A 68,080-nucleotide genomic window follows, 5' to 3' on the forward strand; every position below is an offset into this window, starting at 1 on the left:
TGACTCGGTGAGTTTCAGTGAATGCGACAGGACATTAGTGGAGACCAGAAAAATACTTAAAAGTGCGAGCAAGCGTCTACTAAATTTGCGGTGCTAGCTGGCCATCGTATTTTTCCGGGAACCTTGTCATTGAGAGCAAATGATTGTAAACTTGTTCCATTGCAACAAAACCTTGATTTGAAATTGTATGATGACTTGACATATATATTTTGGGGGGGGAGGGGGGGATTGTGGCAACAAGAAACAAGGCGGAAAAATACATGGAATGACATTAGGCTACAGTAAAGCAGAGTTGGCAGAACGCCGGTAACGAGAGTACATGCTTTATGCTTCTCTGTTGTGAATACAAATGACTGTGAGCAGATTAGCTGTTAGTACGAAGCTCCATTTGCGAATGCCACAGTTTCCATTCCGCTAATCAGGAAGTAGCCTTACTCAAGGGTCTACGAGTACAGTAAATTTAGGAGATTAAAACATAATGTTCTCAAACTGCACATGTAGTACGAGAGAGGTGGTAGTTCTGGTGCTCGGCTTTAATTTCGACCATTTGGTGCACGTTAACGTTCACCTAAATTTAAGAACGGGAGTGTTTTGTCACTCAACCTCAATCAATACACAACCTCTGCGACCGGAATTTGAACCGCCATGGAGGCGATGCCGCGGGCGCTGAGGCAAGAAATGAATAGGCGTAGCACAAGCACCATCTGTTTATAGTGCGTGAACTAGCCGGCGAACAGCGTATATACATGTACAGCGTATGAGGGAGCTTTAGCTAGGGCTCAACTCCGATGCCATACATTCAAACACATGTAAAAACGCAGAAACGCTTTTTTGACATAACCACTCAGCCGATTTTATTGTAATTTGTTGGAATTGAGAGAGAAAGTTAAATTATAGTGACTCTTGGAATCGGAATTTCGACTTAAGGCCCGAGTTTTTTAAAGAGAATATTCAAAATGTGGTAAGTTTGAAAAAAAAAACGGAAGCACGAATTTACAAATTTGTAGCTCTGGATCAAGAACAGATATCGTTGTTCTACAAGTTGAATGGGTTAAAGCATCCAAAGCACGCAAATATTATACATTAATGTTTATCCTACGTGAATTGTTAGAGTGTTTACAAGGGTTCCGCAAAAGTTCTAGTCACATATTAGTGGTCTATTTAAGAGCCATGTATACTACATGAATTTTCTCCGACTTAGATGTACTATTAGATGCAATTTACATTGATGTCCCTTTTCATTGCCGAGGTGCAGAGTTGTAAACTTGATAAATTCGTTTTATGAAAATCTTCTACTCTAAGCAATTTTTATTGAAACGTTGACGGCCTAAATCAGATATTCCCCACCACCAGTCTCTAGGCTTTAACTTTTTCTTTTAAATGCAGCATACCTCATCTAATGTGGTGCTGTGGTAGCCGACAAAATAATTTTTGCTTTCCGATATATTTAGATAGAAGCTCTAAAGCTTCTGGTTCTGCTTGAATTGATACAATGTTTACACGGTATTTGCAAAAGTCCTACTGACAAATTAGTTGTATATTTCACAGCAGTGTATGTTATATCCATTTCGTGCGCTGTAGATTTATTACACACACTACCCGTCTCAACTACACACACCCATTCCTCCTCCCCCTTCTCACACAGACGCTCGCCTGCACATGTCGCGTGTTTTATAATACTGCTGGCACTGTGTTTAACTTTTGTATGGAAGCAATTTAGTTGGGTTATGGGGTCCATTCATTGAGCTAATCATAGCGGAATATTGTTTTTTTTCTTGTGTGTTTTTGCAGGAGATGCTAGTCACCACAAACCATGTTCACGATGATGATGATGATGAAGATCTCGAGGATTGCGATCTCAGTTGTTTCTTGGATTCGACTTTATTCACTTTCGATGACCTCGGTAAGAGGGCATCGCTGCCAGCTCTACTGCCTTCGTCACTGGATGCGCCACCTGCCATGTCTACGCCGTTGTCGTACGAGTCCCTTTTGCCACCTGCGAACGAACCATTTCAGCTCACGCCGGCAAAATCCTCGGCAAGTACTTTTTGTAACCATGCACTTGTTTCTGTGAAATATATCTAAATAGTTAGTAAGTGGCTACTAAGAGAGTAACCAAGTGTGGTAATGACAATGTTTTCATACTAAACTACGTGCCCTACAAAGCAGGGCTATATTTAAAAAAAACGTATCATGCGCTGTAGGAATCCATACAAACAATGTGTTCGCTGTCTGAAAAAACAAATCTTCTTGTTTAACGACCACTTCCAATGATAGACTATAGCACAAGACCAAGCTGGACACATTTTTTATAGAAAAGACGTAACTCTCCATAATGTTGCAGCGCAGGAACATGTGGATACCTCGCACGACGGCGATAGAAGGAGGATCATGAAGTTATAATGACAATCAGACGACGATACTGCAGTGACGGATATAGAGCGAGAACGGCATGACGATGACACGTTGACGACGGCGTGACGAAAATAGGATGATTACGACTGTATGATGACGTGACGACGACGGCATGACGATGATCGAACAAGCACAAAAGTGTTACCACGCCATAACCGCGAAATGGTTATTTCCACATGAGAATGCTGAAATGACTACTATAGATTGACAATGGAATGACGAGGATGAATAGACGACGACAGTAGCATGTCAGCGGCAAAACGTTACTGGGTTGATGATTCTGAATGATGACGATAGTAAGAAGATGACTGCGCGACGACAATGAGATGACGGCGATGTAGTAAAGAGAAAAACCTGACCACAATCGGATTAGGAATCTGAAATGACGACGGAGGAAAAGCCCACGACAGCATCACGACAACGAAGTGATTACGACTATTTATATCACGACGATGGCTGGACGACAACGGCGGGACAGTGATGGGACGAACACGACGACACTATGACTGCCAAATTATGATGACGACGCAATGACCACGGCATAACCCCACTGCACTGACTACTATTGAATGACGACGATAGACAGGCGACGGCTTTATGACGAGATTGGGATAACGCCGCTGAAATTATTCCGACATGTATGAAGAGAATGTTGGAACGACAATAGAATGAAATGATTGTATGATGGCGATGGCGGGACGACGAGAGCCTGTCGACAATCGGATCAGGAAGGTACATTGACGATAGACAGACCACGACGGCATTACGACGACTCATGACCACGAAAGTATGACGAGGATGGTATGACGACAATACGGTACGATGATGGCGGCGGTACTATAACTGTGTGACGACGGCTAAATGGCGTCGCAGTTACGACAAGATAATTTATTTATTTAGTAACAATATCTGCAGCGCCGTTAAAGCGCTGCAGGTATTGAATGCAGATGTCTGAATGGTGACGACTGCATAACAACGAAGGAATGATCCCGAAGGAATTAGGGCAAAGAAACCACGACGTGGTAATGACCTCGACGACGTGGGTTAGCTGGAGCTCACGTTCGCGTTTACGTACATTGCCTACCGCCCCAGTGCCCGCTTGGTTCGCAATGTATCCGGTGCCGGTTTGCGATATGCCGGTTAACGGCCAATCGCGCAAGACAGAATATTCGTATACACATCTATAAATAATATATATCAGCGTAAATGCGGATCGATCTAGCCACAGGCATTAGCCACGACAAACCCGCAATTGTAAAGAAAGAACGCTTCTCTTTTAAACGATGCTGAGCAGCGTCACCAAACGGTGAGCTAATTCTGGCGTGGAAGCCACCCGCGCCACAGTGGCCATCGATGAGAAGACGAAGAAAAGCCAGTGCAGTTCCTTCGCGAGCGATGCGGCTCGAGCGTGTTTGAATTCACAGGACGTCAGCTGCCGACGCTTGCGGTCACACGACGACATCGGCCGTCCAGGGGCGCTGCTCTACTGGGCACGCAGGGTTTAAAGCGACTGCTCCGAGAGAAGCTGTCACAGGACCGTTCCTACCAGGGAAGACATGACGCAAACACCGTTGACCTGTGACGCAAAAACGGAGACGGAGGTATGGCCGCTTACTAGGCTTAAAATGCACACAGCAGCTTTCAGTTGAACTATTCTATGCTCACTTGTGTCCACTTCCGCATGGACTAGATGACTAATGTCTATATCCGGAGAATAACTTTGAGATCGTATGTACACTGTGTTGGTAAAGTTACCGACCGCAATGAAATAAAAACGTGTGAAGTGACGTGAAGTGCCGAGAAACTGGCAACTCGAGAAACTTTGTGTGAATTCGTGGGCTTCTTTCACGCTCGGAAAAACACCTTTATGTAGCACGTATTGGATAACGCGAAGCTGTATCGGGAGTTTCTCATGTTGCTTTACAATTTTCTCATTGACACTTTTCATGTAATTATAATTATTGAAAAGTTCGTTAATTAATTGGGAGTAAATACCTAATTATGTGAAATGCCGAAAATCACCTTAGTATCTCCAAGGGATGGCAAACATTACCTTGGATCTGTCCAGCTGCTTAGCATTTGCATACATTTAATATTTGGATCAAGTTAGTTGAAACACCTTGAGATAAAATGCCGTTCTTTCGCGCTGTATACGCGCGTTACACAGGTTGAATCGAGCGCCATGTTTTGTCACGTTCAGTGTGAACGATTTATTAATGAATTTTTAAGGCGTTATCGTTCTGAGGATAATTCACGCAGCTTCCGTGGGCTTTCGCGCTGTATACGCGCGTTACACAGGTTGAATCGAGCGCCATGTTTTGTCACGTTCAGTGTGAACGATTTATTCATGACTTTTTAAGGCGTTATCGTTCTGAGGATAATTCACGCAGCTTCCGTGGGCCATGTATGAATGTATGTATGTATGTATGTATGTATGTATGTATGTATGTATGTATGTATGTATGTATGTATGTATGTATGTATGTATGTATGTATGTATGTATGTATGTATGTACGCACGCACGCACGTAGGTAGGTAGGTAGGTAGGTAGGTAGGTATGTATGTATGTATGTATGTATGTATGTATGTATGTATGTATGTATGTATGTATGTATGTATGTATGTATGTATGTATGTGTGTGTGTGTGTGTGTGTGTGTGTGTGTGTGTGTGTGTGTGTGTGTGTGTGTGTGTGTATGTATGTATGTATGTATGTGTGTGTGTGTGTGTGTGTGTGTGTGTGTGTGTGTGTGTGTAACCGTTTTGACACCTACGTTGGTCACAGGGTAGTCCGTGGTGGAATGGTTAGCACATTGGGATGCTGTGCTGAGGTAACAGTATTCGAAACCAGCCCTCGGACCAAGTTGGTTCTCAGGGTATGTGACCGCGTGTTCATACGTACATACATGCAGCCCTTCAACGAATGTCTTTCACGCCGACATAGGCATTGTAGGTGCAGCGCTGGGTAGGAACCACTATTGGAAGAAACTCTTTGACGCCAACTTGGAGCACATTGGCACCGTATATACCCGTGTAAGGGAAGCACTTTATTTTTCTCTAGAATTTTGGCTGAGCATAGCCTTTACACGAGTAGGGCCGATGACGGCCCGCTACAGGTTCGCACTGCTTTCGCTAATGTTGCCGAGGGTAAGACAGACGCAAATTACATAACGTTGCATTAAAGGACCTTCAGATGCCGTCCCATAGTCCTGACCCACGTTGACCCAAACAGGGCTCCGTTCTCTATAGGATAAATGCCACTGATCTAAGTGAGAACACTGCCGACACAACCGAGGCGGCGCACCACACAGAGAAATAATGCTGCGGCTGCGCCGGCCTGAGCGGTGTCGACGGAAAAGCAACTAGCGTCATCCAGCTGCAACGAGACTGACTTCACTTTCCGGCGGGACGTTCTTTTTTCCAAATTTTCTCCCACCAAAATGGGAATGCGGCCCTTACACGAATATATACGGTATGTGCCTCTCGGTCCATGCTGTACTTCAATAAACCTCTTTGATGCCAAATTGGATCAGTGGATTTGTCCCAGTAAGTGCGGGCCGTTCTTCAAAGAAGGTATTTAATGCCGACTTGGGTAACTAGATACGGCCACTGGGAATGTGCCGTTGCATATTGACGAAAAGAATTACTCAAATTTCTCTGCTGCTCAGCGGAACCTATCTGACAAGGATTCCTCAACGGCATCAACCCGACCCACAAAAAGACTGCGCCGCAGGTGCACTGCGTATTTGCCGCTTTCCGTGAACGTCTTTTACGCCGAAGTCTTACCGAGCTGCACCGTGAAAGAATTGCATATATGCCACTCTTCGGTGAATCTCTGGTCAACTTGGGCCAATGTACATATGGGGAAGAACGGGCGGAAAGCGAGGGAACGATTCTCAGCGTTTGCAGGCACCGGCGCGCCACGATTTTCGTTTAGGAGGCCCTGCGGAGGCTTCTTGGCGGCGGCGCTAGATGGCGCCGATGGCTCTTAGGGAAATGTGAACGAGGAACCCCGCCACAACACACGCCTCATAACTCGTTTCAACGGCGACAATACGTTGTGTGATTAACACATTACCGTCGACAGTTAGCGTGAGATGTGTTCCGCCACTTTTTCGATGGATGTTCTTTTACGACCACAGGTAGACGAAGTGACAACGAAAGCCCCTGACCGCGCTCTCGCCGATGTGTTGCCGAAGAGTCCGAAAGCTGAACGGTCGCGCTGCAAGTCCAAGGTGAGCAGCCACTGTGAAAGCGAAGTACATAGCAGGGAGGAGATTTAGCTTATTGCTATATGTACTATTAGCGCAATTTCGAGCACGAACAGTTCTGAACTAGTGCAGTGCGTTGTTCCGTTTTCAAGATAATCTGAATTTGTAAGTGACCTTATTAAGACTCCAAAACGCACTCTTGGGGCTACTCCACGCTTAGAGACCGGACACGGGGCGGTTGCATGGCGAGCTGCCATATAATTGTGCGTAACAAGCATTTCGATAAGTTATTTCCCGTTCTCATTTCGAATTATGTTGATGTTACAACGCATACGGAATATTGCAGAGGTAGAAAAAAAATTAAATTATGGGGTTTTACGTGCCGAAACCACTTTCTGATTATGAGGCACGCCGTAGTGGGGGACTCCGGAAATTTGGACCACCTGGGGTTCTTTAACGTGCACCTACATCTAAGTACACGGGTGTTCACCGAAATGCGGCCGCCGTGGCCGGGATTCGATCCCGCGACCTCGTGCTCAGCAGCCTAACACCATAGCCACTGAGCAACCACGGCGGGTGCAGAGGTAGAAGTAAGCAGCAGCGCCGATTGCGCCCTTTCGGGACGTTGAGCTACGTTGAGTTGAAATATAGCGTGCGAAAGCGTTATTGCGATGACGGGCTATTTTCTGCTGAGGTGGCCATGTAGACGTATACAAGTTGGCCTTTGTGCTACAGTCGGGGGGGTGACAAGTGTCCCCTTTTCATAGAGGCAGCTGCAACAAACAGTCGGAGATGCATTTCTTAATACATACGCAGAGCCCCTAAAGTTGCATATTGTAATATATATCGAATGTATTCATGTCCACTTTTGTTGACAGAGCACAACTTTGTATTCACGACTTGTTCTTGTAAGTCATGAGAAATGGTTGCAAGGAAAGTAAGACTACGGACATTAGGCTTCGGTTGAATTTTGCATTTTTCATACTATAGGCGTTCATTTCACTGGGACGGGCTGCGTATTTCCATGGGAAAGAATTTCGCTAGAAGCACTACCATCTTTGCCTTTGTGTTCAATGTTACGAGTCCGCGCGGAAAGGCTCAAGGTTTCTTTCTCATTCGTGTTTCTTGTAGCCTATAATTACCTAGGTCATGTGATCCTTGTCTCTGATTCGTTTCTTCGTACCTAAAAAAAATAAATAAGGCAACGTAACCTGCTGCACCGCGATTGCGTACCTAATTACTAAGTAAATTTGAGGCATTGCTAAAAAGTGCACATTGCCATCATCCTAGTACCGTTACATCTTCCGGCACCGTGGAATGAAATTATGTATAACTTGGGGACTGCTGTCGAAACCTCATCATTATTTGTCAGCTCAGTGCTTAATAAGCATCTATACCTAGACCTCCTGCTTTATATTCAGATATATGACAGTCGTAGAAACACTCTCATTATAGACAGCTGCTGAATAAATTTGACTGAAACTTGTTGCAATTAAGGAAGGCACACAAGCTCAACTTGTTGTAGAACTAGAATTTATTTGAGGGCTTATTTTTTTGCAAGAAATCCCGACACTCGGTAAGCTGAAACAAGAAACTCAAGCAAAAGCTTTCCAATTCCGTGTATCAACATTAAAAACAGATATCGCAGTTCAGTAAACTGGAACTGTCACAGCCTCTAAAGCAGAAATGTCACATAATTATTTGCGAACCTGAGTGAAACTGATGAATCCTTACGATGGCTTTGCGTTAGACGTACTGATAAATTGTAGGTATATACCAGAACAGCGTATAGTACATCAATTTGCAGTTTGAAATTGCTGTTTACACAGTCCTGATGTCCTTTATTTTACTGAGATACAGAGATGTGGGCCTTATTTTTTTATTATGTTTTAATGTGTCAATTGTAAATGAGTTTTGTAAAATCAAGGCCAAAATCGAGAAGCTACTCCATATAGCCGGTAAATTATAGCTTTTACATTAAAATGCAGCCAATCTAATTGAAATACTTGCAGTGAATGTCAACAAAAGCGATTTCTCTGTTTTGATGCGTTTATATAGGAGCTCCGGAGCTACAGCTTCTAAGGATTCAACTTCGACTGCGTGTATTCTGAAAACCGTTGATGCGACTTGCTCTCTTTTTAAATGCATAAATATTTCTATGCTTACCAAACCAGAAAATTGTGCACCCCTCCCGCGAGATGACCGTTCAAGATAGCGCCCGCAGCAGTGAGCGAATTCACCTTCGTGCTGCCTCTCGTTTCAACGCGAGCTACTCGGTGAGAACAGGGAGCACACGAAGCGGTCGCCACTCGCCGCGTTGAGCCCCAATCGCAGATCTCCTTCGAGATACGGCCCTCACGGGCACGCCAGACGCAGTCGCTGCCCGAGTGCGGTTGATCACGGGTCATAATGGTTCGACACTCACGGATAAGGCACTAAAGAGCAATAACGGCTCGTAATAATAAGTTCGCTTAAGTAGTTCGCTTAAGTCATCGATTCACCTTGCGTCGCCGTCGGCAGCAGTTCGTGTCGGGGCAGTGCTGTCGTTTGTACTGATCCGATCAAGTTTCGTGACATTGATAATGACGCCGGTCTGCGGGAAGATGAGCAAGTGGCACAATGCTTACGCATACTCACACAGCTCTCAGACGTGTTGCTGGGTAATTTATCTTTCCTTTCTTTTCACTTTTTTTGCTCAGAACAAGCGGTCGACGTCCTCGGCCTCCTCGCCGTCGCGCACCAAGAAGCCAGGCTTGAGTAGTCTCTCCAGCTCGTCGAGAGGAAAGCTCACCACAGTGTCGGTGAGTGCGTTGCGCCGTCACGTGTTTAACATGCCACACCGGAGGCGTCCGTCCTGTTCGCTAACGTTCATTCCCGCGTCCAATTGGCCCTGGTAAAAGGGACACGAAATATAGATACCAAATCTATTTTATGCTGATAAACTATTTCTCCAAAAGTGGGTCAACGATTATTTTGCGGGAAAAGGTTACTTGTTCGAAACGTAAGTAAGGGCCAAACTTACAACTTTTGAATTTCGTGCTTACGCATGCCAGTACGCCCGTGTGACGCCAGAGATGGTGTGAGATTTCTTGAAGCTTGCTAATTTCACTCTCTCGTTGTTGCCCAAGGTCGAGGAATTGAATTCAGGGCACGGCGGCCGCATTCAGACGGAGGCGAAGGGCGAAGAAACCCTTGTGCTTAGATTTATATGGACGCTGAGGGACTCGAGGTGGTCCAAACGGCCTGCCTCATAATCAGATCGCGGTTTTGGCATGCAAAACTCCATAACTTAATATTCTTTTTGTTTTCCCTTTGCATTCCTATGAAATCAGTATTTCCTGATCAAAAATTTTAGGCCGTCGCCGACGCCGTGAAGATCTATGACGTCATGGCGAGCTGTTGCGGAAACTTGAATGCTGCGTCGGCACCCGTATTAAGCTTTTGCCTCTTTTCCAAATTTCCTAGCTTTCTCTCGCAATAAGAATGCCTCTTTTGGTATTGTCGAAACGTAAGTTACTCATTCAGCTCAACTTTATTGGTGTGAGTGTCAATTCATATGTAAGTGGATAATTATTTTTGCGAGTTGTAGCCGACCTTACCAAAGCGTAAGCTGGGATGGTTGGCGCTCCATTTTTAGTTCTTTTATCGCGCAGTCAAAATTTGAGACGTAAAGTTTGCTTTCAAGATGAGATGCAACAAGGCTTGTGGTATTTAATGGGCCCCAAGAATGTATTCTGGTGCCGACATGAGGGAGTTAGACCACATACAAATACAATGCACCACCCTAGAGCCCTTTTTCTCCTCCAGCTACTGCGTACTATTTACGCGAGGTGGAAATACTTCTTACGAACGTTCCCCCTATCCTCTTCTCTCCCCTCTCCTTCCCAACCCCCGCTTCCGCAATGCGCGGCTTCAAAGTAATTAGTTTCGACGTCGACGCGCAGGTCGTGAGGATTACGAATGCACGGATAAAAACACCAGTGCGCACAGTTCTTTTACTATATTTACAAACACCGTTCGCAGTCAAATAATCTGTTTAGATCCCCAGCCTTCTCCCTACGTCTACACTGCACACCTCTACCATGCTGCAAGGACCCAGGACAGAGTAGTATCCTGGAGTTGAAATAAGAGTCAGGTACTAAGGACCGTGGCGAAATTCGACCCGCAGACGCAGCTACGATTGCTGTGAACCAACAAATTTTCCCGCTTAAAGCAGCTGTTCGTTCTAAAATGTAATTTCGCTTACCTTGCTTCACTTCTCCGGACGGTGTCGAATAGGAGGTAATGTAATACCATTTTTTGGTTTGAATTTTTCTGAGCACTATATAGGAGTACGCCCTCGGACGACACCACTAAAACATTTCCCTTTGGCATTCTATGAAGCAAGTCGCAGTGTCTCGTACTTTCTAATTGCATAAAAGTCAAGATTTATTATTACACTTGAAAAGTACTATGAACTGACAAAATAACTCTCAGTGAGAATGCTGATATTGAGTGCCCAGAAAATATTGAACCAAATATGAGTTTGCCCAGAATAACACCAATGTGTTATTTGTTCCATAGAGCTGTCTGCAGCATGCGTTTCATCGCACGGCTTGTAGTTGTACGGTTGTACTTGCATATGTTTTAATTTAGCAGGGAGACGGTGGTCGTATAAGCTAGTAGGAAGGAGAGGCTAGCGTATATACCGGCAAACAGTCAAGGTGAGCTTTACCCTGAAGCTGTGCGTATTTTCAGGGACAAAGTGCCGAAGACGATGGACCTGGATCACTGCTTCCAAGTGCCAACCTATGCGTAAGGACGGGAAGTTACTCACTTTAAGAGGGAACTGTGATAACTGCGTCGTGTGGTGGCCTGGGCAGTCTTTCCCACTAGCTGCCGACTTGCTTTGCCCTCGGGGACATGCTACGGCTTGTGCAAGATTTAGTCAGCTTTATTACGCAGCTAATTGTTACCGCAGTCTGCTTTTCTTAGTTCAAGCGGCTCTGTGATGGACCTAACAGTATTTTCCATGTGAATAACCAGATTTATCATCTGTTCGCGCAAAAGCGAAAAAAAAGACAATAAAAAACAAGGCTGTTGGTTAACATGAACAATCGAGAATTATTGAAAACAAAGGTGCTCACGAATCAAAGAATGTACTCAACCTACCTAATTAGTATATCAGACTAAACATTCTCAATCAAAATTTCAAATATATTTTCGCACACATGTTTCGACCACCGAGCTAGAACCGATGAGCGTTGCGTTGTTGCAACAATAACCACCTGACTGATATCCACAGTCGCTCCAATCAGCTGTGTGTTTTTAGAAGCAAAACCCGCACACAAGAAAAAAGATCCGGTACAATGCGGTATAAAAAAATAAAAAATCGTTGATTCCCTCTTTCACAAGAATCGGTAGAACATGTAAGCGAAACGCGGCTTCACAAAACCTGTTTATTGCATGCGCCGAGCGTTGCGCAAATGCGCCGTAAACCACGGGCGCTCGTGAACCGTAGGACCTAAACCAAACGGGCTGTTAGTAAGTAGTTCAGTGTACTCGCGGTCCGCTGCAGCGAAACACGCACCATTCGTGCGTCGGCTACCATGCTTCTGGTTTGCTTGGCGGGTGGCGTCCCGTTGTCGAGCAGCGTCCTGCTCCCGAGTCGCTTGGGCGAAGGTTCGAGCATTTCGGTCCGGCTCCGTAGCGTCTTGGCGAGCCGGTCGAGTTGCGACGCGCTCAGCTTCAGGAACGCGAGTGGCAGAGTTCGCAGCATGCGCAGCAAACGGGCGAAGGCGTTCTGCTTCACGTTGGCGTGCCTTTCGCCGGACCAAAGCGAGATTCCACCACCGACGTCCTTGCCCTTCTGCGCCGCTTAGCGCAGCAGTTTTCTTGGGGCCATAGCAAGCGAAGCAGTAGGCGGCGTGTAAGCACTGCTGGTACATATTGAAGCTGCACTCCGTAGGCGACGAGGCGTCGCAGGTTAAGCCGACACGAAAGAAAAGCCATGTACGGAAACTGCATCGTCACCTGAGCCGAAGGCCGACACCACTTACACCAGGCCCTCCGCTGCGCTGAGACTACCGAAGTGCTCACTTTGGGCGCTCGTTAGTGCTATGACGCAGTACTTCGCTTCAGCACTTTGAGATGACGGCGCCATCGCTGTCAAGATAGAGCATATTTGACACGTTCGCGCCGACGTCGCATCCGTTACACGAACTTCATGGTAGATCCTCGTATAAGACTCTCGTGTTAAAAAAAAACGCAGCTCTTTTGTCCTTTGGTGGTTACACCTGCCTGGGTAGCAGCCTCGTCGCGCTCCTGTAATGATAGCAGCGCTTTCTGTGGAAGCAATAGGAGGGCACTGGTGATTTTCTTTTCAGCGCCCCTTTTTGCAGGTTGGCGTCACCAGCGACAACACACGCGTGCTATGCCCAATATAACCTGTCTAGGATAAGTCAGTCACTAAGAAATATACCTCTCCGTGTAAAAACTTGGAGCAGCGTGCCTGAGGATTTGACACTATTGAAACATATTTATTTTTTTTAAACGTTGCCACCTTGTCGTTCCAGTGTTCCGCTAACGTCATTCTTCGTAGGCAGAGACAGTGCGATTAAGTGCATAATTTTTATTTATCATTTTCACTCTCACAGTATCCACATAGCTGCCGCAAGTGCTACAACGACTGCATGAACAAACTTATGACGCTATGTGACAGCCCGGAGGTCATGACCTTCAGCAATGCCCTACGGCAGCCGTGAGTAATATTTTTAGGGCGATTTTTTTGCTTATTATCCCATGTTTAGCGTCCTTAGTACCTGACGGCTGCTGAGTTGGTCGGTATCAGCGCATATATATATATATATATATATATATATATATATATATATATATATATATATGTGTGTGTGTGTGTGTGTGTGTGTGTGTGTGCGTGCGTGCGTGCGTGTGTTTGTGTTTGTGCGTGCGTGCGTGCGTGCGTGCGCGCGCGCGCGCGCGGGTTTGTGTGTCAGAGGGCGGGCTTATGTCATCTCTGTAGACTCACCGACAAAGTAGTGCCGGAATGCGGGTTTGTTCTGCAGAGATACACAAAGTAATTCGTACATGTAATCAGTATATCCAACGTCGGCTCACAGGCACCTCTAAAGCATACTGACATGTTAATGAAATAGCGCGCATTCTATTATACCGATTCCTCGATGCTTTTTTTTTCAATTCAGGTATTTGGTATGTGTCACTAGGTGTGGGCCGATTCTTGATAAATCCTTCACTACTCGTTTGTGCCACTGGGCCACTGAAAATACCATATCCAGCATTTCTGGACACGTACCAACTAGCGCCCCAAGTGGCCGTGGCACGAGGCTAGCGCGTTTTCAATGGAATGAGTGGGTTCATTGCAAATAATTAGAAGTACAACTCCATAATTGAAAAAGGCAGGTGGCAGACATGTTCTAGAAGAGAAGCCACACGAGTCAACTGACGTGATTGGGCTGTGGAAAGCTAGAATTTTGTTCCCAGAGCGGTTGAAGATACAGCAGTGGAAGACTGTGGAAACGACGAAAATTCGGATTTGATTTCGAATGGTCGCTGTAGAAATGGTCACTGTAATGAAACTAAGGCTGCTATCGAAATAGCCGCTACAGCGTATGCAGGCCGCAGACTCACCTTTTAACTGATGTCGATGTCCACACACTACACATGGCGCCACACTGTTCCCAGGAACGATGTTTCGAAACACATTCATGCCCATTCACGTTATATCTTGATAAACACAAACGTCTGATCGCGGAATCGTATGAAGCCTTGTCCGAGTGGTTTAATGGCGCGCACCTATCATCCCTGACAGTGCTGACAGTGGTTCGACACTGTGCTTCGTGATTTTTTTAAGCCACGTAGGACTTCATTGCACAGCCTCCCAGCAGATGGCAGACACACAAAACTCAAGATATGTATTCGGTTTTGGTTTTTCAATACTGCTTTTAAATATTATGCTTTCTATTTTTCCTTCCTAAAACGTAGCAATGTGTTGTTCATTGGCTAAGTCATCCTTTTTAGAATCAGATTTTATTCTTTGGACGACATAACTACAAACATTATTGTGCCTTGATGCTTAAATTTTGTTCCATATCTATGACGACCAACTGCAGCAAAATTGCGGGCAGCAAAAGTGGCTTTGTTTCAGAGAGCATAGGCGAGAATAACCTCCGTGTAAAATATTACGCTTGAAACACATAGGGATGCATTAGGATAACCTAGAAAAATAGACGTTATTGACACCTAAACTGACCAAAAAGGCCACTCACTCCCTAAAATGACTCTAAATTTAATATATTAAGAATTAGCTAGCTTGAAACATTGAGAATCGCTGCAGGGGCGTCTGCGTCAGTAGGCGTTTGGTGTGTTGTGACACCACACAAAGGTTGGCCCCTACCGCGTATAACCATGTGCGGCTTAGCCGTGTATGAGGAAAAGGGGATCCTGGGGTTGAGCCAATATGAGCGATTGGACCTTTGTAGCCCCTCGGCAGAGGCAACACCTTCGGCTTCACGTAGACGGAATTTCCGGACTGACCCATCCGGGGGAAATCGGTAGCTCTATTTTCCAGTCTTCCTCTGAAATCCTTCGTCTTTCTCTCTTACTGTTCATCTTTCCTGTCTCGTCTTCACTCCGTCTTACTTTCATCTGGATTGGTTCGATGTATAGAAGTCAAGCACGCGTAGGAATGCCCCAGGCTAACAACAAGGACGTAGGTGCAGGGCGCAGCTATGTCAACTGACAAGGGCAAACGGGTTCTGGTGACGAGCAGGCAATCCAGGTCTGGCGGCCGCATAGTATGTTTGGCCGTGCTATGACGCGCGTAAATGGGTACGAGCGAGTTGGCTTGCATGATCAATCAAGGCGCATCACCACGAGCATCTAAAGTGTTCTCAGCAGTCGAATTTAAAGCCGAAACTATATTCAGATGAAATACAGTATGCTCCTGTCGACAAAGTGAATTGAAGACTAACTTAATGACAGCACTCCTATGGTACATAAAGTGTCTTAGAAGACAGTCAGGTTAGATTGACGACTTCCTCAAGATCTGGTAGATTTAATTTGTGGTGATGCAACGATGAAAACAAAAGTTTATGCTCAACAAAATGAATCAGCGTGGTCCTACTTGCGTGACATACCATGGTGGCTTGGCGCCAGGACATCATGGAGTGGAGCGATAATGGCTTGCATAGGGTACTTGAAAATAAAAATTCGCGCATAGGAGACATCGGGGGACCGTTTCTACAGTACAAAATGACATCCTGAAAAAATAAGCTTGCGAATAGAGGCATCAGGAGATTTAATATTACGGCTTTTCTTGATCTTGTTCAGGGTGACGTAAGCGTTCTATTCAGCGTGTATTTCGGAGAAAATGAGTTCAAGCTAGGTTTATTTGCATCACAATGGCACGTGTGCTCAGGCAAAAATTGGAAGTATTTCATTTTAGGGTACCCGATCGAGTCGTCTGTGTATATAACGTACGACAACATTAGCAAGAATACAACATTATTAAACGAATAGAATTCGGAAACAAGTTCACTTATTAGTAGAGTATGGTAAAAAGTAAGTATAGCTGTATAGTTTAGCATGGTATAGCTGTGGAGGACGCAAACAATGATTATACTGAAGAAAGATGTATTGTAGGCCTGAACTAAACTAAATAGGCTATTCGCGTCTTGGCAGCAGGATAATGCGACTCCAGAACGCAGAAACTCTATTGTACCTGTCGGCCAGTTGGCTCTTGCAGTGTTGAAATCCACTCAAAGGACGCGATAACACCACTGCGACACGTGGCTGTAGGCCAACAAATAGACATTTTTTAAAGCTAAGATTTATTATTTCCTTCTTCCTGCGACTTTTCCACTGCTGCTATCTTCCACGCCGCGTCGAGGGTTGGTTCGAAGGAAAGGCTACGCAAGAAACTCGCTTGGACCTGTCCATTGCGCCGCATGTGCACAATGCCCTCTCGAGGTGCCCTTTGTGTCTGCACATTATCCTTTTGACAGCTGTAATTATCCGCGGCCCCCGAAAAAGTATTGCACAAGCTGCAGCACTTACCCTTCTATTAACGTGCAAGTCCTGAGGAGGGTCTATAGGATGCTAGAGAGGGGTCAGGGAGAAGGGGCAGACAATGGGTAGAACCGGCGCAGTCGCGAAGTCAGTGAATAAGAGCCTTGCCACTATTTGCTCGCAATTTTCGTACAAGCGGGAAACGCGGTATAGGGAGAAGGCGACGTGAAACGATAAAGAAACGGTTCTACTACAGACACGACCACGTTTGCGGGCAAATGGAAGGTGTGGTACTGTACGTTTCTGTACCACTGAATGCCGTGACAGGCCCACCCCCCAATTTTGGGAGTGGGCCAGGTCAGTTTTGGACGGGGATCAACTGAATTTTCGAACTGGGCAAAGTCGATTTTTTGGGTATGGGCCACCGAAATTTTGCTGGTGGGCCAAGCCAAGGATAGGATAGGGATAACTTTAATAAAGTGGCGGCAAACGACGGTTTAACGCGTTGTGACGCTGGTCAAGCGTCGACCCGAGGTTATACCCTACTCTGCACTAGCCCAGTTGGGCCCGTTTATAGTGGGACATGAGGCTTGTGCTTTTCGAGCGCACCCCGGGCCTGCTGGACGGCCCATAGTTGTGAGTCCTAGTCTGCAGACTGCAGTGCACCTTGAAGTTCGGGCGGGTAAGTCCTGGAGGTAGCTGCCGTCGGGAACCTGTCACAGTCCCACATGATGTGCCATTGGTCCGCCGGACCCGCTGCCCAAACACCGCACAGCCCACTCGGATAGAGCTCTGGGTGAAGCACGTGCAGCATTGCGGTGGAGAGGAGTGACGCGGTCTGTATTTGCCTTAGGATTACGGCCTCCTCCCGACTGATTGCCGGGTGGGGAGGCGGCATTGTCCGTCGAGCTAAGCGGTAACACTTGGTTACTTCGGCATAACTAGTCAATCTGTCCTTGGTTTCGAACCACCACACGGAACGGTCACTCTCGGGGGCGTGAAAGTAAGCTGTCGCGCCGCCGAATGGGCTGTCTCGTTGTGGTTCGGTGAGGATGCACAATCGCCGACGTGCGCCGGGAACCACTTGATACGGACGGTGCTGCCGCGGTCTTGAAGTTGGAACACGCGTAAACGACGCTCAGCGCCTGGTGCCGACGGACTAACTCATCAGGTCCTCAGGAACGTCGACGCAGCGCAGCTCCCTTCCCTACTCGAGGCCTTCAATGCCGTCTGGCGCAGTGGCATTATTCCTGCTGACTGGAAAGAGGCGATCGTCGTCCCTATTCTCAAGCGCGGCAAAGCTGCCACGAGCGTCAGCTCCTATCGCCCAGTGTCGCTTACTTCGGTAGCCGGCAAAACTCTGGAGGCCATGGCTTTGCGCCGCCTTGAGTGGATTGCCTCCGCCCTCGACGCTTTCGCCCCTGAACAGAGCGGTTTCCGGCGACTGCGCTCAGCAGCTGACTCGCTCGCGGACGTCGTAGCTACGCTCGAGCACGCAGCAAGTCGCCAAGAAGCCGGATATCTCGTGCTGCTCGATGTGCAACGCGCATTTGATGGTCTCCCTCACACCACCATCATTCAAGCCCTCCGTGAGCTACGTGTCACCGGCCGCCTCTTTGACTACATCGCGGCCTTCCTCAGTGACCGCACGCTCAGAGTGCGAGTTGGTGACACGCTCAGTGCCCCTCGCAGCGTGACCTCCGGGGTTCCCCAGGGCAGCGTGATCAGCCCATTTCTTTTTAACTTGGCTCTGGCAAGACTACCTGACTACATCCCCAAGATGACTGCCCACGAAGTCCACGTGGCGATCTACGCCGATGACATTGCACTGTTCGCGTGCGGGCCTACGTCCCTCGGCTTCCAAGTGCGAGAATCCCTGCAGTCGGCGATCAATGCCGTCGATGAATATCTCGCCAGCATAGGGCTCCAGCTCTCGGCGTCGAAAACTGAGGCGTTGTTGGTACACCCCCGTGCCCGTGCGCGCTTCGAAATGCCTTGTCTCACGCTGCGCGGAAGCCCCCTCCCGTGGCAGAGAAAAGTGCGCTATCTCGGACTTGACATCGACTGCCGGGTCAACTTTAACGCCGCCGTCTCCCAGCTCTGCAAGACTTCTAAGAAGGTGGCTGGCGCCGCACGCTCCCTGCTCGCCCGTGGTCGTGGCTGTACACCGCAACTTGCGCTTCGAGTTTACAACTCTGTCGCAACAACGCGAGCACTCTATGCGCTTCCCCTCACGAACGCCAGAGCCACCAACTGGAACGCCATCGACATGGAGCACCGCACCGTAATTCGCCAACTTTACGGGCTTCCTCGCAACTCGCAAGTAGGAGCAACTCTCGCCGAAGCGGGAGACTGGCCGCCCTCACTTCGCGCACGGAAGCAAGCGATGAACCACATCGAGCGCCTTCAACGTTCGCCACAGGGACAACGCCTCGTTTGTCGCCTCCACACCCTCGAGGGCTCGGGCATGGGCCAGCGTGCCACCGAGTTCAGCGCACTCGTCGCGTCGACGCCGCAACTCCTACCACTGCCGGTATCGCCGCACGCCTCCGCGCTACTCGATGTAAACACCACGGTGCCAGGCGTCAAGTCCAAGCGTCAAACAGCTGTTTGTGCTATGCAGCAGGAAACGGCCGCACTGCTACACGAGCGCCTAGGGGGCCGGCTGCTCGTTTACACCGACGGCTCCGTGGCGAGTGATGGTTCTGGTGCTGCAGCGTGCACGGCGCCGGAAATTTGCGCTACACGGCAGTGCCGCCTTCGTGCTGTGTGGTCGTCGACGGTGGCCGAGCTTGCTGCGATCGACCTAGCAGCTGATCTCCTGCTTCAACAGCGCAGTGTTGTTTCTGCCGCGATCCTTTCGGACTCGCGCGCGGCACTGTGTATGCTGGCGAGGGATTTCCTTGGACCTCCATTGGTGCAGCGCGTCGGCTCAAAGCTCCGCCATCTCGTCAGTCAGGGCTGCGATTTGGCGTTGCAATGGGTTCCAGCGCACATCGGCCTGCAAGGGAATGAAGCCGCGGACGCTCTCGCAAAGCAGGCTCACTCCCTGCGCTTCCCCCTCGCTACCTCGGTCAGCGGCTTCGACGTGGCCAAAGCAACCATTCTGCGAACTCTCCGTGCGCAGCACCCGGACCAGCGCGTCGCCGCGGGTGCGTCACTTCGGCTCCTCCCCCGCGTGGGCTTCTCCCGGGCGGACCGCTCTTTCCTGCTTCGCCTGCGCGTCGGCTGCTACAGGACGGCTGCTAGAACGCACAGGCTGCAGGGAATTGGCGACCCCGCGTGCAGCAACTGCGCCGATACGGAGACGCTCGACCACTTGCTACTTCGCTGCCCTGCCTTCGATGTGGATCGCACGGACTTGTGTACAGTCTATCGACGACTGAGACTGACTTACGATACGGCGACCGCGCTGCTATTCCCTGCAGCCCACTCGTCCATCGTGAAGCACGCTTTCTCGGCACTGCTAGACTACTGCAATGCGACGCACTTGAGAGCGCGGCTGTGAGCCCCGCACTCACATTCTTTTTTCCCCCTTCCCACGTTCGTCCAGTCTTTCTCTCCTTCATCCTTTTCTTCCCATTCCCCCTTCCCCGTGCAGTGCTGTTGAGGTGTCCTCCTGTGAGAGACAGTTACGGCGCTGCACTCATCTCTTCCGTTTCCTTTCCAAAAATCACTTCACACACACACACAAGTTGGAGCTTTCCGATGATGGCGGCCGCCGGCGCGCCTATTCGCCCCTTGGCAAAGTTGCGCACGGCATTCCTCGAGTCGCTGAGCACGGTGCGACCCTCGGCCTCGGTGATGGCCAGAGCGATGGCAACCTCCTCAGCGTCTGTGGCGTTCGTGCACCGCGCGCTCGCTGCCATAGTCTTGGTGCCCGTAGCCGCCGCAACGACCACTGCCGCAAAGCCTTCCCGCTTGTATTCCGCGGCGTCCACGTACCCGGCGTGCGGGTCTCGGGCGTGTTGTTCGGGGAGGGCCTTGGCCCGCGCCTGCCGCCGTTCTTGTTTGTACTCTGGGTGCATGTTCTTCGGGATGGGGTCCACGTAAATGTGGGCCAAGCCAATTTTGGAAGTGGGCCAAGCCAATTATGGAAGTGGGCCAGGTTGGTTTCGTACGTGAGTCACCTCAATTTCCGAATTAGGCAGTAAATATTTTGGGTGTGGGACGTGCAAATTTTGGGGTTGGGCGAAGTAAATTTTCGGAGTAGGCCAGGTTGGTTTTGAACATGGGTAACTCAGTTGTTGACTTGGGCAAAGTAATTGGGGGGGGGGGGGGGGGGGGGGGGGGGGGGGGGGGTTGTAGACCACGGCGTCTGTCCTACGTCATGGCTGTTCAACCGCAGCAGGTCCAGCGTCGGCAACGGGATGTAAACACTTGGTCATGCAAATTTGGTGCCATCGGATGTTACGGCAGACGCCGGATTTTCAGCTTCATGGGGCGTATAATGCTTCGCATTGAAAAATAGGCTCTAGAAGAAGTTCAGCTGAAACACTTTGGTGCGAAATAAGTCGAGAATGTCGGCTAGTGTAAGAGAAGTTCAGTAGTTCTGTGGCCAAGGCCATCGCCCGCAACTATCACTCGACTGCACATATAAGCGAGATGCCTGGTTGTCAGTCTGTACAGGGCGAGTCAGGCCTGAAATTTTAAACGCGGACACCGTCACACTAAATACAACGCTCTCTACGGTGTCATCCTTCGACGGCATGGTACAGATTCTCGAGCAATGAGCATGTGAACAAACTGTCTCATGTGCCGAGTATCACCTCTCTCAAACTGTCGACATTGTTTAGTGATGTCCATGACAGTCACGCAACTCTTGAATACAAGCAAATGCGAGCACTTGTGCGTGACGCATTTCAGTGCGTGGGCAGCGTTCTTGGCGTTCGATATGTGCTCGTCTACATTGCGACTACATTATAAAGGCGGAAAAGCAACACAGTAGACACCGTCGACAATAGACAAATTCCGCATGTATTACTGCAAAATAATCTTATAAAGCGGTCTTCCTCGACGCACGTGGATAACCGTGATGTAACAGTACTTTGACAACTAGCCGCAGGTACTGTATATGTCATACCATAGGTGTACCTGGCCCGCTGGCCAGTAAATGTGACGTAATGTTGTGATCAGCTTCGGCCATAGCATGCTAACAGGACCCGCCGTGGTTGCTCAGTGGCTATGGTGTTGGGCTGCTGAGCGCGAGGTCGCGGGATCGAATCCCGGCCCCGGCGGCCGCATTTCGAGGGGGGCGAAATGCGAAAGCACCCGTGTACTTAGATTTAGGTGCACGTTAAAGAACCCCAGGTGGTCGAAATTTCCGGAGTCCTCCACTACGGCGTGCCTCATAATCAGAAAGTGGTTTTGGCACGTAAAACCCCTTAATTTATGTTTTAATTTAATGCTAACAGAGACCATTAGCACAATCCTTGTGTCGAACCTTTTGCCTCAAGTTGCAAAATCAAGTTGTTCATGAGTACATATTCATACTTAAGAGGAAGCTTTAGCTCGGGTGCTCTTATCTGAATACATGTAAAAGGAGAATTATTTTTTCTCGGCAACCGCTGCACCAAATTTGACGAGGTTTCTTACATTGAAAAGAAAAACTTAGTATAGCGACTGTTGGTTTCGAATTTCCGATTTAGGTTGTGAATTGTTTATTATAAATTTTTGAACATAGAAAATTTCAAAAGACGAAACTATGAAGTGTACAACTCTCTAACTCAACAACAAAAATGATAATGTAATTCTGTGAAATGCATCTAATAGTACATCCAAAGCGGACAAAATTGATATGTTACACATGATTCTCAAAAAAATATAATAACATGGAAATACAGCTTTTGCAGAACAATTGTAAACAACGTAACAAATTCACATACGATGTAAAATCATATATCGAATTTGACCGCTTTCAATGATCTAATGGATGCCGCTTATAGAACCGCGATATTTGTTCTTGATGCAGAGCTATGGGTTTGTAAATTTCGTCCTTCTAATTTTTTCAGACGGTCGAACATTTCAAAATCTTTTTCACAAATTCAAGCACTATATCGAAATTTCGCTTCCAACAGTCACTAGAATATAACTCTCTCTGTAATGCAACAAACTTCATTAAAATAGGTCCAGGGGTTATCTCATAAAACATTTTTGCGTTTTACATGCATATGAATGGGCCGCGTTGGAGTTTGGCCCAAGCTAAAGCTTCCTCTTGAGAACAAGCTTTAGCTCGGGCCCAACTCCGACGCAGCCGATTCAAATACCTGTAAAATGGAGAAACGTTTCTTTGAGATAACCGCTGGACCGATTTTAACGAAATTTGTCGCATTTTAAACAGAATGTGAAATTCCAGTCACTGTTGGAAGTGGAATTTCGATTTAGGGCTTGAATTCTTTTTAAATGATTTTCAAAAATTCGAAACTTTGCAAGAATAGAAGCACAAAGTTTACAAAAATAATACCTCTGAAACAAGAACAGATATCGCGGTTTTGTAAACGGCATTCACTAGATCATTGAAAGCGTGAGTTTGTTACGGTGTGTACAAGGGTTATGCAAAAGCTGTATTTCCATATTACTAAATTTTTTTTTAGATTCACGTGTAACATATCACTTTTGTCCCATTTACACATGCTATTAGGTCCAGTTCACATAATTGTGATATGACTTTTCATTGCGGAGTTAGAGTTGTAAGTGCGTGTTTCGTCTTCTGAAAATTTTCGACATTTGCCACTTTTTAATAAAACATTTACGATCGAAATCAAACAATCGAAACCAACAGATTTTAAGCTTTTGTTTTAAATGCAACAAATCTCCAAATTTGGGTGCAGTGGTTGTCCCGAGAAAAGCGAATTCTCCTTTTACAAGTATTTAGATAGGAGCACCCGAGCTAAAGCTTCCTCTTAAGCGCATATTTCCTCGATTTGCAGCTGGTGCGGTAGCCCATCAGTGCGGGTAGCAAAATCATGGGGAATAATTGGGGGAACCTTAAGGAAACAGATACGTGAAAATTAAAACTAGAGTGATAGGTCAAAATCAAAAGCCGTTCACGACGGCATCTCTCGTCAAGGCTGTGCGACGTTCGAACGCTAAGAATATGCTCTCATTGAAGTAAAGCTCCCGCGGAATGCTTCCGTTGATTATCGTAGCCCTTTGACCCCGTAACGTTACAAGAAAAGCCCGTGTATGCCTTTCGGGAAGCCTCTGAAATGGCCAGAATCAATCACCGCTGGGTTTGCCTTGTCCAGAAAACCTGGATATGAGAATCAGTATATGCCGCTAGATGTGTGCTATACTTCTCTGCATACACCTGTCATCGGTATTCTTCTCTGTATCGCGTTGGTGACATCGCCGCGTAGACATCTCAAGCGGGATACGTGTGCGGAAACCTGACCGGCACGCCGTGCCAGTCACCGCTTGCGAACTGCCGCCGAACTGCCGGCGTGGACACGTGGGAGCGACGGCAGCAGCGCCGCAATGGCGGCGCCGGTTCTGTGAAGCTGCGCCTATTTTCATTGTTACTAGTCTGCTCTTCACTTCTTGGGAATCCGCGTGAGGAACTCGAAGCCATGTAGACAATTCACGCTCTTTTAACGTGAGGTACCATCGTCTTTCAGTATAAATAATGTCGCCTGTACATCCTAATGTGCACTCTTAAAGAAAATTACACTCTTTGGGGCTTATCTTGTCCCACAACAATAACAGTCATCTGTCTTTCCCGCGTTTCTTTCTTTAACGCTGCGCACCCGGTTCTACCCGGTCAGCAACGGCTTGTGCGTTATCAGTTGACACAGCATTCTTGACAGGAAAGTAGCGAGCGCCGACTTTTCAAGAAAGGAAACGCAAGCAATGCAGATGATCATTGTTGTGGGACAAATATACACCTCAAAGGATGCAACCGTTTTAATAGTGTGCCATAATTGTTGTAATAAAAGGGTTACGAAAGATGCTCAACTTTAGCGCAAGCTTTCGTGTGACGCTGGCAACATGTTTCTGCAGTGGGTTTTGGTTTTCTTTTCGTTTTATTAAGGTGCGCCACTCAGCTACACGTCATCGTGGCGTTGCGCTCTCCCCGCTCTCATTGGCTGCTGTGGCTTGCCGGTGCGGGGCTTCGCATGCGGCATGCCGATCATATCTACTTTGCTGGATATAGGCGACGGCCGCCGGCCTTCCGTTGCGACCCGTCCCGCACCGGTGCCCTGTTGCGAACTTCGCAGCGCTCTTCGCTCACGTGTCCCCGCCTTCGTACTGTGCATCTACTCTCTGTACCGGTGTGCGCTGCACTTTGTAGTGACAGTGCATCCGCGTAATTTGGCATTTGAATCTGCGGCATGTCTTGTTCCGAAGCCGGCGAGCTGGGCGATCAGGCTCACGTGAGAATTATGTTCACGCCACTCGCAGTCGTTTTGCTTTTGCCCCGTCCGAATGCGCCGCGCTCGCCTCACGAGATTGACGGTGGTACTGCTCAAGTTTGATCGGAAATTGCTGCGCAGTGGCACGCGCCGTAGTTGTGACCAGCTTTTCAAAATACTACGGATCTTCACATTTTAAAGCCCATTCAGTTTCCTTTGAAAAAAGGGCACCTTGTCGACGAGAGACATTGTAGTACAGGCGCTAGGATGTAGTGGTTGGGGTTCTCTCAGTGCGTGATGTAATATTCGGGTAAGTCAGCTCGCAATGCACACTTAGACTAATGGCCGAATGCGATGGGTGTAGTGCGTGTTGTGCGAACTGGCATAACGCCAATTACAAGAGCAAGGATTTCAGAGCACATGCTTTGCTTACATTTCTTTTATTTCCCCGGTGACGAACTTCGTGTGTGCATAAGGGCCACGTGTTTGATGTATGGGGCCTCCTGAAACATAGCTTGCTGCTGGGCTAGTTGGTTTATGGTATATAGTAAAATTTAAAAAAAAGTGCAGAAAAACGACCCCGACAAGACTGAACAACACAAGCGCTCTGTTATTCTTGCTTGTTTTGTTAACTCTTTTACGTGTCCTTGTTTCGTGATCTTTTAATTTTGCTTTAGGCCTGCTTAAATTACACATGGTAATTAATTAATTATGGAGTCGTACGTGCCAAAACTACGGTCTGATTATGAGGTATACCATAGTGGTGTACTCCGGAAATTTCTCACACATGGGGTTAATAACGTGCACCTAAATCTAAGTACGCGGGCGTATTTTGCATTTCGCCCCCAGCGAAATGCGTCCGCCTAGGCCAGGATCTGATCGCGCGAATTCGAGCCTAGCAGCCGAGCACCGTAGCTACTAAGCAACCACGGCGGCTTGCGCATTCTTGGCTGTGGGCATACGTAAATTTACCGCATGCATCAACCAACGCTCCAAAAGTACCGGTAACCGGAGTTCCAATGATCAGTGATCAACATGGCCGCTCATAGTGTACGTGAAATATACCAGGAAGTAAACGCACAGTGGAAACTCCATCATAGGTAGTTGCGGGGAAAATTAGGTAGATGTCTTGAGCAACCTTTAAGGCGAGCGAGAAATCATTAGCCAGAAGTCGTAGTGAGCTTTAACTTTCAAATTATTGCCCATTTCCTCGCCATCTCATAGGTGCAGTCCAATCGCAGCTCGGCAATGTGGGATGGTTGAATAGTTGACCCTGAAAACGTTAGCAGTGTCAGTGGATTGTGTATCGATTCAAATCAGAAAAATGGAAGTATTTGAACTAATGTTTCGAACTGTGGCGTTGCTAGCTATAGAATGTTTCCTTATTTGTCGAATCCTCGTCTGGTTTCCATTAGTAGAATTTGAACTTTTATTTGCAAGGCAGAGCAGTGCGCGTAAGAATGTAAGCTGAAAGTGTTGTTAGCTAGATGCGCTTAGATGCTTGGTTCAGCTCAGAAAACAATCACAAATTGTGTTGTCGAAACCGTGGTCAAGCCTCATGGAAGCGAAAATGTTCGTTGAGATATAAAAATACGAGAAGGCTCAGCAGTCTTACAGGCTTGTCATAACTGCATGGAAAATCTATGCGTAACGCAGTTTCTACGGCAAATGTGTGCATCGTATTGTCTTTTGAACACTTCTGGTATTCAGCGTGTATGTGACCAAACACTTTCACTAACACTTTCACTAACAACACTAACACTTTTATGCATTGTTTTCTACTGATCGCCTTTAAATAAATGGAATCTTTGACTACATCATCAATGAACACAACCTTTGAGGGTTTAGCCAGTTCGTTGGCATCCGTTTTATCTGCGTAATTTTGTTCCTTTATATTTACCGATGTCAGCGTATTGTCATGTGTAACTTTATGCGCGCTTATAAAGTATTTTATGCTTACGCAATCTTGCTTGTCGCTTCCACACTACTTTGTAAAAGATATTGTGGAAGTGATGTGGCTTTTCTACATATGTTACCTCTTTATGGAACACTTCCAACGAGGATTTTGATGAACTCTTGGAGACGTCTACAATTGTTACAGCATTCCTTTATTGGAAAGAAGGGGAGGGGGGGTAGACAAGAGAGCAACAAAGCCTCCAACCACCACTGCTGCTTTTTCCATTTGGAAATTTTGGATTCGTGCGTAGGTACAAAGGCACCAAGCTAAGGAAGAAAGCAGAGAGCGTGGACTCCGAAGCCTATATGGTTGACGTGGGCAGCAGGGCGCCGACGGCCACGGATACGGTCGTGCAGCTGTACTCCATCGACACGCACTCGGTATCCAAGGTGTACTGCGTCGTCTTCAGCAGCAGGTGGGCCATGACATTCTCGCAAGGTGCTTCTCTTACAGTGCACAGGCGCTGCCGAGACGGTTGGTAGCATCATACGCGAATGGCTGTCCGGGGTGGCATAATGACAATGCGCCAGAGGCATTGAAGGACCACCCATGCATCTACTATGATGACGTTTGGTTTTTGATTGTGGGTATTTATTGTGATTTATTTATCTCATTACCCTCAGGGCCCGAGCGCATTACAGAGGGGAGGGGGCGTACATTCGGTAAAGTTGAAAAAAAAAAGCCAGGAGTAAATTTATATAAAGCTAAAAAGATAAAGAAAGGGTTGCATGAATACAATAAAGGAAATTAACAATGAATGGCGCATAGTTTAAGGAAAAAGAAAAAAGCGCTTAGCACACAAAGCATAGAGACCTTATCAACAATGAAATAAAAGAAACGACGCAGTAAATAGTAACATATGCCTACGAAGAAAGTTTGGTTGGATGAAAAAGGAAAAAAAAAAACAACGGGCTAAGAAAAACAAGAACGGTGACAATGCTACAATTTCTTGTGTTTCTGACAACAGCATCTTACTTAAAGCAGCTTTGAACTTAGAATTACCAGATATTTTGACGACAGATCATGGAAGATTCCAACTTACTGACGTACTGGGGATGAATGAATTGAAAAAAATGGTTGGTGTGGCATGAAGGAAAACCAACCTTTTGACGACGGTCGATGGAAGCTGAAACGTAACACGGGAGGGTTATCAACTTATTCTTAAGTATAAAGTTTTCATAATGTATCTTATGGAACAGGCAAAGGCGGAATATTTTGATATTTTGTGATAGCAATGGTAATGATCAGCTTGCTTTCATAGTAGGGACGCTGGAGTCACTGTGGTAATTAGAAAGGATGAAGCGAGCCGCTCGGTTCTGGGCTGATTTAAGTTGATGAGCGTCTCTTCAATGGGGTCCCAGAAAGAGGCAGCATATCTAAGTTTCGGACGAACTAACGATTTATAAAGAAGTAGTTTTACAGAACTAGAACAAAGATAAAAATTGCGGCGTATGTAGCCCAGCATGCGATTAGTGTTGTTGGTTATATGGTGTACATGCATCTCTCAAGAAATATTAGAAGAAAGAAATACCCCTAGAGATTTGTAACAGGACATAGATTCAAGGTTGCTAGTATTGAGATATGAAAGCAATGTAGTATTACGACGAGAAACATGCATGTACTTTTGTTAATGTTTAGTTGAATGTTCCACGTGTTAGCCCAGTCAGGCTGATATCGGACTGAAGAAGACCTATATCGAAGTCACTGTCGATTTCGCGGTGCATGAAACAGTCGTCTGTAAAAAGATTAATTGATGAGCATAATCTATTAAGTAAATCTTTAATAGAAATGAGGAAAAGCAAAGGTCCTAGCACAGAGCCTTGTCGCACACCTTATTCAACTGTAGAAGTGACCGAGGAAGTATTAGCTGTGACAAATTGGGAGCGATCGGTGATAAGAGTGCAGCCATTCAAGAACGTTAGGATCAATGTGAAATCCACTTAGTTTTAAAAAACCCGTTGATGAGAAAGCTTGTCAAACTCTTTAAAAAAATGTAAGAATATAGAGTCAACAATGGAGCCCCTGTCAATTATGGAATTGAGCTCGTGTCAATGATAAAAGTTGACGTTTACAGGAAAATGACTTGCGATATCTGTGCTGAGGGTCTGTAAAAAAGGCATTTGACTGCAGGATTGATGCAAGGTGAAAGTTAATGACATGTTCCGTAATTTCACAGGGAATGAACGAGTGTGAAATAAGCCGATAGTTACATGGCGAGTGGCTATCCCCAGACTTGTGCAAGGTCTCTCCCGACCTTCCAGTCTTCCTGATTGCAGGCTGTCTGAAGATTAGAAAGTATTATAGCACTGTTCACTTTAGTCCTGATTAAAAACTTTGAATTTACACTATCAATGCGACATGATGAAGAAACTTTTAACTTATCTATTGTTCTTTCTATGCCAGCAATATCAAACACAATAGGGTCCATCGGGAAAAAAAAAGTCAGTACCGGGATAGATAGGGGTTACAGAATAGGCATTTCTGGAAAATCGAAAACAAATACAGAGCTCAGAACATTTCCACATTGATCAAGTTGGATCAGTTGATCGCTTGAGTATTGAGCTGAATTGTCTCTTTTGTTGACTGCACTTCAATATTGCTTTGGGCAATTAGAAGAAATAATAATGTAGTATAAATCCTTGGTGTGCTTGAGAGCTTTTTTGCATTCGGTAGCCACGGCCTGATAAGTTGTCCAATGTTCTTGAGTAGCGGTTAGTTTTGCAGAGCGAAAAATGCGTTTTTTTTTCTTACTACAGCGCCTTTTTAACGATTGAGGGAACCATGGCGATTGCCACTTCGGAGAAATTCCACTTAGTATTCACGGAGCGATCATGAAATTTAAGCAAGTAATCATCTAAAAGGGCAAAGAGCTCGGGGTAATTATCATCATAACCAGCGTGTTGATAGTCATGGATATATGTTTTGTGGTTACCCTTGTCAGGCACGGTGCAAGTCAAAGAAAAACGAAGCAGTAAGCGATCGCTTAGCCCCGGTAGGTACGATATGGGATGAAAAAGATCAGGCGTAGGGGCGAATACTAAATCGAGGATGTTAGAAGTAGTAGACGTAATTATAGTGGCCTACATAACAGTATGCAGCTAAAAGAAACAAGCCAGTGGGAGATAGGCCTGTAACCATTTCCGGATCTGTTTTGTTACAATGTAGTAAAAAGGCCGTTGTAGCAGCATTGATAAGTTAGAAAGCCAGTTATGGCGTTTGTAAATGCTTAGTGTTTTCTCAGTAACTGGTTGTGTTGTCGAAATTGCCACGCGTGATTAAGCAGTATAAGTGCAATGTGACGTACGAAAATTCGTTCGAGGCTAATCTTTTGTCTCGGCCACATGTTTACATTTCCGATAAAGGCAGTATACGGTACTTCTGAAACTAAACAAGTTTCCAATGTCTTTTGCATATTACAGGAAGCTGAGCGACCTGCATATGGGCCTAACCAATAAGTCTTACGGATTCAGGATTATACGCAGGTGAGTGGAACTGCCCACAAAGCGTAGAGACAGGGAGAAAAAAAAGAACTATTTGCGCGACTTCATTTGTGTCTTCTTTTGTTGGGTTTTTCCAGAATTGTGTTCGTGGCCGACACCCTGCCACAGAACTTCGCCAAAGCGTACGACGAATACGCTCTGAAACATTCGCGGTGCTACCAGCCGCACCCTGGCAAGTCTTATCGCGATATGAAGAACTACTTTCTAAATGATTCATTGGATGTCTTTCATGTTCACGATTGCGCAAAGGCACACCAACATATCTGCTCGTGAATCTCAGCTGCATATATATAGTTCCATTTGCTGCCGATTTTCGCGCACTCACCTTTTTTTTACGTCAGTGTTCTACGTATGGGCTTTTGTTTACAAATATATCTCAGTAATTGCGTTCGGTAGGCTGGACAGAAATCAAGCACCTTCTCATAGATGCCAGTGCAATGTCAAGACACGGAAAGAGATGGCGGACGCAGCGTTATCCTTTTATATGTCTCGTCTTTTCGCTGTTTTTGAGTGTGAGGAATCAAGTACCTCAACCTTGAGACTCAGTTAAACTGGCCGTTTTGCTGCATCAAGGGTGAGTGCTTGATCCCTAACGAAATAATGGCTTAGTAGAAATTTCAACACGGGTCCAATGCCGCTCACTGAAGCAGAAAAAAATATGAAACCTCAACAGCTTTTTAATGCGCAAGTATAGTACGGCTCATCAGGCGGGAAATCCGGCATAGATGTCGGCGTTGGCATGACCATCGGTGACGAACCCTCGACCTTTGGTGGGAGTCATGCCGACGACCTTTTGTTGTAAATAATGCGAATATAATTAAGACCCAGTTAATCGAGATAGAGTGACTTAAGACACTCGAACGCACGACCTTCTTTGGGACTAGAACCCTGAAACTTTGGTGGGAGTCGGACCCCCGACCTTACATTGTGACATAATATCTAAACATTGTGCGGTGGTCGCAGTGCTTTCGTATTCATTCACGCAGAGATAACTAAGTGGGCCTTAAATTTTTTTTAACGCGTCCTCGATGAAAACTTAATTCGTACAACTACGTCGATCATCGTTGCTCACACACGGTACATGACCCTGGGGCGCTTGAAAAAGGAAGCGTAGTGCTGATCAGCTACTTAGCAGCATTGAGTTGCTAAGCAACCGCCTTACACAATGACGCTTCCGAAGCACAGAATGCAGACTGATATCATATCAGACTCAGCTGGACGGGTCTAATCATTACAGGTGTTCCAGAATTTCTAAGGGTAGAAATGTGGACATCACTGATTTACACACAACCCTTAAAGCAGCCGTGTAATATTGTTGAGTGCGTAATGCGCAGAAAGATTTGAGGTTAGCAGATCTGAACATAAACTCTTAGAAATTTCAACATGAAATCTTGGCATATTTGCAGCCATTAGTAATGCATACTAGACAAAATTTCGTCAAGTTGCGTGCTAGAACTCGAACGTTTTCGGTGAGTCAATGGATTATCGGTCTTTGTACGCAATGAATCAAGCCTGCCGAAAAAACACAGGACAAATTTAACTCTTGCGGTTTCGCCATTAAGCGCATGTCCAACTAAAATCCGGTCGCGTTTTCCACGTTTTTTGGATGTGCCTGTGTCTTTTGCTTCTTGTGAATGCAATTTGATTTGTTTCAATGTTGACCTTACACTCTGCCTAGTCTCTACCATGTGCAACCTGCGCACTTGGAAGCGTGTCTGAAAAACATACAGTGGCTTCATAAAGATAGGTGCATTTAGCTGTTGATGTAGTGATTTCAGGCGCGATTACTTTGTTCTGCAGATATGAGGCCGAAGGAGCAGCGCTACCTCCTGGTGGAGAGCGACTACTGTGGTCCAAGTGTGCTTCATTCTAAGGTAAGCGGACGCATGTAAGGAAATAGAAATATTTGAAATACCGTCGAATATAAGGAGCATTCGTACATCAAAGGAAAGTTTTGCTTTCTTGACTGTTCAGTCATTTACAGCGAGATCTTTGCCATGCGTTACAGTACTCGACTCTCAATAGCTTGTAACCAGCACGTTTGATATGGTATTTCTCTCCTAGTCTAAGTAAATCCAAGAAAGGTTTTAGTAATTTCTGAAAAATCTATTTAGATGGGTTAAGGCGTTGCTTCATTTGTGTGTGCGTGCGTGCGTATGTGCGTGGGTGCGCGCGTGAGTGCATGCGTGGAGTTTGCGGGAAGGTCTGCTTTCTGAGGAAATTTCGTTCTGAAAAGAACTACAACATTACTTCTACTGCTCTGAATGAAATAGTGTGCAGCGTTTCTGAATGCGAGAAAACCTTACTGTATCAAGGCTAACCTCCATGCACACCCTGCTTTTAGATGGAATATTATTTCACTATGCAGGATAGAAAAGTAGGTCAGCTACGACGCATTAGTCACGGAAGGCGCAAAATGAACGTACTACAAATGTGGGGAAGTGCTGCACAGTTCTATTTATCCTTTACAATGACTGACACGTATAAAATGGCGATGTATTTTGGCTCATTGTTGCATTCCAGCTGATACGTCGTCTCACTCGAAGAACCCTGACTGCTCAAAATCGTATCAGGTGGTTTCGTAGAGCTTAAGACATTTTTGCGTCCGTCCAATGGAAAATCGTTTTTGACGCAGATCAAGTAATAATAGCAGTAAAAGACGAAAACAGCGCAAAAATCTAGACAAGAGAGGTTTGTCTATCTTTTCATTATGTCGTTTCATTTCTTTGCACTGTTTTCATCGTGAAGATGAACAACTAGCCCACCAGCAAATTTCCCGTAGTTGCTGTAGTCACTTATACACGTTTCGAGAACAGCAGTGAACTCTCGCTAAGAGGAACTCAGTTAAGCTGAAATCTCGCATATAACGAACAACATGCCAACGTTTGTTTTGTTTTCCATATACTCAATGAAAAAAAACATTTGCTGAGCACGAACTGCCTGAGACGTGCTCTCTGGTTAAGACGAACATTCGGAGTGACCGCCACTGCCACCCATCCTGGAGGCTATAGGGGTCTTGATGCGCCTTGCCCGGGGGCGCGCGCATGAAGCACCAAACTAGAGGCCTGCGGCGCACATCGCCGTTGGACTCATGTGAAAACAAGATGAGGAAACAGAGAGTGACGTTTCACTTTTTAAACACGGGTGACGCGTTAGCACATGGGTGCTTTAGAGCATACGAAGCCATCGGCCCTTGGTGCACTTAAGACGGTCCGCGTCGCCAATCGTATTCAAGACAGGGCTCGTGCTGCCGCGCCATACGCAGCAGCCGCCGGAGCGGAACGCCCTCTTGTAAACATTCGCGTACTAAATAAATTCACAAGCAGGATGTCAGCGCACACAGGCAAACATGAACATATCGCACTCGATGACCGCAGAAGCTCGCTGCCAGAACGCTGCCGTGAGGAATCGCGGCAGCAGCAGCGAGCGAAGAGGTCTTCGCACTGTCTATCGCTTCAACACAAACTGAGTGGCGAGAACACAGCGCACCCAAAGCTACGAGCCATCGGCCACCTAGACTCTGTCCCCAAAGCAGATCGCATTCAAGTTAAGCGCGCGCCCGCACGCGGCCGAAGTACAACACCCCCTCACTCTCCTCCCCGGGGCCATGTGCGCGACGGTTAACGGCGCGCTTCTCTCTCCCACTTTCCTCCTTTGCGCCACGCGAGATGGAGCCGCCGTCGTCGGCTCACCATCGCATGCTTTCACTCGCACAGAAAGCGTATGGCGCTAGGTCGATGTTACCACGAGACGAAACCGCCACGTCCCTAAAGCAAAGGAAACCTGTAGCAACTGCCGAAGGTGATCAATCCAGTGCGCCTCCGCCTACTTTCCTCCTCCGCGACGCATCGCCTCGTTCCGCCTTTTCCCGTTCGCTCAACGTCACCTAGACTTTCCTCTAGGTTGCGTTGGTTTGGCGCGCACTCAGCACGCGTCTTCGCACTTTCGCTACCTCGGAGCCTGCACCGATCACTTCTGAGGCGGCAGATGCCTCCTTTAACTCCCTAGCGAACTTCCAATAGCACGAAAGCATAGAAAATTTTTTAAGGTCAGTCGACGAGATGACATCCTTTGTGGCTGCTCGCAGATTTGCACAGAAGCGCCAAACATCCGTCACGGTCAGGATGACGCCAAGCAGGAGTGCCAATTGAAAACACTGTTCTATTAAATTCAGCTAAGTAAATATGGTTTTCTCCCCCGTTTTAAGTCTACTTCATTTCCCGGTTTGAAGTATGATATTTGGATGCACCTGGTCATGTTTCCAATTATTCTTATGATAAGAAAAAATTGCTGATAAGGCGAATAAATTTTCCTGGTTCCTTCGAGTTCATTTTAAAGGGAGTCTACTGTATGTTTAGAAGTTTGCCATGAAATGTGCGCAGAGAGGACAGTGTGGCGACGAGCGACCACGTAGACCGGTAAAGTCTCGGGCTCTCGCAGCAGAGGAAGAACCGACACTCGATCGCTTAGCGTAGCATTATTTTTTTTTATAATCTCCTTCGGAACGCTAGCCCGTGCCGGAGCGTGCCAGCCGCTCGTGCCTCGTGTAGACGCGAGCGTCTACGTCTCTCTCGTGCGACGCCGATGCTGCTGCCGCTACAGAGGGCTCCCCCCCCCCCCCTAGAGAGGAGGAAAGTTCGACGAACGATGGAAAGTCCACGTGACGCGGCGTGTCTTGGCGTTGGTCTTGGGTGTCACGTGCGCAGGAGGCGGCGAAGGATGCAGCAGGGTCGCGTCGCATACTGGTGGAGCTGATGGCGCGGGTGCTTCGATGTAGGCGGGTTTCAGACGTTCCAGGGCAATCGTGTCTGATCGGCCGTTGACATTCACAACAAACGTCGTCGGACGACGCTCTAGAACACAAAATGGCCCGGAGCAGTGTGGTTGCAAAGGCTTCCGCACGGCACAGTTAAGCACGAAAACGTGGGTAGCTGAGGTGAGTGCGGGAGAAAGGTACGGGGACCTTGCTTCTTGTGAACGTGTAGGCACGGGGCGTATCTGGCTGAAGAAGACTTGCAGTTCGGCAAAGTATTCGGCAGGTGATGGCATAGGCGTTTTGGGGGTGGCGACAAAGAAATCGCACGGAAGGCGTAGGTGAGTGCCGTAAACTAGCTCAGCACAGGAGCAACCTAGGTCGCTCTTGAGTGCGGCTCTGATGCCAAGTAAGACGAAGGGAAAATGCAGGACCTACTTCTCCGGCGATTCATGTGCCATAAGGGAGGCCTTAACATGCCGGTGAAAACGTTCAACTAGTCCATTGGACTGCGGGTGGTAAGCAGTTGTGCGAAAACGTGTCGTTCCAGCTCGTTGAAGAGTGCTGAGACAAACTGCCGACCGCGATCTGTGATTTTTGTGGATGGGCAGCCGAACCTTGCGACCCACGTAGACACGAAAGCTGCTGCAACAGTGGGCGCTGAGATGTCAGATATAGGTGTAGCCTCTGGCCACCGTGTATAACGGTCGATGCATGTCAGTATGTAGCAGTAACCTTTCGCAGGTGGGAGAGGGCCGACGAGGTCCAGGTGTACGGTGTCAAAACGAGCATCCGGTGGAAGAAAAGACTTGCCAGGCGGAATGGGGTGACGCTGGATCTTCGAACGTTGACACGACAAACAGTAGCGAACCCAATCGCGAACTTGCGCGTTTAGCCGAGGCCAAACGAAACGACTGGAAAGAAGCTTCTGTGTCGCGCGTATGCCAGGGTGAGACAGGTTGTGCACGGTTTCGAATAGACGTCTGCGAAGGGATGCCGGAACGTATGGTCTAGGTGTGTCGTTAGAAGTGTCGCAGACGACGGACGTACCATCTGGGGTCACAACGACGTCTTCCAATTTCAGGGACGTTGACGAATTCCGGAGTGTACGCAGTTCAGTGTCGTCACGCTGTTGACTGGCGAGTAAGTCGGCCTCGATGATGAAAGGTTCCGATGTCAACGTGGAAACAACATTGACACGACTCAGAACGTCGGCTGGAACGTTGTCGGTGCCCTTGATGTGGCGGAACGTTGCTGTAAACTCGAAGATGTAGGAAAGGTGTCGAATCTCGCGGGGCGAGTAACAGGATGCCGAACGATTCGTTGCGTGCACAAGGGGCTTGTGGTCAGTCAAGACAGTGAATGCACGGCCTTCGAGAAAATGGCTAAAATGCTTGATAGGCAGGTAAACAGCGAGTAATTCACGGCCGAACACGCTGTAGCTGGACTGTGCAGGCTTCAGTTACTTGGAGAAAAAAGCGAGTGGATGCCACGCATTGTCGATGAATTGCTGCAGAACGGCACCAACGGCGGTGTTTGAAGCGTCAGTCATGATGGCAGTGGGTGCGTCTGGCTTTGGGTGTCTAAGCAGCGTGGCGTCGGCGAGGGCGGACTTGACTCTTGTGAAAGCATCGGTGGCCCCTTCAGTCCACTCAAGCACTTGTTTGCGTTTGTTTACCAGGAGAGGGTCTAGCGGAGCCATAAGTCGTGCGCACTCGGGAATGAATCGGCGGTAGAAATTGACGAATCCGAGAAATTGGTGAAGCTTGGTGAGTGTGGTCGGTCGGGGAAGGTTTTAGATGACGCGAATCTTGGACGGCAGTGGTTGAATGCCGTTAGCGTCGACGATATGACCGAGGAACTCGAGTTCGGGTTGACCGAATTCACTCTTGGCGGTGTTGATGACAATTCCTTTACTGGCAAGGCGTGAAAACAACAACCACAAGTTGTGAAGATGTTCTCCTGCCGAAGAGCTTGCGATGAGGAGGTCGTCAATGTATGCAAAAACGAAAGGCAAACCTCGGGTGACGGAATCGATGAAACGCTGAAAGGACTGGCCCGCGTTGCGTAAACCGAAAGGCATGCGGAGAAATTCGAAAAGACCGAAGGGTGTGGTGATGGCGGTCTTGGGAATGTCTTCTCCAGCGACCGGTAGTTGATGGTAGGCGCGAACGAGATCGATCTTAGAAAAGATCGTCGCACCGTGCAACGCTGCCGTGAAGTCCTGAATGTTCGGTAGAGGGTAGCAATCAGGAACTGTGACGTTGTTTAGTGCCCGGTAATCGCCGCATGGGCGCCAGTCTCCCGTCTTCTTAGGCACCATGTGAAGTGGTGATGCCCAGTTACTGGAGGAAGGGCGGATGATGCCAAGTTGCAGCATGTGTTCGAGCTCCGCGCGGGCGGTCTTAAGTTTCTCCAGGGACAAACGCCGGGGTCGGAAATAGACCGGTGGGCCGGAGGTGACGATATTATGGCACACATCATGTTGTACTGGTTGCGTCCAGTCCGGCAGGCGCCTCAAAGTGGGAAACTCGCGTAGGAGCGCGGCGAAAGGTTCGTCCAACATGCAGAAATAGGCGCTATGGGCGATGCGCCTGATGATGCGACGGCGGGAACGGATAGCTGGGTCACGGAGTCGATGAGACGGCGTCGTTGGATGTCCACAAGGAGTCCGTAGTTATGCAAGAAGTCTGCTCCAATAACTGCGCGACGGACGTCTGCAACCAGGAAAACCCAGCGGAACGCTCGTCGAAGGCCAAGGTTAAGCATGACGGAGCGTGACGAGAAAACTGGAATCCTGGTGCCGTTGACGGCTTGCAAAAACGAGACAGGTGTCGCTTTTCGGTCGGAGTGCTTTGCGGGAAGAATGCTAACGTCAGCCCCTGTGTAGACTGGTGGTATCTTCGACTGGACGCCTGTATGCCCCGAAGCAGAGTCGGGTAGATCGGTCGTTTCCCGAGCTCAAAGGTAGGGGACAAGCGTGCAAGCCGAACGTGCGACTCGCTCTCGGAGGAGGAAATTGCTGATGCGAAAGCACGTGACTACTGCCAACGTCCGATGTTTCGCCTATCCAAAGCTCCCGGCGCTGCCGGAAAAACCGGAGGACGTGCCGGCTGGACGAACGTTCGTCGAGACGCCAGCATGCAGTGGCCTAGGTTGCCAAGGTTACGGTGGGCCGTCGCCAACAGCTGCGACGCGGCGCTGCGATGACGTTTCAATCTGGATGAATGCTCCGACGACAGGGCTCGGAGCGCCTCAGAGCGCTCCAAGATAGAGGAGAGCAATAGAGAAGAACCAGCCGAACGCAGTGCGCGCACCCTCTTTCAACCAGCCGAAGACAACGCCACTCGCGATAGCGCTCCAGAGTGCTCAGAAACGACCAGCCGAAGATAGCATAAGAGTCGTTGTCCCGTAACTCTGTCTGTCACGTAGAAAAGGCGACTTGTGTGCTGGACCGGACCACTCGTCGCCGTTAGAGGTCGGCCGGCCGGTTTCCCTGCCAAGCGCAGAGACGCCGACAGTGACGAGCGTCGTTTCCAAAACGGTGGTGGTAGTAGCAAACGCCAGGCGTTGTAGTTGAGGTTTCATTGCGGGTGCCCGTGCGTCTTGATCTGCTGGAGAGAGAGAGAGAGAATAAATATTTATTTCATAAAGCGAGTAGAAAATTTCCTCGATGAGTGGGGCCCTCAGTCCAGGGCTCCATTGCCATGCGCGACTTCGCGAGCCCGCTGGATCAGCCGTTGCTGTTCCTGCTGGCTTGTGCTGAGCAGCGCAGACTCCCAAGAGGAAAGGGTAGGGTTGGGTATAGGAGGAACACCTGAAGGGTTAGGGCATTCCCATATGGAGTGATACACCGTGGGTTTGGCCCCACAGTGGGGACAATAGGAAGGGTACAGGGTGGGATGAAAGATATGTAGCATGTGGAGACAAGGAAATGAATTGGTCTGCAGTTGCCGCCAGACCGCGGCATCTGCTCTATTAAGCGAAGGATGAGGAGGGGGATAGATCTGCTGGAACTACGGCTGCGTGGGCGACGAGATGTGTGGCGATGTTCCGCGGCACAGATGATGCGTTCCAGGCGCTCACACAAGGAGTCGAGCGGAGATTGCACTGCGGAAGAGCAGGGAAGAGTTTGCAGGGTGGTTGTATTGTCACCCGGAGACGGTGACGTGGCTGTAATAGTTGGGGTGGATACTTCCATGACTTTGTCGGCCAAAGTGGCAAGTCCGGTAAGGTCCATGGTAGAGGCTGTCGCCAGGACCATCTGCACTTTAGCCAGGAGTCATTGCAAAAACAATTTGCGCAATAGCGTGTCGTCGATGGATCTCGCGTTGTTTCCGAGCAGCTGGGTCATTCGGCGAAGAAGTTGACTAGGGCGTCGGTCGCCGAGTTCTTCAGCGGACAGAAGCTGCTGGATGCGAGAATGCTGTGAAGCTGCTGTGCAGCTGTAGCAGTGCTGCCTTGAGATCGTCATAGGCGGTGGCAGACAATGGGGAGTTCAACAAATCTGCTACCTCGTCAATGGCGGCGGGCGAGAGCGCTGCGACGGCGTAATGGAACTTCGAGGCTTGAAAGCGGATACCAGCGACTTGAAATTGCGCTTCGGCCTGAAGAAACCGCGCCGAAGGGTGCTGGTCCCAGTACTGTGGGAGGCGGACAGCGATGGCGGAACAGGAGGGCTCACCGCGTTCCTCGGAAGGGTTCTGGCCTTGGGCTCTCGTAGCGTTGGTCTGGTCCATGGTCGTCTCTACCACAGGAGCGTATGGCAGTATCACGTCCGGGGTCACCAAACTGTGGCGACGAGCGACCACGTAGACCGGTAAAGTCTCGGGCTCTCGCAGCAGAGGAAGAACCGACACTCGATCGCTTAGCGTAGCATTCTTTTCAACGCGACAGCGTTAAGGAGCTCGTGTCGCAGAAAAGCCGGTGTCGTCGGCGTCGGCGGCGTTGGCCGTGAGCGATAAATCGCCGCAGGCACTTCATGAATAAAAACAACTTGCAAGATGGGCTGGGTGGGAATCGAACCAGGGTCTCCGGAGTGTGAGACGGAGACGTTGCCACTGAGCCACGAGTTCGATGCTTCAAAGCGGTACAAAAGCGCCTCTAGTGAACGCGGTGTTGCCTTAGAAACGAGCTGTTTCTAAGGCTCAGGCGTGCGTCGCTTGCTCAGGCGCACATTTCATTGTCGCGCCGAACGCTGCGTTGCTCGACGCTCACCGCGTCCCATGCGGGGCGTGTAGTCGCTGCGCCGTAGCCCATTGTCTTACACCCCTTGGTGGGTCAACGGGAACGACTCTTGAAGGCGAAGCTTAAGCGTCCTCCAATTTTTTTTAGAATCTCCTTCGGAACGCTAGCCCGTGCCGGAGCGTGCCAGACGCTGGTGCCTCGTGTAGACGCGAGCGTCTACGTCATCTCTCGTGCGACGCCGATGCTGCTGCCACTACAACAGGATGGATGCCTAAGTGCAAAAGTTGTTAGCAGTGTAAAACATGCTATTACCCTCAAGTTATGACATGAATTCAGACCAACGCTACCGACTTTCACTCCTTCAAATGCTGGAACATTTCTACCTAGGAACCAGTTCGAAAAGCAGAAAGTGATGAAAAGGGAAAGCTTGTTGGGAACACGGTTTAGCGGAGGCAAGTAATGCTCGTTTTCACATGCTAAGATCGGAGAGTCGACTGGCTTTAGTCAAAAGTGAAAGCAGACTTGCCGAGTGGCTGTGGTGGCGCCGCAGTCGGGCAGCCATCTCGATTCCAAGAAAGAGCAGGGGACAATGACTTCCATGCCGAGGCAAGGCGAGCCACTGGGTTGCCGCGAAACGGGGACAACGTAGTGACGGACGGTCGTTGCATGTTATACTCAAGACAGGAGCTGCTTCTCCGGCTATTATAATCCATTGTCATACAAGTCATACGGAACAGTGCGCACGCGAAACACCTAGTAATAGAAAACTTAACTTCCTTTTTTTCGTGCGCTCTGCTTAAGTAAGAACACGTTAGCACTAATCTGTGAAAGCTACGGTTTATTTATATTAGGAAAACGAAAACAAAGTGAAAAGAGAAGTCCACTTGTCGAAACGTTGGCTCCCGCTTTTACCTTGTGCTCGTTTTCCTCATCGTCTTGAATTTCCATCTCCCGCCTTCCCCGTGTTTTCCCTGGAGTTCTTTCATATTCAGTTTAAAGATATCTATGAAAGGGAAGTTTAACTGTTTTATTGTCATATAAACTGATGAGTCACTTTGATGATCCAGAGGGACTCCCGTAACACTTAAGACGCACTTCAATGCTTACAGTATTTAATGTGCAGTCGAAAGCTAAAAAAAAAGAAGAAAACGAACGCCTGGCATAACTCATTTCACAGTGAATTTCGACGTTAATAGGATTGTCACTGAGGCAATGTAGCAAGAGATGGTCTTGCCAAATTCTCCACTTCTGTGTGTGCGACTTCAATTTTCTGATGCCCACATCGTCTTCCTTTTTTGCAGCTCATATCTTCTCATTCAATGCACGCTGCGTTCCCATTCTGTTCATTTCTTGGACCGATTCCGGCTGTTTTGTTGCCGGTTTCTTCAGTTCTCCCTACCTGACTTCAATTTTCTGTAGCAGACTTATTCAGTTCTTGCCTCTTGTTCTGCTTGCCTATCCGGGCACCTGCCCAGTGGCGCATGCCTATTCAGAAGGATTGGCCAAAAATGTTTACACACCTAGACTCATATGCCCAGTTGCACTTACCCAATGCTTCCAAGCTTTCTGTTCTCAAGTTGTCTGTTCGGGTATTTAAGCAGTCACCAAAGTTCGCGTTAAATAGGTTAGATACGGACATACCGCAAAACACGTTAATTCTGCAAAGAATGCCCTTCGCTATAAAAAAATGACCTCTTAGTTTATTTCCCATTAATTGAGCTAGGAGCTCCAGATTCAAAGCTTCCTCCTGCCCGCGGCAGTGTCTTCGTGGCAATGCACAGTCCAATGTCACGGCTGCTATAAGGCTGTGGTGGCCGCACTTTGATAGGGGTGAAATGCAAACACGCTTGTGCACTTTGATTTAGATTCTCGTTAAACAACCCCAGATGGTCACAACGGATCCGTAGTGCCGCACTACAGTGTGCCCCATAATCATATTGTGATTTTGGCACGTAAAACCCCCGAACGCATTTTTATTTTCATGTTTGCTCCTAATACGTGGAAGGAGGGCGCATGAATAAACGCTCGTCATTTGCAGCATTTCAATGAAGGAACAGCACAACGTCTGTCTGGTGCGTAACTTGTATAGTGGAGCATCCGGCACAGGAAGGATAAGACGAATTGCGGGTTTTTTTCGGCGCTGCTGCAAAACACTTTCGTCGACATCGCTGAACGGCCAGAACGGGAAGTCAACGCGTGAAGAAGAGCTGGTGCCTCATTTTTACTCAGTTGTACATTAACAGCTACTGTAGGAACTTTGCTCATTTTGTCCGAGGCGTAAGTATGGAGAAACTGAAGAGTTCATTGTAGATACATTGCTCATTCTGACCGAATACGTGAAGCCAAGTCTTAGTCCATGCCGGCGTGTTGCCAACACGCAATCCAACCATCTTGTAGCTTTAGTAAGATCGCTGACGGTTCTCCCCCTAATTTCGGTGGTGTCCTCTGACATGAAAAGACGATTGAATTCCCTTTGTTTATACATGTATATCCCCGGTATCAATATATCTTCCGTCATTATTATGGGCACACTATATGGCAGGTCAAGGGCGATGTACGCTTTTGTTTTAGCAGACAATCTTTGTTCGAGAACTCGAGCCAGACGATAAACGAAATAACGCAGTCTGTTACTGAAGAACCAGTAACGTTAAAATACATTGGGAACAATTGGAGGTTGATGATAGCTTTACGAAACCAGGTAGGATTTATGAACTCGAGGCGCCAAATACACAGTACGCCGAATGTGCAGGTGCGAAGTGTACAATGCGTGCACTGAGTGCCTTTCCTTGCTTTCTGTGAGCGCTGCACGAGCAGAAAGACACATGTTTACCAATTGGCTCAGTATTAAATTCTAATGCCGAATAGGTTTGCTTAAAACTGTGTCCCAACACTGCGCGCAGCTCAAGCCCGCGCAAGCGATCAGCATCATCGGCCAGGTCGCGTGCACGTTGGCGGTCGCCGAGCGGGAGCTACAGTTCGAGCACCGTAACCTGCTCGAGGAGAACATCAGGGTGTTGCCGAGTACGAGCAAGAACCACCACTTCCTCATCGACGGCCGCACTTGTTGCGTCAAGGGAAGCGGCATCAAGGTCACCCTCATCGATGACAACTTCGGCCGCATGACTTACAGTACGTTTCGCACAGTTCCGAATAGAAACGGTTTGCGCCCGTAGAAACTGAGTTGAAGAGCGGAAAAAAAAATACATTTGCGTCCGTCGCCGATGATTGGATTGGTGAAGAGCTCTTTCGCCGGTAACTAATACTGATAACTTACTGCTCTGAAGCAACTGTCGAGCACCCGATAATATAGTGCGTTCCGCTACTGCCCCATTGAGAGACATTTGCTTAGTAATGCTGACTGTCATCACCGCTAGTTGCGTCATGCCCAGTACTTTATTTATACATATATGGCATGCGTCAGGCGCTCGAGAAACCACGAACATTAGTCTGCCTGATTTATGCCCAACGTCTGCTCTCTTGTTCCCATTTCCTGGCACGTCGGTAGGGTTCGCCACAAACCGCTGCATTCGATGTTACGAAAGCTGCTCCACCACGACTGCTTGGCATGTCAACGCGAAGCAACCGGGAACAGCAGAATGGTGGGAGAGCACCACGCCAGAGTAATCGACTTCGTCAGCCACGTGCTGAGCACCGTCAGCCCCGTTCGTATTGCGTTGTCAGCAGCAATGAAATTGGTGGCCGACACCATGTGGGAAGGAGGCTGACGATGGAGCCGTCCTTATCTGGCACCTACTCCGTGCATCGTCCCGCTTGATTTGATGTCGCGCTGTATAGCTAACGCCTAACAACCAGGAGCGGCGACGGCAGCGGCGTGCCGAGGTGGTTGTGCGCACTAATGAACAGTGCTCTTCGGGACCAGAGTTTGATGGAAAGGCTGTGCCTTGGCTGCTCAACGCCGCGCTACCATTGAAATTTTGCTGCGAGTAAACTGGACAGAGGCAGTTATTCGCTGTGAAATAGTTTAGGATTAATGACAGATCCGTGCGGCGGACACTTTTGTCATTGGACATCTGCGAGGAAGCGGTTTCCGTTGTGCAGCTTACGCAGATCACGCAGCGCACACTTCTTGTTTTGAAGGCCCTAGCATTTTCACGCTCTTAGCTGTATAACTTTGCAAGAGTTATTTTGGAGGCGTCACCTTAAAGTTATTTTTGGCGATTCTTATACGGCGGCGTTGTGTTACCGCAATAATTGCACTAACTAAGGCATTCGCAGTATTCCATAGGAGGAATGGGACTTCAGAGAAAAAAAAAACCTATCAACCAGCCCCAAAGTACCTACATGGAAGCGCCACAAGTGTACGCAGTTCCATTGAAATATGTTATTTGATTTCGTTAGCTGTACTGGATTCCGATTTACCATGAAAATCACCCGAAGTTAACCGTAAAACAATCGCGACTAAACAAGTGTTATATAAGGGACTGCTGTAGCCCATAGAGCTAGTGTTGGAAAAATCATGGAACTTTGCTGTCTCCTGCCGTAAACCGCCACGGCCACAATATTTTGTCTGGCAGTGCACACGCCATTAGCTAGTTATCTGGAGCGAAGTAGTCCAGAGGTGCCAGAGAGCTTATTTTGCTTTCGCCACAGTGCGCTTTATCATACGCTGATGGAAAGCAAAGCGTTTCCAACTCGCGCCACTGCGAATCGAATTCCTCCCACTTCTGAAACAAACAACGCGCAGTGGGGCATAGGACTATACCCCACACCTCATGTAATTCTCTTAGTTAGAGGAGGCTATAAAAATAAGTTTACCATCTCTCTCCTCCATAAACCCTGTCTCGGATAAAATAAAGATTGTTACTACTACCTAAACTGAGCAGTACAAGCTGGCTTTCAACAGCATACTGATCAGTATGGTAGTCGTTTCATTAGTAGGTAACTCAGGAGTCGGCGAAAAATACCTATCGCCTATATGTAACCTTCACAGGTAATCAAAAGGCGATTGATTGAGTACAGATACCGGCTCTGATGAAGGCATTGCATTTTTGTATTATTTAATGGAGTATTGTGGAACAAATTTACTATATCAACAGTGATCTGACAGCTACGATCATTTTTCACGAGTAGTAGAATACCGAATAATAAGGCTGTCCTGCAAACATGATCTCCATTTTTTATTGGCTATATGCTTGCAAGAGGTATTCGACATGCTAGATACGGAAATATTGGATGAGGAATTGAACGGGCGACAGCTGAGGAACGTTTTAGGCGACATTATCGAATTTGGAAATGTTTGACATCAGTGACGAAGATGCCGGAGCTCGTGCATTGAGAACATCAGCAGCGATCGAAAATTTATTATTCAGATAACTAATGTAACCCTAATAAGGAACCAGAGTCTATGATTAGTGGCCAAATTTCTGAAAAAAAGCAATGAAACACGTTTTTGTTTTCCAAGAAATTACAGGGCGCCCGTATCGCAAGTAACCATGCAGAACTAAAATTATCTGGGGCGCATTCAGTTGGCAGTTCAATCACGAAGGACTGAAACATTGTAAAAATCACAAGCAGCACACGTCGCTGACCAATGCAGATAAGATTTCTGACTTGCGCGCTGTCCGGAAAAAACCGCATAAAAGGAACAAAATACTGCTTTCAGAGTGTGCGCATGGAAAACTTTTTGATGTCTTCACCAGGTAAATCTTGGCGTTATATGACACCAAAGAATAAGTCAGTGCCTGGTCTTTGCCTAAATGAGTCATTCACATATTGGCAACATCTAAGTCACTGAGGCGCTAAACTAGTATTATAGCTCGGTGTTTACTCAAGATGACGATATCATCCCTGGTTGAGCCTCTTTCGAAGAATTACCGCCCTTTGACGATATATGTGTCAATGAAGGAGGTGTACTAGCACTTTTGTTGAATCTTGATGTAAAGAAGTCACCGGGAACTGATAATGTACCAAATGTTTTTTAGTACGATACGCGATGTGGTGTTTACATTCTCTTAGTTTAATATTCACTGTGCCTCCGTCTCGCGCATAGCTCCCGAGCGATTGGAAATGTGCAAAAATTATACAAATACCTGAAGTAGATCATGCTTCAGCTTCACCGTCTTACAGGCCGATGTCAATTCTCAACAGTTCCGTAAAAATGCTACAGCATATCGTATGCAAATATATATCAAAGTTCGTAGAAAGAGACGGCTGAATTAATTATCTTCAACACGGTTTTCGCCACGGTATATCTACCGTAACGCAATTATTTTTAACAATGCATGATCTTGCGGGAGGCTTAGACAGAAATAGCCAAGTTGATACTATGTTTCTCGATTTCGAAAGAGCATTCGACCGGCTGTCTCACACACAACTATTGATTAAACTATATCCAATTGTAACAAATGAGTCCTTGCTTGCATGGATTGAGTCATACCTTTCGTGCAGATGCCAAAGTGCAAATATCCACTGCACTAGCTCTAATTCCAAGCCAATTAAATCCGGTATTCCTCAGGTGTATGTTATTGCCCCTCATTTGTTTTTGCTTTTCATAAATGAAATTTCCGAGAATATTCCTGTTAAAATCTGGCTCTCCGAAGATGACTGCGTACAATATCAAGAAATTTCTTGCGAATAAGATCAAGCTTTATTGAACGATACCTTGACTAAAATAAAGGAGTGCTGCTCAACGTGCCAAATGTTTGTGAATAATAGAAAGACTGGTGATGACAGAAACACCTCCCCCCCCCCCCCAAAAAAAAAGAACAGCCCCTAAATTTTATATACCTCTTATACCCGTGTCACACGGGCAACTCGGATCTCCTTCAAACTTCCTTCCCTTAAAGGCCGCAAGGGAGTTTCACCTCAAAGGAGTCGGCTCCGTGTCACACGGCCCATAAGCGAGCGTTTAAAAGCTGCCGCTGGGGGCCCATTAGGCGCTGCTCACCTCGTTCGCAGTCATGAAAGAAACACGTTATATATTGCTAAAAAGTCTTGGGAAAGACGTGAATCATTCATTCCGCATGCGCAAGACGTGCGATCGCGTTGACCAAAAGAACAAAAAATGGCGCAGTCAGGGCAAACGCAGCAGCCATTCCGAGAACGCCCGGTTCGAGAGTCGAATGTAGCTGCTCAACTCAAATATCTTTGTCAGTGCTGAAATACTATTTTATATGCAATAAAAACAGTTATAACTGCTGGTTAAAGCGAAGTTAATAAAAATGAGGGTGATTTCCTGACCCGAAATTCAAGCACGCTGGGAACAAGAGTACTTCAGTCTGCAAGGGATATCTTCCATCTCCTTTCGCTAGGAACTTCCTTAAACTTCCTTTGCTAAAGGACTGCCGTGTGACACGGCGCGCATCTCCCTCGAGATAAAGACGTCCTTGGTTAAAGGGAGTTAAAAGGACTTTAGCCGCATCCGTGTGACAGGGGTATTAGCCGGTCAACACTTGAGTGTCGTACATAGATATAAGTACCTAGGAGTAATTATCACGTCTGACCTGTGATGGAGTGAATCTGTAGCGTATGAAGAAAAAAAAAGGCACTGAAACAATTGCACTTTCTTAGACGATCGTTGGGTAGTTCTACGCCTGAGATAAGACTTATAGCTTACCATGTATTTATTCGACCACTATTCGAATATGCAGCATCGGATGGGACCCTTGGAAAGACACTTTCATTGCGCAATTGGAAAGTGCACAAAAAAAGTCAACCAGGTTTATTTTGAATCGCGACATATGGCAGATATCACCATCCGCGCTTCTGCGAATCGCCAATCTAGAACAGAAAACGCGGCGGTATCACGGGAGGCTGAAGTTTCTCCGCCTATTATAGCAATGACATGTTACAAATCGACTATAAAACGCTCATCGAACGTGTAACTTGTCGCACTACACCTTTCTACCAACCCCAAAAAATCGCCGAGTACTCATGCAAAACAAAGACATTTAAAATTCATTGCTCTTTCCTACTACCTCCGACTGGAGTGTACTGCCAGCAGATGTGGTCACGAGCGCGGCAATTGATGAATTTTTCAAACTTAGAAGTATTGAACCGTGAACGTTCTGCTATTTATTTTTCACACGAAATCTAGTAAAACGTATTACTAGACTGTTTCGTGCTCTTCTCAATGTTGTTTCGTTACTTCATTTAATGATTCCTATATGTAATACTAATTTTGTTTATACCTGTGCTTTTATTTTACCTACATAGTTTAATCGATATTATTATAGCAATAACTGTTTTTTATGGCTTGTGTTGTTAAAAGTGTACTGAAATGTGCAATTAGCGCATTTCAAAGATCGTATTTGAAATCTTATGCTGCTATATCTTTTATTTAGCATGTATATTCATCACAGTGTACGCGACGGCAAATTCTTGTATTCTTATGCTTATATTCGATTTTCACGCATGTTAAATTACCCAGTTTTTTGCATGAAGCGCTTTTCCTGATACCCTTCTACGAATTATATTTAATACCCACTCCTGCCTAAGGCCTGTAATTCCGGTGGACGGTACTTAATTAAATACATAGGCTTAGCAGAATAAAAATGCTCTATGACGCGTTCGATTCGCAGTTCAGTCACAAATGAGAGCTTGCAGATATCCATTGCAAACAGAGATAATCAATGTCTTTCATCAGTGTGAACACAGAGAGGGTCCATGCTTGGAAGGCAACTGAGTAATTGAAAACAAAGGTAAGTGGAGGATAAGAAATCTATGAAATGAGAAATAGTAGTCGCGGTATTAGAGGAGATTGGAAGGAGAAAAGACTGGTGGGGGTGGTGTGGCAGCACGTGAGGAGTAAGATGAGGGGACAGGAAACTTTCCAGGAATATTGTGGAGCGGAAAGACGTAGGACAAGAGGTAACGGGACATATCTGGGAAAGAGCTTAGTCTTCTTCAGAGAACGTAAGTTGTCTGATGATGATGGCGGGTTCTTTTTGTTGGTGATTTATCGAAAATCATGAGCTTACAAGGTTTGTGTCAGATTATGAAGGGTGTTGACGCATGTAGGGTATTGGTCGTCGAGACGCATTATGTTTGGAACAGTATTTGTTGTACTCATCAGAAATGTTGCGAAATAAACAGCATACAAACTGCATTTTGTCTGATATGTCTATTACGTTCCTTGGCAGACAACGAAGTCACCTTGCGCATGAGGAACTACAATTGCATATACAAAGACAAGACGGCACAATACCTCACCCTGGAAAGGATAATAAAGTAAGGGAATGACTTGCGTGGTTCATTTATTTGTTTGCCGTTAGCGCTTGTAGTATGCCTCCTCACGAAACAACGTAATATTGAGTTTAATCACAAGCAGGTATGTGTGGACACGATGTCGTTTCAAAGTTGTCCTGAAAATGTACTGATGCACCTAAGTTTTCGCACTCTTACAGGGCGACCTGGGAAAATGAGTAAGGACGTTTCACGCAAAAGAAAGCTTTTCACCCGACTCGATCAATCGGACACCAGAAAAAAAATAAGAAAACAAGAATTACTTTTGTAGATAAAAAAAAAAAACCAAATCAGCATCGTTTTGCAACCACTTCTGCATCTACAGTATAGCCATTTCATAGTCGCATTAGCCATATCCATGCGACAAAATTATAGCGAGGCTGTTCTTTTCTTCTTTTTTTCGTGTCAACGATATGACACTTAATTAGGGAGCGTTGTAGCAATACGAGATAGAACCTGCCTGCTTATTTTGACAGAACCGAATATGTAGTGATAGGCCCTGTTTAATTTATGACAGCTACATTGTATCAAATATTTTCGCAATCCCAACTTCAACAGTTATGGTGACTAAATAAATGTATCAATACTGCAACGAAAAGCTATAGGCTGATCCGCAAGGCAGACCTCGAATTCTTTGTGTGGGGCTCGTTTCTTGCCTTTTGAGGATCTCACTTCCGGTCTCTCCTATTCCTGGCCTTAGGTTAGAAATGAACGCTTTCACGATGTTTATAGGCACGTTTAATGTGGCACGTACAATCTGTCTCTCCATATTTTGGATGCGCAGCCAAGGCTATGACCCTTAGCACGGCGCTTACGGCTGCGCGGTAAAACGTTTTTCCGGTTCCGTAGTCGTGTACTCTTTGGCTCAGTAGTCCCAAATTGACGCTTGGATCTGGTTCACATTTGTGCCTCGACACTTCGACAGCGAAAGTATTCGTGGCCATTCGGAGCTGTTCGGAATCTTCGGCGTTTAGCTTAACGAGGTGGACTGTGCGTGCTGTACAAAGCCTCCGAGATATTGCTCTGCTCGCCGCAAATCACAACCAAATTGGCCCAACGCTGTAATAAAGAAAACTAATTAAATAAATTGTTGTTTAATATAATGCTGAAGCTTATGCAATTACTAGGAGTGTATTTCCACCCGGCCTAGAAACTCCATTGCAAAGACAGCACATTCGCTACGCTCATGGCCTTTTCACAAAAAGTCTGTATATTCAGAAAAAAGACTGCTTTCTCTTTGAATATCGTGGTTTTGCTTTTGGGAGACCGATATATATATATATATATATATATATATATATATATATATATATATACGGACGCTGTGCGCACAGCGTCCGTTGTTGCGCACAGTATACTTTATTGACGTTTCGGCTGGTGAACCAGCCGTAGCGTTCTAATAATGTACTATGCACATCAAGGTACGCCCCACTCTCATTAATGAACTTGAGCCACTTGTCCCTATTTGTGTTTTTAGTCCAATATTGAACGTCCCCGACATGCTCATTGTAACATGACCCGCGGGGAGGCGTAGCTAATGGAATTTTCTACGTGGAGCCCATTGTTGGGTTAACGTTAGTCCGTCATATATCTAATGCTGCGACGTGTGAACGGCGAACAGGAATCGCTGGGACCTGTTTCATCCGGAGACCAACGCTGTGTGGCTGGCGTACCTGTGCGGCCACCTGAGCGACTACCTGACTGTGCCCAACCCTTCGGGCGAGTGGCAGCGCAGGCTGGAGCTACTCGCGTTCATGCAACGTGACCTTCATCGTTTCCACTCAGCCGACGAGTTCGTGTGGAACTACATCACTAGAATTGGCCACGGTAAGATCTGTGTTCTGTGCCCACACATGGCTGACGCGGCTACATATGCCGGACTACTTTGCGAATTCGTCTGACAGCACCCCACACCACGCGCCGGTCATTCTCAGTAAAACTGATGTTGCATGGCCGAATTCGGCGCCCCGAGAACCGCATCAAATTCATTTGGTAGGTGCCTATCGTTTTTCTTTTTTTTATGCTTTGGAATAGCCTCTCTGTTTGCATTATACGGTAATAATACCGCAAACGCGGAAAACATTAGTGACACCGATGTCTTCTCATTTCCTTGCCTTGAAGCGGCTATTGTGGTACAGTGGTAGATTGCGACGACCTCCATTGCTGTGCACTTTCAAAACCATTATGCTGATGTTTCCAGGAAGACACTACTTTTATCGGGACCTAGGTCTGTGTACCGTATTCACTTGGGTCACTTGCCTGAGATTTGCGTACGCCTCAAAGTTTCATATTCCAGAGCTGATCGTAGAAATAAACCTCAAATCGTCATAACGCCGAAAATATGTCAACTGTGATATGACTAATTCGGCAGCGTACATTAAGGGTCCGGCAAAATATATGAAGTTAGTTTCCCTACTTGATCTTCAACGTACATGTTATAAGTACTTTGTAGGCGATCCTCTCTCTTTTCTATTTATCATCCTCAACACCATGGTACCACGAATATCAGCAGCACTGAAGCGGTTGATTGTAAGAATGAAAGACAATCGAGCTAAACGAATGAATACACAACACCGATCAGGTTTAGGTGAACTTTATTTTGAACTTCATTAACGCGTGTACGACAGATCGCGAAGGTGTTTCAGAACGTGGTGGGAAAGGACAAGACGACTGTTCAGAGTAAAATTATGCGTGTACTCCGGTATGCCGGTGGCTTACCTGACCTGCGTATGTCCAGTCCGTGTAGAAAAAGGATTGAGCTGCAATGGTCAGGAGATGTGGCAAATTTGCCTCAGTTACTTATGCGGCCACATTCGGCAAGCGCCTGCAGAAGCCTTCGCGGCGTTGCAAGGGTGCTCCACTTTCGTGCTCAGGCAGCGCGTTGGGCTGCTTGATATACTCAGGGCAAAGGTAGCTAATTCAGCTCCCACATGCGGCAAGCGGTCTTTTCCTTACAGTTTATACATATGACTTATAACAGTTAGGCATTGTTGTTGGACGCAAAAGGAAAGTTATGAAGGAAAAGCACACGAGTAAAATGCCTCAACTATAGATGCATTCAGTTATTCAAAGAATACAACGCAGGGTGCAATTATTACAACCGTGCAACATACGGCACAGGTGGCGTGATAATGCTATTCTATCGGTAATGATACTAATTCCCCTTGAACAGGTGCTTCTCTGCGGAATATAATGTTATTGGAGCGTCGGACCCACGCAGGAGCTTTCTTACCCATAGGGTGTGCTTATGTAGGATATCACATGCTGCTTTACTACCACTATTGCCCAAAATATTTCCACGCGATAAGCACGGTTCACATGTGCCGGAATGCGCGCAATGATGCGCACCATCAAATTTGTTTGAGTAGTTTGAATGCTCCGCCAGACAGTTAAACATCGGCATGTCTGAACCAGCTGAGAGGTGTCGAGCGTAACTCACGTTGGTATTATTCCAAAATTGTACGCCTTCACCTGAACTATCGGTCACGATAGTGTCGCCTACCTTAAGTAGCTAAAGAAGCTTTCTTCTTTAAGGAGATTATTTAAAACAAAACTTCGTACCTTGTGTAGACATATGTAGGCATGTTTCTTATTCGCCTATAACAGTACTGTCGCGGCATGCGAGTGTACTGTTGCGCATGTGCAATAACTGGGCCCTATGTTGAGTCGTTGGGAACCCCTAATCGGTTAGTACCCTGCTGTGGTTGGGTTTGTGCGCGTGTTCTATCCACGTGTCTTTTTGTGCTCACAAAATACACTGTTTGGCCGACTACATACGACTTGCCCAAAAAGTCGTATTACGATATAACAGTCAATTTGGCCAACGCTTTTCATGACTCCATTCTCGTGCCTTTTTCGTTCATGTGGTTGTAACTATCAAGACTTGCGACTCTTCGTATCTCGCTATTCTGATGGCTCAATGCAAAAGGTGCTAACTAACTGTGTCGTCTTGGGTCCCCACTCCTTCCTGCCACAGTCCACGAAGATCACGGTTACCAACCGCACACTTGGGAGAGCCGTACGACCTCCGGCCAGCCCATCTACATGGGCCTTCTGAGAATGCTGCACTGGAGGGACAAGAAGAAGGACAGCGCCCCGGGGCCATCGACGAGTGAGCGCGCTCCTCACGGAGGCGCTTCCAGTGCTCCAGCGGAGCTCGACAGGCGGCGGCCGCAATAGCCCTGCGCCTCGACCTTCAACGTGCTGGCGCACTTTCAGGCCTTAATTGGCGCCCTTGGCGCTACATTAAAGCGCACTCAATAAGATAAATAGGCTCGAAACGTGAATCATGCGTAGCGTCTCGCTCGGAGCGGCAGAAGCCCGATTTATGTGTGGTTCAGCCACTCCCAATCACGAACGCTTACTTCACATCAAGGAAAATTAGGCAACTTGTTCGCGTTTATATATGGACGTGGAAAGCGCATTTGCGCAGAAAACATGTCAGTGCTATTTGACTAAGAAATTATTCAGTTGAGTAATAATATATTAGTGATTGATTTGCCGTTCTACCCACACTAAAAAGCTCGCTTCAAAATCACTGCTGTTGGCTTAGCGGGCGTATATTGTAGTTTGGAGCTACTAAAAACACTACTTATAGAAACTTAACCGCCGCGCATGTGCAGGCACTGTGGCGTTCTGCACCGTGGCCGCACTTAAATCGGAGAAAATGGGCTAATGCGATAAAAACAAAGCGGGAATTGCAGAGAGGTTAACCAAGCACATGCCCGCTTGCCCGTGCTACACTTGGGGGTAGAAAGGTTCGAAGACTGGATCAAGAAAAGATGAGAAAAATATTAAATCAATTATTCTCATGACATTAGCAGAGGAATGTTAAGTAATCGTCTAACGCAACCAGTTTGTCCAGTTGCCTTCAAAGTGTGCAATAGGGCATTTGTGGCCGTGTGCTGGCAAGTATGCTTAGGACGAAGTTCCAGCATCTTTTCTTCTGAGAGCAGCCTATCATGCAAACAGATGATGCTAGCTTGTAGAGCACATCTTTGAGCTTCGAAGGATGAGCAGTAGCAGAAGAGGCGCTTTACTATGTCGTGTACACGCACAAAAATTGCACGCCGCATTTATGGCCATTCCAATTAGGAGTGAACGGGCTTGCGTAAATTCGACGCCCAGCCACACGCGGTGCGTCAAAGTTGTGTCGCAACGGGAGACCCCGAGTGGCACACGAAGTCGCAAGTTAGGATGTAGAGAATAAAAGCCTAGAGTTTTTGAATCCAGGTCAATGACCGTGTTGAAATGTCAGTAGCGAACAAGTGACTGAAGTTGCCGCGCAGCATCCGTTCTCAAGAGCCGTGCACCTATCCACTACGGCGTCTCTACAGTCCCAGTGCCGCTTTGGGACGGTAAACGAACAATTTAACAAATTAATGAATTAAAATGCGTTGCGCCTCGGGGGGGGGGGGGATATTTCTTAATATTTAGTGGCTTTCACAGTCGTGAACTCTAATGTGCATGTACTCTCTCTCTGTAAACAACAAATAGTGTCCGCGAGAATTCCGCCGTTTTACAGTCTTGCAGGTCCCGCTTGAGGTACGCATTAAGTGTGCGCTTCGAGTCACACCACCATAAAAAAATTACGGTACTGAACACTTGAGGCAGTGCTTCTTATGGTCTGGTAGGCTGGCGTCACCGTACCACCACCATCGTGTGTATCGCCGGTGACGAGCTATGCAGGTTGAAGGAAGCTCACGCTTGGTGAATGTACCGGTCGCGTTATTTCCTTGAAATTCTAGTGTTTACATGACTGGGTAGTGCAGTTCCTAATCTCGCTTGCTGTCTAAAGAAATTCGTAAATCCCGCCACCTCTTCAGCTGTGCATTTAAAACTGCAACCTAAAAGACACTTGGCCAGACTCACCTAGATGAACATGTCCAAGTTTGCTTTTGCTTCGTCAATGCAGCAACCGCAATTTAAAAAAAAAAAACCCGTGGAACGCAAGTTGTATGCAATGCGAACGAAAACCGGTTCCGCTTCGCACGGTATTGTGCAGAACGAGATGAGGAACCGCTGAGCCCGATCTGTGTTAGTCGCAGTCATATAGAGCTGGCAGTCAATATGCGGAGGGCGTGGGTTCGGCTCCCACCGATGGAAAGCTTTTTGTATCCACTTTCATTCCATTTATCTAGCATTTCTTCATATAAAAACTGAAAACAATTTCAGCTCCGCCTTCGCTGACTTCAGTTATTGTTGCCTTAGATGATATTGGGTGGAAAATTGCAAAACAGTAATTCCTTAGCACACTTTTGCATTTCCACGCAAGACTTCCTAATGATCTCAGCAGAATTCGTCTCCTGCGTCCGACGAAATGTTCTTTTGTGGGCGATCCATTTGTTACCAGCGGTGAACTTGAAACGAGATGGTCTGCCGGAAGTCGAAATATTCATGCGACGAACTGTGATAAAATTTAGGTATGTAATATTACACCTTTACACTAACGAATGAGTTTGAGAAAATAACAAATGATGGCCGTATTTTATTATGAAAGTGCTTCCTAGAAGGTTAAATTCCGTAGCGGAGCGCATTCAGTGAGCAGCTATGAGGCACTCCTGTTTTCGGCACACTCGAAAGTAAACGGCCGTCTCTGTTGCGTATGCACAATGCAGACACAGGAATAAAGAAGGAAACCACAAGAGACGCCAAGACATTTCTCCACATATTTGATCTCAACTTGGACCAATAAAGAAGTCTAATCGAAGACGTCTCGTTTCCTGCGTGCAAGCACGAGAAAGGCTTAGCGTGTACATACCATAGCCGAATGGTATCAATACAACTAAATGGTATTTTGACCATTAGTTAAACTCGGACTATTATGGGATTTTGTCTCGAAGACCAGCATCGTTTTTGTCACTGTATTGCCGGTTGGTGTATAGCGCTTACGCACCCTGCATGTAGGCGTTCGCCTTTACGTCCTCTTGATTTTCTACAAGAACTGTCAAGGCAGTGCTTGGAAAAATGAAATTGAACGGCCAGGTTATTGTACATTTTAGTGAAATCTAGGGAAGTGATAACAAAGACAGAAAAAATTAAAAAACTGCTGTGGTTCAGATGCGTAAACGCATTTTTTGATCTATGGACGAATCAAGCTATAGAAAAAGAACAGTCGAGTTCCGCTCCAGGTGAATCGACTACTTTCTTTGGTTGTGTTAATGCGGTTTAATTTTTAGACTGCTTCATTTCTGCACATGCACAGGATGTGTCTTGTGCAAAACAATGCCAGACAGGCATAATAAACAGTGCTAAACTGGATTTATGCTACGTTCAAACTACATATGCTACGGGACACGTTACATATGCTACGTAAGCTATATGCTACGTTCAAGCTCATAGGAATGTGAAAAACTAGGCGATTAGCATAAATCGCCGAAGATAAAACCAGATTTGAGCGGAATGTGGGAGGCAAATGGAAAAGGCAATGGAAGACGAGTGCTTTCAGGTAGCCGTACATTGCTGCCGTGTGAACTGTGGATGCAGCAGAACAATGCGGCTGGCTTGCAAGCTAATGTATAACACGCAGTACGACAGATGTAAAAGAAAGATCATTAGAGAAGTCTTACCGCCGAACTAAAACTCAGAATAAACTGACGTCTGTGTTAATATACGGCCCCTAATGGAGTGCTAATTTTTCCCGGGTTAGGTGTCGGCGTGTCAGGATGAAATGCCTCCGGGGCATTTTTGATTCCGCAGATATAAGTCGTTGCTGCATACCATACGGAGTTAAAACACCATAATCGCCTATAGCGAAGGAATACTTGAATTTAAAGGCAGCCAAGGAAAGGTTAGGTACTAATTTGATTTTTCTTTCTAGGAATTTCGAGAGCGCTAGACAACAGACGAGAGAGACTCTTGACAATCGACACGTGCGGTCATTAATTGATTATTCGTACGTTGTCTGAAATTTGGAAACTATCCATAAGAGACTTCTCCAGGTGACGGCGCTATTTATTCGTTTTTTTTTCGAAGCAGGTAAGTAACAGTTCCAAGTGTTATAGTGAACGATGCGGACCATAAAAGGCGATATTGTTGCAAAGTTTGAACAACAAACTTTGAGTAGCGTTCTTTATTGTGCCGGGAAAAGGCAGGTCTCGGTAACTGATGCATGCTGCAGCAACCGTTCTCAGCGGGGCTACTCTAAATGCGAATGGAGAACATCGCAATAGGGACGAAGCCGAAGACGTTCCGGAGGAGCCAGTGATTCGGCGGTCTAGCATCGACGTCTACGGCGTTCCGGTACCGCGTCCATCACAATGAAATCAAATTACTGGTGGCTGTTGATAACGCGCAGCCTTACGAGGAACAAGCGCACAATATGAAAACCGTTAGTCTTTCAATAAAGCTGTTAGTTGATTAAAATTGAAAACCTCAAGGGGACTTTAAATATAGCTTAAGGACTTGCGACTTCATCTTTGTCTATGTCCATTGCATCTGTATTATGTTACGTACTATTACGTGTTGTCAGCGGAATTGGTGAACATATTAGACAATGTTGTCATTTTGCTAGCATATGGCACACTACGTTTGGTTCTTTGTATGTGCACTTTGATTTCGTACTCATCTTGAAATTTGGTGCTTCTTTTTACACTTAATGCTGACATGAAGCACATGATCTGCCTAATTAGGCAATTTGGTATTGGCGATTTCTTGTTTAAACCCCCTCCTGTGCAGTAATGCCACAGGAGGGGGTTTAACTTGGCGACCGACCGTCCGTCCGTCCGTCCGTCCGTCCGTCCGTCCGTCCGTCCGTCTGTCTGTCTGTCTGTCTGTCTGTCTGTCTGTCTGTCTGTCTGTCTGTCTGTCTGTCTGTCTGTCTGTCTGTCTGTCTGTCTGTCCGTCTCTCTCTCTCTCTCTCTCTGTCTGTCTGTCTGTCTGTCTGTCTGTCTGTCTGTCTGTCTGTCTGTCTGTCTGTCTGTCTGTTCAACCTAATCTTCAACAGGTGCTTCATTGCCGGCGTCGTTCCGTGTTTTTGTGAATATCAAATTTGATTCTTTGCGGGGAACTTTGTGCGGCTGTTTCTTCAGTTGTTTTGTACTGATATTTCGCGTTTACGATCAATCTAAAGCGGGATCAGTGCTCCGTTATCTAGTCTATACTGTGTCGCGTGTATGTGCTAATTGTATCGGCGGTACCTGCATCTGCGGGTCATCACGAAATAATTGACCTTAAGAGGAAGCTTTAGCTCGGGCCCAACTCCAGCGCGGCCTATTCAAATACATGTAAAACGCAAAAACACTCTTCTGAGATAAGCGCTGGACCGATTTTAATAAAATTTCTTTCATTTGAGAGAGAAAGGCAAATTCTAGGGACCGTTGTAAGCGTAATTTCAATTTAGGGCTTGAATTTTGTAAATTTTTTTTGAAAATTTGAAAGTTTGAAAGCATAGAAGCACGAAGTTTACAAGTTAATAGCTCTGCATTAAAAACATATCACTGTTCTGTTAACGGCATCCGTTAGATCATTCAAAGCGGACAAATTCTGTGTCAATTTATATCTTACGTCAATTTGTTACGTTGTTTACAAAGGTTCTGCAAAAGCTTTATTTCAATATTTCTAAATTTTTTACACTCCCGTGTAACACATCAATTTTGTCCGCTTTAGATGGGCTATTAGGTGCAAGTAACGTAATTGTGGTATCATTTTTTATTGCCGAGTTAGTGTTGTAAACTTGATAGTTTCATTTTTTGAAAATTAGCGATTTTGGCAACTTTTATTAAAAACTTGGCGACCTAAATAAAAAGTTGTAAACGAACAGTCACTATATTTTAAGATTCTCATTTATATGCAAAAAACCTCGTAAAATTTAGTGCAGTGGTTGCCGAGAAAAACGAATTCTCCTTTTACATGTATTTAGATAGGAGCACCCGAGCTAAAGCTTCCTCTTAAGATACCTGTATTCTCGGTATCGGAAACGGTACTGGTGTCGTTATCAGAGTCATCACGTAAGCACTTTTTGTCTTTCGTTGAGATTTCTCGCGTCGTTTGCTTGTTGCTCATGCAGACTTCGCGGCTGTTTGAGCCACCTACGATTGGCTGCGGTACTTCCGACATTGGACTGATGGAACAACAGATGAACTATTTCTTACAACAATTGTGACAGGCTGCGTGAACATAATACTAATTCGGCTGCGAGAAGACTGAAACAAATGAAGCCACATTATAGCAACTTTGAGACCGTTGAAATATTTTTCTGGTAATTTTGTAGTTGTAGCATCTCGGAGCTATAGTCAACACTCCGGCGCTGCTTTAGCTACGGCCCACGCCAGCACTTTTAAAACGTGTCCTGTCCAGCGCGGACACAGCCTACTCGCATGATTACCTGGTGGAATATCAGGTGTTAAGCATCTATCTCGTTCAGAGAGAAAAATCAGGCATGTTGTAGTTGCACGGTGGCTACTCACGGCGTGTAAGAGGAAGAGAAGTGGCGTTTTCTGGGGGTGCTCTTTCTCTCCACGTTACTCGTGTTAAGCACTGTGGCTCGCATCGGAGTTCTTAAAATGAAAAACCATGCAGAGACATCGATGGGTGAGAAGGAATGTCTTTCACGATGCTTTCAAGTATGAAACTCCATCGAATAATCTAATCAGTTGCTTACTGGAATTTGAAAACTGACGCAACTGCAAAGATCTGAAATTTTCGACGTCACTAATCTCCGCATAAGCAAATGTTCATTTTCTTTTTGGTTTCGGTATATATGTTGCGTACCTTTTCATACCTTTCCTGCTCCTGCTGAACATATGGCATGTACCCACAGTTTCCTCATTTTGAAAGTCAAATGCCATGCCTTCGTATGGCCAACTTCCAGTGAGACATGCGTAGTGAAACAGGCCCCAGTACTATCTCCACTTTCTACTGTCGCCGCTTCCCTAATTGGCACTCGTAAGTTAGCTTGATCATCGTCCACAAGTTTCGCGTCTTGCGGTTATGAGTTTGGGCAGATTTGTATTAAAATAATAATGCCGTGTGATTGTTAACCTTTCGTTCGAACTGCCGTAGAGTGATTTTATTCAGGCAGCAGACTACTATCGCCTCCTATAATAATATCAGAAGCGTCTAAAGCGATTGTCAAAGTACGCCTTCACGCTATCTTCCGTCATAGGTGACATGCTTATTCCTTGTCAAATGGGTTTTGTTCTCCTTGGGTATTCTCATTTTTTGCCTTGCGGCATGTCCGTGTCGAGCTATCTTTGTTAAAATGTGCTTGACTAAGTGAACGGATACAGAAAAATTGATAGTGATATCGGGCTGAGGGCACGACATGTCCTTTTATTTTATTTTTTCAATTCGCTTTCGTTCAACCGCGTGGGCTTAAAGAACGGCACACATGCTGATGCATCTGGGTCGATGGAAGCCGCGGGTGGCTGTTTGAGTTGTGTTATCCTCGAAATATCGAGGCTGAGTATTGCGGTGATTCGCCACTCATCCTCTCTCGGGACATTTTTTCTGAGCTTCGACCTCGGGGACGCTTGTATCCGGGACACCAAACGACTGTCATATTTAACTTTCAAACGCATCCGTTGCGCACATCCGCAAGAGTATTCTAAGATTATATAATTATCTTCAGGTTCTTGTGATTTCTGCAATTTTCATCTCTGGCTAGTAAATATATGTGCACCCATATATTAATGTTCTCTTTTAATGTGGTTAAGACAATATTTCATACAAAAAAATTTGAGACTCGTTCTGAGGCAGTCCCCAGTAGTGGGTGAGCGCCATTGGTTGGGGCTGAAGAACAAGAAGAAGTGGAATGGCGGCCACAGAGATACAGAGTTTGGATCTGAACCAGTGCTTCAACAGAAAAACAGCGACAAGCGTCCACGCCTCCATGGAGAAATCGCCGCCCATGGCTTACCTGACTGCCCTTGAATACCAGCCAACGGCGTCCATGACTGAGACGCGGCTTCCATGGAATCTGGTGCCATCGTCCGATGCAGCCGGAGCATCATTTGCTGCATATTATCCTCCCGGAGAAACGCTCGGCTACGTCATGGAGCCGGCACTCACGCAGGCATCTTGGCAGCATCCTTTTAGCGACTTTTCAGGCCAGGTAATTTTCCCCTGCGAAAGTTGCCGGTGCTTAAGCTATTCACTGAAATATGAGCGTTAGCGCAAGTCAGTAAAATATTGTTTACATGTGTGGGTACAGAAAGCTGCGCACCATTTGTATAGTAGAAATAGCCCTATGCAAGAAAGTGCTTTACGCTTTGCAATGCGAGACATGTCGCTTCGTGTAACGCCGCGGAATAGAGGAAATCAGTGGTTGCCAATGTTAGTTATAAACGTTACCGTATGTTATCGTGCAAATGTGTCGCGGAAGTTGCCACGTTTGCTACGAATTAAAGAGATCGAGGAATGATGCGCAATCATTGCGAGTACCTGCTTGAAGACACTAAAACATCGCTGCCGACCCTTTCACGAAGAGTGCTTCTTGCTGAGCTGTCACACGTTTCTTTTTTAAAACTGAAAAAAAGAATAAAGCCGGTAGGCTGTGTCAAGGACGAAACCACACGGGTTACGTGAAACGTCTTGTGCGTGCTCCAAAAGCTTCATAGGCACTACACTATTAAATTTTCGCACTATTATGGGTATAACAGGGGTCTTTCGGTTTTCCCACCCTTGTAGATACGCTTGGTGCGTTTTCTTCCAAAAAATGGTGTTCCACAAGCAAACACCCTTGGAACGCCCCAGTTCTTCCAATTTACACCCTAATTTTACGGGTGTAAATTAGCAAAGCTGTAGTATGATAAATGAACGTTGGCAGGTTGCGCGTTTATATTATACTGGTGTACCAAGCAGTGGGACATCCTGTGTCCTTAGTGCTGCATGCTTTGTTATTACGCTGTGCTGCCTGGTGGCCGTGTGCTATCACTGCAGATGAAGATGTCGAAAAGCATGGATTGCGTGCCTTGCTGCAATGGCGAAACCTTAATTTTCTTTTGCATGAAGGGGCCTCACATTAAATGTGAGACCCCTTCACATGATGCTATATGCTATATATGCTATAAATATATGCTATAAATATATGTACAAGAGGTGCACGTTAAAGAAACCCAGGTCGTCCACATTATTCCGGAGTCCCCCACTACGGGGTCCCTCATAATCAGATAGTGGTTTTCGCACGTAAAACACCATAATTTTTTAAAGCAATAACAGCCGTAATAGTTGTTTCCTTGGAAACAGGGGCTGATAATCATAGCAGTCTGTGGAATCGATCTGTGCATCAAGCTTTTAACAAAGTATAGCAGCATTTCTTGCTTCCGGCCCTACCAGATGTACGTGCCGTCGTGGATAGCAGCAGAATGCCATAGCAGCTGAATCATTGGAGCGGGTGGCTGTTTCAGTTGTTTTATTCGACTACTGGTGGTGACGGCGCACTACAGGTCGTGACGCCTGTGGCGTTTTGATGGTGGATCTAACAGCCGGTTGGAAGAAAGACAGCCATACAAAGACAAATAAACGTGGTAGCAATAGGAGCCACTCTAACTTTTATTTAGATCACAAGACCACTAAAATCGAGACCGATATTTGGCATGCGATTTGGGTTGGCAGGTGTAATAGTTCAGATTGGGATTTGCGTCAACCGTGGCACCGCGAAGCGGAACCGATGGACCAACGTTCGGCTACGTATCTGTTGTGCACATTGACTGGGTATATTATTTTTCGCCCAATGTAGGGCGACAACTTATCGCCTACGGGATCATCACTCCATGTCTTCAAGCCCGAAATGGTGCAAACGCTGCAATGTTCAACGCTCCTGCCGACGTGTCAAGTTTAGGTCAACGTTGGCCACATTTTACTCACTATGACGCTTCTATGGTGAAACCTACAAGTGATATCTCAGATAAAGGCAGGATTAAGTATCAGCCCACTCTTCCACACAGCTCGTGAAGGCATCTATGCTACAGACTTGAAGGCGAGGGAAAGGTGATATCATCACGCACGTTAGAACAGTTCCAGGGGCCCTATAACGTAAAGCTATTCCAATTTGTTTTTATTACAATCTTTTGACGTCAAATTTGGGTAACCACTGACGCAAGCATCGGGCAGTAACCCGCCGCGTTGTTCGAAAAGGCCAATAAAACGCGGTCCTTGTTTATAGGAGAGGACACTTATTTTGTTCCCAAAGCTAATGGAATTTTCTACATTGAGCAGTTTTTCTTATCTAATTTGCTGATACGAGGGAGGGAACAGGCTGAGGGTTTGGATGGGGCTGCCAGCACAGTCAATTCAATAACCGGATGAGAAGGGTGGTACCGGCGTCTGCAATTGGTCATTTTTCCCTTGCTTAACTTGCGGTGGCTGGTCGAAAATCGCGGCTGCGTGTAACGGAAGGTTAAAGATACCGCGAAAATGGATACTCAGCAAAATATAGTTGGCAGAGCAATGCCGCATACATACCGAAAGGTCTCGACAACGCTATACTGCCACGAAGAATGTTTATTATACACAAATAAATCGGTGTTCCTCGGTAGCTCCGGCTTGCCAGTGCCAGAGCGGTCGGCGGGCAGCCATCATCTATTCATTTTGGAACGAGGCACTGCCCGGCTAATCAGAAAAATATTCAGTTTTGTTCGGCACATTAGTGCGCCTTTAACGCGTACGCCTTACTTTGATGCGCTGAGTTCTCGCAGTTTTATGATGTCGCGTGACAGACAGGCGAAATGAGCGCTGCCGAAAGACGCTTGGCCAATAGCGGAGGACTAATGGCGAGAAATGCGTCGAATCAAATGTAATTATGCTTCTTTCGTTTGGCATAATCACGCATAATAAATTTGCGCATATAATATTAAATAGGATGTTTTCGGCATTTTCGTTGAGTCGCGTGACAGAGGCGAAGTGGGGTGGTCTAAAAAAATTTGGCCAATCGTGGAGGATTAATTGCAGAATTGGAATAGAAAAGTTTGGAACAGCTTTATGTTATAGCACCCCAGTTTCTGAAGATAGTGTGATCGTGCAGACAACATAGGGCGTCATGAAGGTTTGTCTTCAAGTATACAATTTACGGCCTTTGTTTGAAAGCGTTACACCACATTACATTATTGCGTGAGAGGACAGGTAACGTTCTTACAGCGTTGCTGGGCATCACGGAACACAACTTTAACGTTTTGTAGCGCACACTTTGTAATCGAAACGTAGCCATGCTGATCTCAGAAACAATGCTCAGGTTTCGAATGCTGAAATTTACGCGCGGTGTTGGCCTGCAGGGCGACGTTACTGACCACCATACCGCACAAGTGCCAGCACGTATCGTCAAAGCTTTCTGTTTTCCCCAGGAATGTCCAATTGGATCTTCTCTGGTGACATCGGCGGATATCATCGAAGATAAACAGGGTGACCTGCTACCCAGTGGCCACCATAGCATGACGGAAGGGCGCAGTGAATCTCTGACGTCCAATGCTCTAACTGCGATGCACGAGCCTTACCGATCGTCCAAGAGACGTGGCGGTCCGACAAGAGCGACGTTCCTCCAGGTGTGCGCCGCCTACGTTGTGTTGCTGTTCTTGGGCATCGTCGTGCTTGTGCTGCTTATAACAACGGGAGTGTGGCCTCGACGACGGCAAGCGATAACCACCACCACGCTCCGCATTGAGACCTTGAGAAACAGATACGGATTCTTAGATCCCTCGATTACTGTTTCGTCTGCCAATGACTATGACAGCGTCTCGAGGCTGGAGACTATCACCCAAACGCCTGTGGGCCGAGCTCTGTTCGAGCTAACGAACTCGACGGAACTTCCTTATGACAAATGACACTTCTGTAAGAGTGAAAGCAATATTTGTCCTGATGCAAAAGTATATACACAACATCTATACTCTGTGTTTTTTTGAGCACGCAACTGGTGGGGCACACAGGGGCGGGGGGGGGGGGGAGGCTCATTCCATGGTCGTCATGCCAGCATCGCCATGCCAGCATTGCCATCCCATGGTTGTGAAGGCGTCGTCTTTACGACTTTGTAGGTATTTTAGTAAGATCCTATTGTTCCTATTATCCATGCAGTCGTCACTCCAGCGTCGTCATCCCGTGGCCGCCGTACTGTCATCGTCATATGACGGTCCTTCTGTCGTCATGATTCAGTCGTCGTCACTGGTGGAATCCGCATGTTCAAAAGCAACAAGCTCGTGTTGAGTTAGGCCTTGAAATCGGACAAATAGGGCCGCTATAAGGTGAAGCTATTCGGATGTTTATCTGTTCCATTTCTACGCGCCGTAGTTGCTTAGTGGCTATGGTATTGGGTGGCTTAGAACGAGGCCGCGGGATCAAATCCCGGACAATGCGGCCGCATTTCGATGGGCGCGAAATGCGAAAACGCCCGTCTACTTAGATTTAGGTGCTATGTTAAGGAACCCCGGGTGGTCCAAATTTACGGAGTCCGCACACGGCGTGCCGGATAATCTCATCGTGGTTTTGGCACGTAAAACCACGTATTTTTTTAATCTATTGCATTTGTGCGACTAGCCCTTCAGAATTGGTTAAGTTTCCTGGCCACCCCAACTTCGCCTGCCTGTCACGTAGCCTCACGAAAACGGCGGAAACACCTTATCAGGCATGACGTATAAATGCCGATTATACATGATCAGCCAGAATAGCAGTTTACGATTTTACGCATTTTCTCGCGATTCGCCATACGCTGTTGGTCAAAATTTTTCAGCCTTACAGAGAGGCGCCCACTTCGCCTTTCTGTAACGCGAAGGGACAAAACCGTAAAAATTCGCCACGTCAAAAGGATGTGAAAGTCCTAAAGATGCATGAATATGCCGAACAACAATAGCAGTATTCGCAATAGCCGGAGTCTGCTGCGCTCCGCAAGGAATAAAAAATGATGGCTCCCTACCAATAGCTTTGGCACTGGCTACTCAGGGCTGCCAAGGTGTATGGATTTCACTGCGTATAATAAATATTTTTGGGTGGCAGTATAATGTCGTCGAACCATTTAAGAACCAACATAAAAGACATCGCTCTGCCAACAATTCTTCGTTGAGAAATGAGTTTAACGTCATTTTAAACCTTTCGTTGCACTCTGCCGCAATTTTTGACTGGCCACCGTAAGCTAAGCGTACAGAAGCGGACCAATCGCAAACGCCAACAGCACCTTCGTAATCTGGGGTGCTATAACGTAAAACTATTGCAAACTTTTCTCTTCCAATTTTGCAGCAGCCCTCCGCGATTGGCCGAAAACTTTTTTGGACCACCCCCACTTCACTTTTCTGTCACGCGACGTCACGGAAACCGCGATAGCACCCCACCTGACATGACGTGTACACACTGATTGTGCATGATTTGACCGAACAAAAGAAAAATAGTTGTTTCTGATTCGACGCCTTTTCGCCATTAGCGCAGGGCTATTGGTAAAAAGCTTTCGGGCTGCACCGACTTCAACTACCTGTCACGCGTCGTCACAAAACCGCTAAAACTCGCCGCGTCAAAGTGACGTGTACGCGTTAAGGATGCATTAGTATGCCGAACAAAACTGAATTGTCTTTTGAATAGCCGCAGGCTGCCCTGTTCCGAAAGGAATAAAAGGTGGCTCCACCGATCGCTCAGGCACTGCCTACACGCACCTGCCGGTGAGCATGGGTTTATTTGTGTATAAGAAAACTTTTTGCTTGGCCGCGTAATGTTTTCGAGCACTTTGGGCACGTTTACGACCTCGTTCTGCGAACTGTTATTTAATCAGGATCCGTTTTAGCGTCATTCTTCAGTTTCCGTTTTATGCCGCCGCGATTTTCGACCAGCCACCGCAGAAAGCGGACCAGTCGCAGACGCCGCCCCCACCCTCTTCATCCAGTTATTGATCTTTAGTGCAGTGGCTCTTCCCCATCGAATCCATCTACACTTGAGCTTGCTCTTCGCCTCTTGTCAGCCAATTAGATAGGACAAGCCGCTCAGTGTAGGCAAAGTTATTCGTTTTTCAAGCAAACAAAAGTGACCTCCTATGAACGAGGAGAGCGTTTCATTGGTTTGTTCAGACAACCTTGCAGGTGACCGCCTGCTGCTCGCGTCGGCGGTTACGCAAATTTGACGTCAGGAAATTGGAATAAATAAAAATTTGGAATAGTTTTACGATATAGGGCCCCTCGTTATCCACTATTACTGTGCTAGATGGGACCCACCAGAACTCTCTCCATTTGTGCGCGCTTCTCACCTCTTGCCAGCCAATTTGATATGAAAAGCCTGTCAAGGTAGGTCATGCTATTTGATTTGAAAGCAAACACGTCTCCCATAAACTTGAAATGCGTTTGATTGGGTTGCTGAAGCAAGGCTGTCAGTCGCCACTCGATATTTGCGTCTGCGGTTACCTGAATTTGATGTCAGGAGAGTGCATATATGGATGGAAAGGAATAGCTTTACGTTAGAGGACCCAAGAGCCAGACCACAAGGCCGCCGTTTTTTTACATTTACGTACATGTATCGCTTATGTTATCACAAAAAGATTTTTAGGCCGACCGCTACTTTCTTCATGCTTAAGTTTT

The 68,080-nt window shown here is 46.7% G+C and overlaps 1 protein-coding gene across 1 annotated transcript; it reads left to right on the top strand.

The window, feature by feature from the left end:
• Nucleotides 1–5,514: 5,514 nt before the first annotated feature.
• On the top strand, nt 5,515–53,890 carry LOC142574939 (serine/threonine-protein kinase haspin-like). Its single transcript, XM_075683926.1, has 13 exons — nt 5,515–5,562; nt 6,558–6,650; nt 9,326–9,427; nt 11,364–11,420; nt 13,262–13,365; nt 27,211–27,375; nt 30,380–30,442; nt 30,538–30,632; nt 32,261–32,334; nt 43,301–43,529; nt 49,502–49,589; nt 51,226–51,431; nt 53,581–53,890. The coding sequence occupies exons 1-13, from the start codon at nt 5,515–5,517 to the stop codon at nt 53,781–53,783; spliced, it is 1,527 nt and encodes a 508-aa protein (XP_075540041.1). The 3' UTR covers nt 53,784–53,890.
• Nucleotides 53,891–68,080: the final 14,190 nt, after the last annotated feature.

Source organism: Dermacentor variabilis, chromosome 3, assembly GCF_050947875.1.
Source record: "Dermacentor variabilis isolate Ectoservices chromosome 3, ASM5094787v1, whole genome shotgun sequence".
NCBI classification, from domain to species: Eukaryota; Metazoa; Arthropoda; class Arachnida; order Ixodida; family Ixodidae; genus Dermacentor; species Dermacentor variabilis.

Coding starts and splice junctions, on each gene's coding strand:
- LOC142574939 (XM_075683926.1), top strand. CDS start 5,515: ATGACGGCCCGCTACAGGTTCGCACTGCTTTCGCTAATGTTGCCGAGG. Junction 6,651..9,325: donor GGTCGCGCTGCAAGTCCAAG/GTGAGCAGCCAC, acceptor TTTTTTGCTCAG/AACAAGCGGTCGACGTCCTC. Junction 30,633..32,260: donor GTGCTACCAGCCGCACCCTG/GCAAGTCTTATC, acceptor TTTGTTCTGCAG/ATATGAGGCCGAAGGAGCAG.